This window comes from Podarcis melisellensis (assembly GCF_964234715.1).
Source record: "Podarcis melisellensis genome assembly, chromosome: 14".
Lineage (NCBI taxonomy): Eukaryota > Metazoa > Chordata > Lepidosauria > Squamata > Lacertidae > Podarcis > Podarcis melisellensis.
Window position 1 is genome coordinate 46,018,736 of NC_138546.1, and position 58,337 is coordinate 46,077,072.

General features: G+C 45.1%; 1 protein-coding gene across 3 annotated transcripts; it reads left to right on the forward strand.

Moving 5' to 3' along the window:
- Window positions 1–2,391: 2,391 nt before the first annotated feature.
- Window positions 2,392–56,192, forward strand: LOC309356261 (dual oxidase 2-like). Of its 3 annotated transcripts, XM_081887577.1 has the most exons (33): window positions 2,392–2,486; window positions 4,918–5,001; window positions 6,418–6,582; window positions 10,969–11,156; window positions 12,481–12,679; window positions 14,024–14,190; window positions 16,899–16,962; window positions 18,264–18,360; window positions 19,970–20,060; window positions 21,088–21,190; window positions 23,474–23,631; window positions 24,728–24,894; window positions 27,228–27,346; window positions 28,292–28,429; window positions 29,740–29,856; window positions 30,737–30,939; window positions 31,865–32,050; window positions 34,104–34,329; window positions 35,150–35,243; window positions 35,839–36,014; window positions 36,813–36,882; window positions 38,597–38,692; window positions 42,170–42,348; window positions 42,974–43,204; window positions 45,503–45,602; window positions 47,113–47,162; window positions 47,749–47,876; window positions 48,349–48,502; window positions 49,282–49,514; window positions 50,262–50,420; window positions 51,308–51,463; window positions 52,819–52,947; window positions 55,678–56,192. In XM_081887577.1, exons 1-33 carry the CDS (start codon window positions 2,408–2,410, stop codon window positions 55,798–55,800), a joined length of 4,629 nt encoding a protein of 1,542 aa, XP_081743703.1. In that variant the 5' UTR covers window positions 2,392–2,407; the 3' UTR covers window positions 55,801–56,192. The 3 variants fall into 3 exon arrangements, with proteins under 3 accessions (XP_081743703.1, XP_081743704.1, XP_081743705.1); XM_081887578.1 differs by lacking the exons at window positions 2,392–2,486; window positions 4,918–5,001; window positions 6,418–6,582 and adding an exon at window positions 8,273–8,832; XM_081887579.1 differs by lacking the exons at window positions 2,392–2,486; window positions 4,918–5,001; window positions 6,418–6,582 and adding an exon at window positions 8,735–8,844.
- The last annotated feature ends 2,145 nt before the right edge of the window (window positions 56,193–58,337 follow it).

Sequence of the window (58,337 nt, forward strand, 5' to 3'; positions counted from 1 at the left end):
GCTGTTCAAGGCTGCTATTATGAAAAATTGTCTCCAGGTGGAGCTAAACCTCTGTTTACCACAAGAGCTGGTCAGGAAACTGCAAATTTCAAAGGACAGCTGTGCTTTGGATTCTCACATTGTTTTTGGAAAGTATGAATTAAATAGGTTTGGCCTTTACGAGTGAAATGGATTGACTTTTTTGCCCATCTGCACAGGGGTCTAGGTTTAAAAATGGGTAATTTCCACTCATCTAATGATAAGTCTGATTATCAGTGAGGGGGCATAACACATTCTGTTAAGGATGCTGAGCTTGACAGAGCCCCAAGGTTATGTCTTTCAGTTTTTAAACTGATTTTGCTGTTGTAGCCACCAAAGGTGGGGCTTGATCTGGCCTCTGGACTGGGGCTTAAAGGTAAAGGGACCCCTGACCGTTAGGTCCAGTCATGGACGACTCGGGTTGCAGCGCTCATCTTGCTTTACTGGCCAAGGGAGCCGGCATACAGCTTCCGGGTCATGAGGCCAGCATGACAAAGCCACTTCTGGCAAACCAGAGCAGTGTACAGAAACACAGTTTACCTTCCTGCCAGAGCGGTAACTATTTATCTACTTGCACATGCTTTCAAACCGCTAGGTTGGCAGGAGCTGGGACCGAGCAACGGGAGCTTCACCCCGTTGCGGGGATTCGAACCGCCGACTTTCTGATCTGCAAGCCCTAGGCTCTGTGGTTTAACCCACTTAGTAGCTACTCCAATATAGGCACTCTCATGCCCGTATAATAATAAGTGACGCACTGTCTCATTTCTCTGACACACACCCCGCCTCATTTTGATAATTTCTTAAAGAGGACTTTTGAAAGTTGCAGGGGCTCTCAAGCTGAAACAGCATTCAACCATGATACCACTCCAGCTGAAGTGTTCATGTAGCTCTTTGATTTTTTTTAAAAAAATGGGGGACGAAAAGCAAATCTTGTAAATAACAAAACACAAAACTTGCGGTGTTCTGTTTTTTGTAATAAAAACAAACCATACTGGCTACATCTCCTTTCTACTATGGCAGCTTTATTCTAAAACTCTTGAATTGCTCTGCCTCCCCCAGCCCCACCCAAATGCCCTTTTTTTAACAGTCTGTGAAGAGAAGGATCGGACTACTTCTAGACATATCATCTCCCCCTCCCCCAAGTGGAACTCTAAAGCATTCTCAAAAACTTTGTGGGCACAAATTCATGATTGTAGATAATTGCACCCACAAGAAGTGTTAGGCTCACCACACTGTGTGGTAGCAGTCCCATCTGCTCTCATTCGTATTCATGGTTAATTATAGGAGGAAATCTCCTGTGTATAATTATTTGTAGAGGCATACTTGCATTGGCTGCTTTAGATATTGGCTTAGGATCCTTTCAAAAGAGATCTTAAATTTGCATCGTTTCTGCTGCATAGGAGGTATGGGAAAGATGCAAATTTTCCAGGCACGTTTAAGAGTATCTGCACTTTGCTACTTTCTTCTAAAACTCATAGATGGTGCTCTTTTTAATAACACAATTAAAAATGGTTAGCACTTGAACATGTGTAATATGGACTGAGTGTGAAAAAATATATCAGAGCATGTGCTTTGCATGAGTAAGAACACAGGTTTAAGGTAAGTAGCCCTCATGGTTGCAGGAAGAAAAAGTGGAATTGGATGGTTAGTGTTTGTCAAAGGGAGCAGTGGTCCAAGTGTGAGGCTTATCTTTCCACCCCCATAGCATTTGGCTTCCGTTGCCCATCTTGAATGACCCGTGCTTCCTTTCTTCCCAACAATTATTGCCAAAATATTTCAAATTCAGCAACAAGTAGTGATGGTTTCACCCAAATAAATGTGCAAATTAGAAGTTTTATAGAATTTTTCTGAATTTAAACCAGCAAAAGGAATTGGTTTCCTTCTGAGGGGCAGATTTTAGGTATTTGCAATGTATCTGCCTTGCAGGGGACCAATGCGAAAATCAGTCTGAAAAGAAAAGGGCCTAGTTGAAATGTCTAGATCTAAAATTAATGTCTCGGTCTCTGGCATCGTTTGTTTCCAGAGGGAAGCATCGCTCACTTTGTGGGCAGGCAATACTACCAAGGCATCCTCTGATGTGGTTCCACCTGGGTCGTTTTATATGTTTATATGTTGCATTTATATCCCACTTTTTTCCACAAGGAACTCAGTTTTCCCTCTCTTTGTTTAGTCCCCACAACAACCCTGTGATGTAGGTTAGCCTGAGAGGCAGGGCTCCCAATGAGCTTCAGGGCTAAGTGGGAATTTGAACCCTGGTCTCCAAGGTCCTAGTCCAACACTTTAACTGCTGCGCCACAAAATAGAAATATGCGTTTTCAGGCTTTCCAGGGCTGTAAGATGCAACTACTTTTTTATTTTTTGTCTTTCAGGAAAAAGGTCCCCCAAAGAAATGTGGACTGATCTCATGACTGGAACTAAAGCCTTTATTTTGCTTTGGTTTGTCCTGGCAAGTTTGTGGCACTCGACTGGTAAGTCTCTCCAACTTTTCCCTGCCCAGTTAACTATTGGTTTTCCTAAAATGGATTTCCTCTTAGAGCCGTTACTTGACTGATAAAAACTTTTTTTGTTGAAGGCAAGCCTACCCAGACGTACAATTTTATTATGTCTATTTTGTTTTAGAAATTTGTCTCTATTGTGATGCGTTTCATGTCTACTTGTTTTTAATGTTTGATTTTATCTATATTTTCTTAAGTGTGTTTCACATTGTTTTATGGAAACCGCTTAGGGTTTTTTGTTGATTTCACAGGGTATAACTCTTGTTAGAGTGACGCGGGTGGCGCTGTGGTCTAAACCACTGAGCCTAGGACTTGCCAATCGGAAGGTCGGCGGTTCAAATCCCCGTGACGGGGTGAGCTCCTGTTGCTGGGTCCCAGCTCCTGCCCACCTAGCAGTTCGAAAGCACATTAAAGTGCAAGTAGATAAATAGGTACCACTCTGGAGGAAAGGCAAACGGTGTTTCCTTGCGTTGCTCTGGTTTCGCCAGAAGCTGCTTAGTCATGCTGGCCACATGACCCAGAAAAACTGACTGCGGACAAACGCCGGCTCCCTCGGCCAGTAAAGCAAGATGAGCGCCAGAACTCCAGAGTCATTTGCAACTCAACTGTCAGGGGTCTTTTAGCTTTACCTTTTTACTAACTCTTGTTAGGATGGTATTGTGAGTCTTGCGGTTCACATGTAGACTTTGCTGCAGACTAGATCCAAACAGTGATCTTGTTTTTGGTGCTTTCTCAAACAGACAATGTGGCCAAGTCTTCCATTTTCTTGGTCATTAACAGGTGCCCATAGCTATCAAAAGATTTCTATTCCACTGGAATATAAGATGTGCACTTAAAAGTCATGGCTTCCCTCAAAGAATCCTGGGAAATGGAGCATGTCAGGAATACCGAAAGTTGTAAGGAGATCATTAACAAAGTACAGTTCCCAGAATTTTTGGAAAGTCATGATTCTAACCCCGTGAGAAAAGGTTACAACATTTTGGGCTTTTCAGTTTAGAGAGGAATGGCAAGTTAGAAGTGGCATGATAGAAGTCTATAAAATTATGCATGGTGAAGTGAGAGCCGATAGATAAGTTTTACTCCCTCTTTCATCATATGAGAATCCATGTGATATTCAGTGAAGCAGAATGCTGGAAGGCTCAGGAGAGGCAAAAGAAAGGACTTCTTCACATGGCATAATATAAAGCTGTGGAATTGACTCCCACAATTGGCAGCGATGGTCACCAACTTGGACAGCCTAGGCCAGTTCATGGAGGAGAAGGCTATGTTCTAGAATGCTTCTGAAAACCAGCTCCTGGAAACCACAGGAGGAGATGGTGCCATGTCCCATGGACATCTGGTTAGTCACTGTGACAACCGGATGCTGAACCACATGGACCACCAAACTAATCCAGCAGCCTATAGTAGCATAAAAGTAGTTTAAATGTATGGTGAGCTTAGTTAAGCCATACATATATTTTCTCTTCTTTTTTTTAAAAAAAAATATTTAGTTTTTCAGATTTTAAAAATGTACAGTTTTCACATAACCAACAAAAAGAGAATTCCAAAGAATTTCCTGGACTTCCCCCTTTGTGGGTCCTTATATTAACCTTTTCCTCCTGCATCTTGTCTATTAATCCAAATCTTTTAAATCTCCATCATACCCAAAATTCAACATTCGACTACAAGTGTCATTCCAATCCTACTAATAATTTTAATTGTTTACAATGTTTTGTAAGGTAAATTATGTATTTTCCTCATTCCCCATTCCTGATTTCTTATTTTGTTTTTGCCAATTTGGCATAGTCCATCAACTTAATCTGCCATTCTTCTGCGGTAGGGACAATGTTTTCTTTCCATCTGTGGGTTTAGTAACATCCGAGCAGCAGTGGCCGCATACATAAATAGTATTTTCTGATCCGTTGGAATTTTGGCACCTAGAATTCCTTCGGGGTTTTTTTAGAAAAGGTTATTTTGAACATATTTTTCAGTTCATTATATATCATCTCCCAGAATTCTTGTACTACCTTACATGTCCACCACATATGATAAAAGTTGCCTTCTTTTCCCTTACATTTCCAGCATGTATTTGACCTGGTTTTGTACATTTTAGCTAGTTTACTAGGACTTAAATACCAACGATACATCATTTTCATATAATTTTCTTTCAATGTATAACATGCTGTAAACTTCATATCCCAGTTCCATAGCTTCTCCCATGGTTATCATACATATATTTGAACCAGAAGGGGCTGTTACAGAGCCCTGCCAGGTATGGCCACCATGAAGACACATTGCCAGTTCGCCACATACAAAAATTTGCGCATCTTCCAACATGCCAACACCCTAATCGGCCCTGATTTTTCATGAATAACCAGCTCTGCTTCCAATAACTTCATTTCCTTCATGTGTGGTTTACTCTCAGGTGCCCAAAAGAATATCCACTGGGAAATTCAGCGTTACGACGGCTGGTACAACAACCTCATGTACCACAGGCACAACTCAGCAGGTGAGAGCGTCCCTGAGGCTTTCAGGCCTCCAATGCTGTTGCAAATGCCATTTCTGATGCCAAGCATTGGGTCCATGTGTACAGGGAATATTGGCAAATTTTGCAAAATGGTACTGTGCCAGTTCACACGTCTTTCCGCAAATGGATGGAAAATCAGGCAGGCGATCGGCATTCTCTTTTTCATTCCCTCTCGCAGTCCTAAATTCACACTTGTTCCCCACCACTGGCACCACGCTTATTGATGACGTTTCCAACACACTCCTGCTTAAATAAATGGTGTGGAATAGCTGCACGTCAATAACAGAATTAATCATATCATTAAATTTGGCTACAGCAAACAGCGAGTCAAACAGTGTTGTTTTGGGTAGACTGGAAACAGCTCTGCATGCAATGGGTTGAGGTGGGATATATAAGAGCCCAGGCAATCCCTGAGGTACCCTGGGTTAGGATTCACAATGCTGCCTTAAAGAGCAGGGAAGTTGTGTTCCTCCACTTTGTGCATTTCACAACTTTTGTCCTCCCAGCTGTGCATCAGAGCTTGGGGATCCTGCTTCCACAGCAGGCCCACCACTGCATGCAAGCATGTCTTAAAGGAGCAGAATCCCAGTCTCAGTTGTGGCTTTACTTTTAGAAAGGGTCCAGCTGTCCATGTCCTTCCTTGTTTCTCAGGACATACTTTGCACAGCACCTAAGACACCCTAGGGACACGGGTGGTGTTGTGGGTTAAACCACAGAGCCTAGGGCTTGCCGATCAGAAGGTCGGCGGTTCGAATCCCTGCGAAGGGGTGAGCTCCCGTTGCTTGGTCCCTGCTCCTGCCAACCTAGCAGTTCGAAAGCGCGTCAAAGTGCAAGTAGATAAATAGGTATCACTCCAGTGGGAAGGAAAACGGCTTTTCCATGCACTGCTCTGGTTTACCAGAAGCGGCTTAGTCATGCTGGCCACATGACCTCAATAGGGTGTGTTGAATTTTTCAGCTTTCAGTTTCCAAAAATGACGGGTGCTAAAAGGGTGTAACATCACTTGGGGAATTCAAAAGATATTTTGGTCAAATTAATATAATTTAGTTATGCTTGGTAGATAAAATGTCTGTAAATTCCATAGAAATAATTAGAAATGCTTTGCCCCAAGTACTTGCAGTTATATTATAATTATTTATTATTAATAATATTATTTAGCATTACTGACATTTTCAGAAGGTAAAATTTAAATCCTTCAGTTTTCCGAAAGCAGTGTATGAGCTTCTTCATCTAACGCAGACTTGCCAAGCTAAATGTTCTCCAGTCACAAACATAATTGCAGATTCCTCACCTCCAGGAGACACATTTTTAAGACCCGTTCACTGAAGAAATTTGCAAAAATTAAGTCTTGCCCATGGCTGGCTACCTCAAGCTGACATGCTGATTTCTCACCACTAGGATCGTGGTTGTCGCGGCTCCTTCCTGCCAGCTATGCAGACGGCGTGTACCAGGCCCCCCAGGAACCAAATGTCCCCAGTGCACGGAGACTCAGCCATGTGGTGGCACGAGGGGACTCTGGATCACCCTCTCAGAAGAACAGAACTGTGCTGGGTGTCTTCTTTGGTAAGCTGAGAACTCTTGAGAGATGGCCTCTATCAGCATCCATGCCACTGGGCTGCGTCTGAGGGAGGGGTGAAGCAGCAAGGCTCCCTCCATTTGTCCAATGACCCTTTGGCTCCTCCCTGATATCGTAGAATCCTAGAATTGTATAGTTGGAAGGGACTCTTCCAATCGAGTGCAACTCGTCCTACAATGGCCTCGTTCCTGTATGTATACCTGAAGGAGCGTCTCCACCACCATTGTTCAGAGGTCCAGCTCTGAGGGCCTTCTGGTGGTTCCCTCCCTGCGAGAAGTGAGGTTACAGGGAACCAGGCAGAGGGCCTTCTCGGTAGTGGCACCCGTCCTGTGAAACACCCTCCCAGCAGATGTCAAGGAAATAAGCAACTACAGTGTTACCTCGGGTTGCATACGCTTCAGGTTACATACGCTTCAGGTTACATACGCTTCAGGTTACAGACTCCGCTAACCCAGAAATAGTGCTTCAGGTTAAGAACTTTGCTTCAGGATGAGAACAGAAATCGTGCTCTGGCAGCGTGGCAGCAGCAGGAGGCCCCATTAGCTAAAGTGGTGCTTCAGGTTAAGAACCGTTTAAGATTAAGTGCGGACCTCCGGAACAAATTAAGTACTTAACCTGAGGTACCACTGTATCCTACTTTTAAAAAACATCTGAAGGCAGCCCTGTATAGGGAAGTTTTTAACGTTTAATGCTGTATTGTGTTTTTAATATTCGATTGGGAGGTGCCCAGAGTTGTGGGTAGAATTATTTGGGGCATATGCTGGCACACCACATATCCCAAAGTACTCTCGCCCCATCGACCCTGGTGAAATTATTTTGGGTATTTGATGGCACACCACTAATCCTGAAATATTTTTGCCTTATTTACTCAGTTGCCTTACCTCGCAAACGAAAAAAGAAAGGAGGAGATGAAAGGATGTTCTCTTTCTATACCAATATAGTAAAACATTGGTTCTTTTCTGTGTGGCATTCTGGGAGATTCTGGGAATCACTACTGCACTCCCTTCTTGGCTTTCTTGAAACACTCAAGCTACACCTTTTTAATCCTATAGCTATCTTTCTAATCCCCCTTTGCACATACCTAAGATGTACCATGCACAACATTCCTTTTCTTAGTTCACTTAAAGTTTACCCTGATATATTCTTCTTCAACATATAATTGATTATGTGCTCTTATGCTATGATCAGAACATTAGTAATTGCTTTAGACATATTATAATCAATCTTAGTTATAAGTGGATTAAGAGCTTTCATACCTGTCTAAGCTCTACCTTGTTTAATAGTCTTTGAACTTTTAAAGATTAATGTGCATATGTAATCACGCCTTGTACCCGCCTTATGCAAATGTTAACCAATCAGCGATGAGTTTCTTTGTCTGTATGTTAACCAATCAACCACTAGCACACTGGTGGCAATGCTTTTGAATACTCAATAAAAGAGAGATTCTGGAGGCTTGCCAAGAGGAACGTCTCTCAGATCATCAAACTCCTCGTCTGTCCTGATTCTCCATTCCTACACAGAGTGGCTGGAGAAACGCAATTAGATGGGTGGGGTATAAATAGTAAATTATTATTATATAATGCAGGAATACACAACTGTCCCATACGGGAATTGAACCTGCAACCCTAACCCTAACCCCACCCAGTTTTGCTGCTTGCATGACCATTGATGTAGAGGCTTCCAAGAGCAGGTTCCTGAGTTTGCGCATGTCTTCTTTCTTCCTCCTCCTTTTGTGCCGTGTTTCTAAAGATTCTAAACAGCAATCATAAAGCTCAAACTGCCGGGATGGTATAAGATGCAGTAAATAAACATTTTGGCCCCTTCAGCAAATCTCCAGCAAAAGTCTTACGAAGGAATTGGCATCATTACAGGGAACAGGACTGATTTATCTGGTTTGGCCCCTCTCCAACATAGAGCACCTTTCAATCACGGAAAAACAAAATGGATTCCTGATTGCACAACTGCCCCCAAATTCCTTCGCCTCCACTCTGGCAGTGTCTGCTCCAGACATTTACCAACCCGATGCCCTCCAGATGTTTTGGACTATAACTCCCATCAGCCCCATGCCGCATAGTGGCTGGAGCTGATGGGAGATGTAGTTCAAGGCACCTGGAAGGCATCTAGTTGGGAAAGGCTGGCCTACTGTGCTTTTCACAGCACTGACATTTTGGAGAAACAAGGCGCTTGTATAGTCAAGGCCCACTTTCTACCACAAATCAGGCCTCAAATCAATGCCTGTAACTAATGGAGTAATGTGCCTAATTCTTTCAATTACGGGATTTGGGGGGGGGGGGGGTCTGGTCACAGAATTATAGTATTGGGAGTGAGGGATTTGCCAAGGTTTCCAGACCTTGTGACAGCAACACAGAGACTGTAATTCAAACCACAGTTTCCCCCCTTTTCTCTTCCTCTGGCTCAAACCCTTAGATCATAGGATTACCAAGAAGATTACTAGGCTCTTGCATGACTGGTTTTATGTCTTATTTTAGCAATGGTCATGTTTGCCCCTCCTTGTGGATTTCTGCTCCAAACCTCAGAATTATTTGGTCACTTAAACCTACTTCCCCCTGGGTTAGCTTTTGCCAGTGTGATCCGGGCATGTTTGGGAGCCTGGATGTTGCTAGGCATTTCTGCTGAAGGCTGAGTAATGCTTGGAGCTTAATCCCTTGGAATATGTTCAAACAAGACTGTGGATTTCTCAGAAGCCATGATGAGAGAGAAGGATGAAGAGGAAATGGGTTCTTTGGCACTTCTGAGCCCCTTAGCGGTTCAGGGGGGTGGGAACCCAGGAGAAAGCATTCTTTCCGGCTAACCCCTAAGTAGTAGAATTCCATCTCCTCAGAGGGGTGTTGTTACCTTCCTTTTATGTAGTTCCTGTCATGCGCTGAAGAGAAACACCTATTTATCTGGACTTTTGACATTTCTGACATATATATCATAGGACCCACCCTGCTCCTTTGACTAATTTGTTTTAAACCAATTTTAATATTGTATTTTTAAATTGCTGTCACTTCACTTATTGTGAAAGGTGGATAAGAAACCTAGTTTGTAATAATAACATTAGTGATAATTAATAATAATTTCACATGTTCTTACCACATTTGAACACATTTCTTATAAGCATCTCTCTTGTGTGGATTCCTCTTTGGACAGTTGGATAGGTTATATTGATATTAAACATCCCTAGGTTGTTGTTTTCTTTTACTTTCTTCCATTTTCCTTTGTCAAATTTGTTATATTATTATTATTGTAGTGTTAGTAGTCGTTGTTGCTGCCGCAGCCAGTTATTTCCTTCATAATTGGCACTGGCTGAGAGCTCTTTCCAGGGTTTGTAATAATTTCTGTCTGCTCCCATTTGGGGGAAATTGCCAAGCCTTAAAAACTGGGCTTAAAAGAGACTCAAAAAGTTTATGCACACATTATTCAACCTCACTGAAATTGATCCACACAATAGTATCCCTTGTTACTTATTGGATAGTCTATGGAATCATTGTCTGAGGAAAAGAGATTCCTCAGGAGGCAATGAGATATGATGGCATGTGGCTGGATTACACTCTGTGAGCAGGGCTGGCTCAAGACTTTTTGCTGCCTGAGGCAAGAAGGACAAGATGATGGTGATGATGGTTTTATTATTATTTACACCCCACCCATCTGGCTGGATTTCCCCAGCCACTCTTTACAGCACATAAAAAATTATAAAACATTAGACATTAAAAATTTCCCAATACAGGGTTGACTCCAGGTGTCTTCTAGAAGTCAGATAGTTGTTTATTTCCTAGACATCTGATGGGAGGGCGTTCCACAGGGCGGGCGCCACTACCAAGAAGGCCCTCTACCTGGTTCCCTTTAACCTCACTTCTTGCAGGGAGGGAACCGCCAGAAGGCCCTCGGTGCTGGACCTCAGTGTCCTGGCAGTACGATGGGGGTGGAGATGCTCCTTCAGGTATACTGGGCCAAGGCCATTGTAGGGCTTTAAAGGTCAGTACCAACACTTTGAATTGTGCTCGGAAACTTACTGGGAACCAATGTAGGTCTTTCAGGAACATGCTTTCTATCCAAATATGCATTCTAAAATATATTTTGATACTTTTTTGAGGTTAGTAGGGGAGAACTTCATCGGCACATTTGGGGAACAGGATACTCCGGTGCAACTTAGTCTGAGAGGTGCAGATCAGGTCAGCAAGTGTTGAAACTGGCAAATATTGTAGCTTCTCTAAATGCAACACTCTTAAGAGAAGTCGCAGCAGGTTTTTCGTGGAGTGTGGTTTCAGGCCCTGTGAGTTCACGGAACTGAATTTCGTAGGTGTCATGGTTCACTAGATGTCCTGTTTCATCCACCCTCTGCTAGTTCTGTCCCTTTTGGTGTCTGCCAGGTTTCCATGTGCTCTCGGAGATTCTGGAAGCCGACAAGCCCGGCTGCCCTGCCGAGTTCCTAAACATACAGATCCCTGAAGGAGATCCTGTGTTTGACCCTGCTGGCTCGGGTGATGTTGTCCTGCCATTCCAGCGAATGCAGTGGGCTCCAGGTACAGGACAAAGCCCCAACAGGCCCCGGGAGCAGGTAACATCCAGCTGGCTGCAAATCAGTGTTTATCCCTTTGCACGTGTTTGCACAGTACATTTCGCAGGGGAAAAGGGCAAATACAGGGCGTGTATCAGAGGATTCATGCAGTGGCAGCATTGCTGGGAGAGCAGTCAGATTCAGTCGCTAAGGGTGGTGTCTAGATGCAGAAAGGAATGCTCTGCAATGGTCTGCTCAGTTTTCTGCCCGGGATGTTTTAAAAATAAAACAGTATGCCTTTGAAAAGGGAAATGTACTAAAATGAATAAACAGACTGAGCAAATTAGGGGATGGGTTTAATATGTCCTTTTTTGCAGAGAGCAGTCCTCTGTTTGAAAGGCTATCAGCAGTGCTAGTGAGGAAGGAAGGGGGAGAAATTAAATTTAGTCCACGTTCAAAGGTGAACCTGCCTGCTTTCCTAAACTTAGTGAGAACTGAAATTCCAGTCATCCTTCAAAATTTGCCCTCATCCGAATTTTGCAGCTCCCCAGCTAAATAATGTGTTCAGAAATGTCTGTATGGGGGCGATGGTTGGTTGGCAACCATCTGTCTTGAGAGACAATGAAGTGCACCTCCAGGGAGTAAAGTCAAACCGCTGTGTTAGCAGCACCGAAGTGACCTCCCTGGGGGACAAGCCTGAGCCGTGTGTATGGAGATTCTGCACTGCCCAGACACAACCCCACCCCCTCTTGGCCTCACTGGTATAGTTCAAAGGAAAGCAAAGAGACACATTGGGGGGGGGAGTGTGAATAAAAGTGCATAGACTAGTGATAACACCATGCACAAATGCATTATATCAGGGTAAATTGCTCTCCAAAAATGTGTATGTTAGGTCAAATTGCATGAAAACACTTATATTAGGAGAAATTCACTCTAAATTGCTGGTGTGTGTTCACAAGGACCAACGCAAATTGATATGGAAATGTGGAGTACTGAATGTAAGACAGGAGAAATGCTGGGATGGAAGCAGGGATCTTCTGCATGCAAAGCTGATGTCCACCACTGAGCTGTGACCTTTTCCCCGTTTGCTTGAATTACCTTATTTAAAATTTTATTAAGTGGTCCATCAAAAAAACAATAGGTTGCATTTGAGGATCTTTCATCCCCTTTTGACTCCATTGACTCATTGCCTATGGAATAACATGGCAGTATATCTCTAGGACAGTCATTCTGGCAAGGATATGATAAACTAAATCTTCTGTCCGTTCACCACCCTGCACAAAGCTGCTTTCTTCAATGCCTCTGCGGTAGAGAATGCTTGATGGCCCCCTGGCCAAAGATTTAGAAGGAACTAACGCCCCTGCTTCCCCCCTTCTTTCACCAGCTAAATGGGGTGACAGGATGGCTCGATGGGAGTGCCGTCTATGGCTCATCCCATTCCTGGAGTGATTCTCTGAGAAGTTTCTCACGAGGGAAGCTGCTCTCCGGAGAAGATGGTTTCCCAAGGCAGACAAAGGCAAACAGCTTAATGTGGAAGGCTCTGGATCCGTCCACAGGACAAAGTGGACCACAGGGACTCTATGGTAAGGAAGGTTGGGTGGAAAGCCAGGAGGACAACAGTAGGGGGCGCCAGAGGCGATGGCCTGCAGGGCCAACCGATTCTAGTTTTGTTTCCCTCTTCGCTGCTGAGTTCTACAAGGGGCAACACGGAGTGCTGATCCACACTTAAGTTTTGTCCCGCTCTTTCAAGGCACAGGTTGACACTTTAAAACTCTCTTCTTTTCACAATGGAGCTTTCCCCGCGAAAATCCAACTCTTTGAAGCTGAAACGCAACAGACGGCAACTCGTGGTTTCCACAGATTGTCGTTTGCTTGGATTCAACTCTAAAAGCATGGGGTTTTGCAGGGAAAGCTCCAGGGCAATAAAAGGACACTCGAACATGGAGCTTTTAAGCACAGTCTATACCTGGAGCATGCAGAGGAAAGGTCAGTGTGGATAAGCCCTGAGACTAAGCTGACAGGCAATGAGAGCAGATGGAGGTTGGTGGTCCAGAGCCCCGTTTGCTCTAATGCGTAATTTTGGATACAGTCTGAAGTTGAGAGCCTGTGAGAAAACTGGAATAGGGAGGGGAGAGGGTTCATCTCTTCAGGCCCTCAGCCACAGGATAAAAGACAATTCTGGCACCTCTCAGGTGGGAGCAATTGCCATTGTAAGAGAACAAGGGAGGCGTTCATGGAGAGTTCTGGCACCTCTTTTTCTAGAACAATAGCACTTATTATATTATTATTTGTACCCTGCCCATCTGACTGGTTTGCCCCAGCCACTCTGGGCGGCTTCCAGAATATATAAAAACACAATAAAACATTAAACATTAAAAACCTCCTTATAAGGGTTCCAGAATGTCAATAGCAAAGAGCCCCAGTGCACAGACAGGTAGAAAACGTTGCACAGCTCTTAGGGTCCTGTATCTTTTAAATGGGCATTGGCGAATCACTAGTTTGAAAGCGCCAGCATGGCAAATTCTGAAGGTCAAAACGGCACATCATCTGCAAAGGCAAATGTATATAAGTGATGTCTGATAGCACATTTACTTGTTTTTTAGGAACCAGTTTGAGAACGGGCAATTAATAGCACACTAGTGGCAAGAGAGGGGTTTGTTCTTCCATCCTCCAAGGCCTCCCCTTTCCCCATTTGAAATATATGTCTGTGACAACAAATGATATATGGAAACCTAAACCATTTGAAAGGAGGCTGGGCCATAAAATGTCCGTGTCTGATGTTTGTTTGACATCATTCCTATATATACTATGAGATGGTACACTCCTCTCATGAGGTCATACCAGCAAATCTGTACCTGCTCTTGGAATCTGGAAGTTTAGAACTGGCTCTTTTCTCTCTCTACCCCCCACCCAATCCCTTCTTCTAGACTTTGGAAATGCCAAAGGTAATGCAGACCTGTTCCTGCAAGCAATGGGCATCGTCTGGTTCCGCTACCACAACGTCCTGGCAGCAAAGCTTGCCCAACAGCACCCTGATTGGTCTGATGAAGATGTGTTTCAGCACGTGCGCAAGCGGGTTATTGCCACTTACCAGGTGAGCAAGGCATGGAAGAAAGACTGTGTGTGGGCGGGGAGCGGGGGGAGGCATCCAGCAAACCTCTCTGGGCACATAAACCCCTAGACTGTGTTTTGTTTCCTCGTTGTCTCTAAGCAAGGGACCATAGCTCAGTGGCAGAACATGTGTTTAATAATAATAATAAATTTTTATTTATACTCTGCCCTTCCCGGTTCAAAAACCGGGCTCAGGGTGGCTAACAACAAATTTAAAATTGTAAAAGCAGCATAAAATACAGTATAAAAACATGAATAACAATAAAATTCAAAAATAAAAAATCAATTAGATACTCCCCAGGGCTAGCTGGCTGAATTGGTCCTACTTGGGCCAGCGAGGAGGCCAGGGGAGAATTAGCTGTGGGGTCTCAGAGTGGGTGATCTTCATAAAAGGGGAGGGGGAAGGGAAATAAAGATCAGACTGAATTCAAATTGAAGGCCAGGCGGAATAGCTCTGTCTTACAAGCCTGACGGAAGGAGGTTAAATCCTGAAGGGCCCTAGTTTCATGGGACAGAGCATTCCACCAGGTCAGAGCCATCACTGAAAAGGCCCTGGCCCTGGTGGAGGATAGCCTGACTTCCTTCAGGCCCGGGACCTCTAAACTATGGTTATTCATGGACCTTAAGGTCCTCTGCAGGTCTTACCAGGAGAGGCGGTCCTGTAAATATGAGGGCCCTAAGCCACATGTTTGACATGATGGAGATCCCAGGTTTGATTCCTGGCATCTCCAGATAACACGATCGGGTTCCAGGTGATGGACAATACTTTCTCTTCCTAAGACCCTAGAGAAGAGGTGGATAATCTTTTTTCCAGCCTGGGGGCTGCATTTCTTTCAGGGGCTACATGGCATTTGTGGGTAAAGGCTAGAGCCAAAAGCAGGTAGATCAATGCATGCAGATTTTACCTGTAAGCAAATTTCTACACACCTTGAACCAGACAAGGAAAGGCATTCTCAGAGTTTAAAGACACATTCCAGCCAGGCAAAAACACTCAAGTAGGGTGTGAAGCAAGGGCATTGAGTGGTATGGTCTGTGGGTAAGAGGGTGTGGCTTGTGAGGTGGGTGTGGCCTGGGGAGAGTCCCAAGGGCCAGGTAGAGGCCTGGAGGGTTGCATTTTGTCCTTGGTCCTGTGCTTTTCCAACCCTGCCCTAGAGAGAGAAGCCAATTACGGTAGACAAAACTAGGCGCAGCAAAGAACTAGAAAAAATTGGCGTATGGCAGCTTCCTAAGTAGAGAGATGTTGTGGGAAATGGTATAATATAAGAGCTTAACATGGCAGCCTCCCAATCTCTAAAGAAAATACAAAAATGCAGGCAGTTGTATTGGTCCATTTTATAATATATGGGCCATCAGCTGCTAGTCATAGAATTGGAAGCTCGTCTCAGTCTCTGACATAATTCATGCTCATACGTCACAAGCAATAGCAAAACTTGAAAGCCTTGTTTTCACCTCATTCATTTGGCCAGAGCAAAGAGGGCCTCTCCATTACTTTGATGCTCTGGCAGATGAAGAAATGACTCCAGGTTTGGTGGTGGTGGCGGGGAGAAACAAAACTCTTAGAGCTGAGATCCCATACATTCTTCTCACTCAACACCTCTGCCTATTAAGCTTTATGGAAGAGTCCACACCTCAGTGGTAGCTCTTACGATTTTCATGTGGAAGGTCTTTCTAGTCCATGACATCTCCAAGTTCCTGTTTTTCTAAAGAAAGAATGAATGTACCAGACGATTGGTACAGCTAGCACAGTTTTGTTCACACTGACTGGCAGCGACAGGAAGTCTCCCTGAACCCTATCTGGAGGTGCCTGGAATTGAACTTGAGACCTTCTGCATGCAAAGCCATGACCCTTCCCGAAGATCTAGGACCCATATACCAGGAAAGATCTCTGCCTGCTATTGGAAGCCTATTTTAGCAGCAAGTGATCTAAATAAATAAGGCTTGAACAGACCAGGGCTGGGCAGATACTGTATTTTTTCTGTGCATAAGACGCCCCCAGGTATAAGACGACCCCTATTTTTTTAACCCAAAATTAAGTAAGTGATTCACTTCCACCAATCATTCACCCACCTGCCCTCCACTGCTGATCGCTTGCCACAGCCACTGCCGATTGCACACCACGCCGCAGCCGCCAATTGTCTGCCCACTCGCCACCAACAACAGCCCACCCGCCCACTTGCCACCAATCACCTGCCTGCCTCGCCACAGCTGCCAATCGCCTGCCCCATTGCCACAGCCACAGCCAATCACCAGCAGGCCTTGCCGCAGCCAGCAATCACCCACCCAATTGCCACTGCCCATCTCCTGCTTGCTGCTGCCATTAATAGCACGTTCCCCCTCTGCATTCACTATCCATGTATAAGACGATACCCAATTTTTGCCTTTTTTTTTTAAAGCAAAAAGCATCGTCTTATACACGGAAAAATACGGTAACTAGTCAGTGGATTGTGGTCCATTAGGGCAAATGGGGTACTGTCCCATCGATCTCACCCAATCCCCATCTGAGTGCCCTTCTATTTACAACCAATCAGGGGGTGGCTCTTCCTGCCATTGGCTCTGGCTCCACCTGCTGTTGGTCTTCCTGTCTTCTGCCCTACCTCTCCCAATGGGCACCAGCTACTGCAGCAGGTAGTCTGACTGGGTGTGGAGCAACTTCCTGTGTGTCACAGCTGCCTCTTCCTCCTTTTCCCCTAGAACATTGTGCTCTACGAATGGCTGCCAGCCTTCGTTGGGAATGGCCCCGCTGAACCTTACACAGGTGAGGAGAAAGAATCATGGCGTGTGCAAATGGGTACCGTTCAATGGGGGCCAGTGGACTGAGCTGATTTTGTTCTGCTGTTAGTGTGCGGGGTTTTGGGCATGCATATGCATTTAAATAACTATAAATGCACTAGAGGTTTACCTGAGCCTCTCCCGTTATTTAAAACCACAATTCCTTTCAGTTTTCACCTTTACTCAAACTTTGGCTGTTGTTTTGAACCACCACTTTCCCCTTGGAGACCTTGGTAGCAAAGAGCTGACAAGTCAAACCAAATCCAATCCAATCAATCAATCAATCAATCAATCAATAAGCAAGCATGTTAATAAACACCTTCTCTTTATTTTTCATGTTATACATTTCCATTTTAAAATGAATAATACATCCCCTTTTGTGTGGGGTGCAGTTTAGAATAATAGGGTATGTACATTAATGAATAAATATCGTGGAAAGGAATTGTAATATCAGGAATAATAAAAGGTATAAGAAGGGCTTGCTTGCATGTACTAAATAGGTAAAAAGGTAAAGGACCCCTTAATGGTTAAGTCCAGTCAAAGGCTACTGTAGGGTTGTGGCGCTCATCTTGCTTTCAGGCTGAGGGATACGCCATTTGTCCACAGACAGCTTTCCAGTAATGTGGCCAGCATGACTAAACTGTTTCTGGCGCAATGGAACACTGTGACGGAAACCAGAGCACATGGAAATGCCGCGTATCTTCCCGCTACAGCGGTACCTATTTATCTATTTGCACTGGTGTGCTTTCGAACTGTTAGGTTGGGAGGAGCTGGGACAGAGCAACAGGAGCTCACCCCGTCACGGGGATTTGAACCGCTGATCGGCAAGCCCAAGAGGCTCAGTGGTTTAGGCCACAATAATCCAGTGACAAATAATATCTTTGTAATTAGCGAGATAATCTGAAGCTACAATCCTATGCATGCTAGCCTAGGACTTGGGAGTGCATCTCACTGAACTCAGTGGGGCTTTACTTCTGAGAAGACGGAGAATGGTTAGAAGACCACCTCACAGAGCGACGATTCTTAGAGTGGAAGTCATGAGTATTTAAAGTGGTAGAACAGTGTCTTAGATCTATAGTGCAGGCGGGGCCTGAATTGTATTTGGGGATTCTGCATACCTTTGCACTATAAACTATAGATTTCATTAACCAAACATGCACACTCTGTCCAAAAAGTGTGTCTGCACTTGACTGATCATCCATGCAGCAATGGGGCCTCATCCTGCTGTAGTTGCCATTCCTGCCCTTCATTGAGTATTGTTATTCAGAGCCGTCATCTCTGTTTCAGGTTACAAGCAACATGTGGATGCTAGGATCTCGCCTGAATTCGTAGTGACTACAGCGCTCTTTCTGGGCACTATGGTCCCTCCTGGTGTGTACATGAGGTAGGAATCTGCCTTACTTCTAGCCTTCTTATGGACTGGCTGATACATCAGTTGGACGAGCAGACCTCTGAAGCTTGGACCATGCATGCCAATTGGAGAATGGTAGCCTTGCCGGAAGACACATTGCACTTGTGCAAGGTCCTAAGTTCAGTTCCTGACCACCTCCATCTCAAAGGATCTAGCAGCAGGTGGTGGGAGAGATTCTGTAGAGTCACCACCAATTTGGGTAGACTCTGGAGAACCACTGCCAATCATAAAAGACAGCTCTGATCCAGATAGACCAATGATCTGACTCGGCATAAGGCAGCTTATGTCCCAACCACCTGCCTTATCTCTGACAGCGGAGGGACATTGTAAGCCTTCTGATATTGATGTCAGTGCATGTATAGGTTTGCATGAGAGGTGGAGGTCCTTGAGATATTCTGCTACCAGGTCATGTGGGGCCTTCAAAGGTAAATAAATAAATAAAAATAATAGTACTGTACTTTTTAATACCAAAAATGAGGTACCAGAGCTCATATATTTATAAAATGTTATGGGTGCCAGCAAAAGTATTGGCATGGGCAGAGGGGGAAATAGGAAACAACTGTCACTGAAAAAAGCTCTGAATTCTATAAACAAATGGGTAGTCAATGCAGATGGAATGATGCCAGAGTTATGTGCTCCAAGTAGTATTTAGGTAAAGGTAAAGGGACCCCTGACCATCAGATCCAGTTGTGACCGACTCTGGGGTTGCGGCGTTCATCTCGCTTTATTGGCCAGCATGACTAAGCTGCTTCTGGCGAACCAGAGCAGCGCACGGAAACACCATTTACCTTCCTGCTGGAGCGGTACCTATTTATCTACTTGCACTTTGACGTGATTTCGAACTGCTAGGTTGGCAGGTGCAGGGACCAAGCAATGGGAGTTCACCCCTTTGTGGGGATTCGAACTGCTGACCTTCTGATCGGCAAGTCCTAGGCTCTGTGGTTTAACCCACAGCGCCACCCATGTCCCCAAGTAGTATTTACTGGATGGCAATCTGCCTTGCTATGTTCTGAAGAGACTGTAGTTGCTGAACGCTCTTTGAAAGGAGCATGAGTGACCCTGGACAGCCTTGGTTCAAACTTCTCACTACCGTTGTCTCTTGACCTACTCATAGCATGGTAATAAGGAGAGGATTTGCTGTCCTGCCTCACAGGGTCATTATAAGCAATACTTACGCACGAAACCCTTTTAGCTCTTAAGAAGCAATTTTGTTGGTGCAGTAAGGTAATCCTAGACTCAGCTTAATGGTCTTGCAGAGGGCTCACTTTAGATGTTGGCGTGATAAGGTTGCTGTGTTCACTTCCTCACTCTGTTCAATGGAGCCCTGTTTGGTTTTCCCTCTCCCCCTTCTGACTTCCCTAGGGCCCCTCCAAACATCTTTTGTTGTGCATTCATGTTGTTTTGAGCTCATCGTGCTATTGGGGGAGTTGCATGTGACACTACTTTCAATATGGTTTGCACCGATGCACTATAGCTGTGTCAATAACATGTTGCAGAATACACCTGGAGGGGCTCTTATGGCTTTAGATATCATTCATTTCCTGTTTAGAGCATCATTTCACTTCTTTTGCTTTTCTTTCAGGAACTCAAGTTGTCACTTCCGAGAAGTGGTTAACAGAGATGGCACCCGCTCCCCGGTACTCCGGTTGTGCAACAGTTATTGGAGCAGAGAGGTAGGGGGCTTGCAACTTAGAATAAATTTCTAACCAAAGGCACATGTTACACCACTTAAACAGAAAATGAATAGAGTAAATTGGTTTCTGTTGTTGGTACAGATACGCCATTGGTCACTGGTAGAACACATGCTCTGCATGCAGAAAGTTCCAGGTTTAATTAATGGCAGCTCCAAGTTGAGGTGAGACTCCTGTCTAAAACCTTGGAGTGTCACTGCCAGTCGGTAATGACCAGGGATGGAGAAACTGTGGCCCTCCTGCGCTTAATAGACTACAACTCCCATCATTCCTGACAACTGTTCATGTTGGCTAGGGTTGATGGGAGTCCAACAGCATTTGCAGGACCACAATTCCCTCATCTCTGGTGTAGACAATACTGAACTAGGTGGACCAATAGTCTTCCTTGGTGCTGGCAGCTTCATATATCACGGGTTAAGCAGGTAACCTCAGCAAGGCATGTAGCAACTCTGGACCCAAATAATGTTTTCAGTAAGGTTGTGTTGGTCTCTATTAGCTGTGGGCCAGACTACTGATCTAAAGATCTGAACTGGCGGCTTCCCTGCCATGCTGCTAATCCTAGCTCAGAACTGGCAATGGGTGTAGCTTTGTGGTGTGCTAATGCTGTATTAGGGACGCGGGTGGCGCTGTGGGTAAAACCTCAGCGCCTAGGACTTGCCGATCGCATGGTTGGCGGTTCAAATCCCCGCAGTGGGGTGCGCTCCCGTCGTTCGGTCCCAGCGCCTGCCAACCTAGCAGTTCGAAAGCACCCCCAGGTGCAAGTAGATAAATAGGGACCGCTTACCAGCGGGAAGGTAAACGGTGTTCCGTGTGCTGCGCTGGCTCGCCAGATGCAGCTTGTCACGCTGGCCACGTGACCTGGAAGTGTCTGCGGACAGCGCTGGCTCCCGGCCTATAGAGTGAGATGAGCGCACAACCCTAGAGTCTGGCAAGACTGGCCCGTACGGGCAGGGGTACCTTTACCTTTACCTAATGCTGTATGCTGAGTCTTTTTATCTATCCTGTTCAGAATCCCAATATCAAAACGGATAAGGATGTTTCCGATCTGGTGCTGGGGATGGCTTCTCAAATTGCTGAGAAGGAAGACAACATAGTGGTTGAAGATCTCCAAGGTAGATTTTTCCTTCTTCCTTTATTCCTGCCAGTTTTTAATCCTTCTTCCTCTCCTCTCTCTCTCTCTCTCTCTCTCTCTCTCTCTCTCTCTCTCTCTCTCTCTCTGTGTGTGTGTGTGTTTTAATTGCAAAACAATTTGATCCCGTCTACAAACCGAGAAAGGCAATAAAAAGCAAGGAATCTTTTGCCCAGAATCAGTCTAGGAAGAGTTACTTTGTGGGCTCAGCAAACTTGGGTTGCCATCCTAGTGCTGTCCAGATGCTAGCAGGGCTCATTTATTCCAACTTTTTTTTTTTTTTAGAAAATATAAAGAATGGAAGACCAGGACAATTCAAACTGGTGTAGATCACCATCCTTTGCACTCCTGTCCATTCCTCCCTTACATTCACAGCCCAGGTTTTGCCTCTCTCTGCTTCCTTGTTGCACTGAAATGCAAGCAATGCATGTAATCAATTCCCTCTACATCCTTAGGCTGAAACTGGAGAGCGTGGGGACTTGGTATTGCGCTGAACTGGGAGGGATTTGCAAAACAGTGAAAGATTTCAGTGTGTTGCAAATCTCTCTGAGGCTCAGTGAAAGTGAAGGGATTTTCCACACGCAAACTTCTCTGGAAACATATGGAGCTTTGACTTCTCCCTCCTTACATAGGCGCCAAGTGTGTGGGGCGGTGGGTGCTCCAGCCCCCACAACACTCCCCATGAAGGGGCAGGGCACCCACAATTTTTTTGCACCGGGGGCGTTTTTGCACTGATGTCAGCATGCCCAGTGGCAGAGCGTATGCGCTCGCCGAGTTCACCCCTGAGGAAGCCCAGCCTGGCCAGACATGCTGCCCAGCTGATAAGAGGGGCAGCCAACTCCAGGGGGCCCTGGAGTAGCTCCACGCGCTGCCACTATGTCCCTCCACCACATGCCTCTTTACCTTCTGGAGGCCCATTGCGGCCTCTGGAAAACCCAACCCGCCCCCCCGCAGCTGCGGGAAGGCCCATCATGGCTACGGGAAGGCCTGCTGGGGCCTGTGGAAGGCCCGACGAGGCCCATTGCAAACACGGGAAGGCCCGATGAGGCCTGCCATGGCTGTGGGAAGGCCTGCCGGACCTTCCCGCAGCCGTGATGGGCCTCATCGGGCCTTCCAGAAGCTGCAATGGGCCCCATCGGGCCCTCCAGAGGTCACAACTGGCCCCGTTGAACCCCGTTAGGCCTTCTGGAGGCCGCATCAGGTGTCTAGCTGCATGATGTCACATGTGCGCCATGCATGTGATGTCACACCCACAAAGTGGGGAGGACCGGGTGCCCGTGCCTCCTTAAATTGGGTTGGTTTGGAAAACACAGGACTGACCTCACTGCAAGTCACAGAAGGGAGGTGGGAATCCTTCTTCCTTGCAGTGAGCCTTAGGTTGCTTTGCAAAATATTGAGACATTTCACCCTTTTTGCGAAGTTTTAGTACAACAGGGAAGTGGGGTGGAGGAACAGTTTAACTCTTTCTGCCGCTGTCCTCCTCAAATGTCCCCTCAAATCAGGTGCCCCTTACTATCACATAGGGAAGGGAGAGGAATTGGATTCAATTAAAATGTAAATCTGAATTTACCTAATTGCAAAACAAAAAACCAGCTGGAACTTGGTCAGGTCCATTAATTCACCATGAACTTAGGTCCATTAGTTTCAGTGGGCCTATTATGAATAAGGATGGCAGAGAAACTTGATTCACTTCACATTTAAAGGCAAGCAAACTTGATTTGCCCCTCTTTTTTTTTTAGGGGAAAAAAAGCAAACTGAAATTTAGCCATCCTCTAAAATTTGCTCTTCTATGAGTTTTGCAATGTCATTCTCCAGCCAAGTAATGTTCTTAAAAGTGCATATACTGGGGTAGCAAGCATAAAAAATGGTGATCCTCAGGGTCACTTCCAAATCTTCAATTCTATGTTTTTATGATTCTGTGATCCATCAGGGCCCTACTTAGGTTCAATGATACATACACCAGACTTGTATCTTCCTTCTGTACCATGTGAATCGGTATTTCTGGCTGAGAATGGAGAGGAAGCTCAACATTAACCGTGGAACCACTTTACATTTCTACTTACAGCTTAAAGCTGAACAGGAATGCCTTAGCATTAACACTAAGGAGTCCTAATGTGGAAGCAGGCCAGGTCCTTCTGGGTTCCTTCTAGAACAGATGCCCGTCTGAGCGCTCAGAGGTGCCTTGCCAAGGCCGCCATTCTGCTCTCTGCAGGGATTCTTCTGTGTTGCAGTGCCCTGATGGTCCTGTGTTGCCCTTGTTCTCCAGATTACTGGTATGGGACCCTGAAGTACTCCCGCATGGACTTCGTAGCCAACTGGATTCATCGTGGGCGGGACCTTGGATTAACTTCCTATAATAGAGCCAGGGAGTTCTTCAACCACTCCGTTGCTACCAAATGGCAGGACATCCACCCAAATGAAACGGTACTCTGTCAGAGGTCTTGCAGGGGGTGGGGGCATAGATAAGCCAGGCATGAAACAGGGTGCATTTTGTCTCCTGTAAGCAGGACCATCCGTGGAGATGGACCATTTCCCCAAGTGCCTATAAGAGCAACCCTACATTTCTGTGGTGCATCCCATAGAAAATCAGACATTACCTGAGAAAATCCAGGTAGCTGAAACATTGCAGGAGCCCTTCAACTTGGTAGAAGACGAGCACCTCTTTTGCACACATCAGCCCCAAGGTTCAATCCTTGACATGATATATTTGAAGAAACATGTATCAGCTGAGAGGAAAGTTGCCTCCTTGAGTCCCTGGAGATCTGTTGCTAGTCAGAGCAGACATTGCTAGATATAAATCCTCTGACCTACTACAAGTCAGCTTCCATGGTCCTCTTGTCATATCACTGCTTCACAGCTTTCAGGCCTGCCCATTGCCCTCTTTAAGACAGCCTTCCCTAGTCTCCAGTCCCCAGGTGTTGTTGAACTACAATTCCTATTCCTGACCATTAGCTCTGCTGTAGTCCAGCATCTAAGGCAGTGGCGTAGCGTGGGTTGTCAGCACCCGGGGCAAGGCAAGTAATTTGCACCCCCTAACCTGTGGATTTGCGCACCCTAACCCTCAGATGTTGTGCCCGGTGCGGCCGGCCCTCCCTGCACCCCTCACGCTACGCCACTGATCTGAGTGCCCAAAGTTAAGGAAGGCGGCATTAAGGTCTTTGGGAGATCAGCAAGCTCAAAAAAGCCACAGAGCACTTCCTCTCCTGCTGCCGCTCTGGAGAAAAATGTTTTGAAGGCTTTTGTTCTTTTACTGTATGATCAGAGTGAAGCTGCTTTAGTTGACAGATTCAAAGCAGCCTCTCTCTTTCTGTGTATATGCCATACATATGCACAATTGCTTCCACCAAAGGATCCTGGGGACTGTAATTTAGCCTTCATAAAGTCCCCAGGATTCTTTGAGGGAAGTCATGTGCTTTAAATGTGCGGTGTCAATGCAGCCTGCCCCTCTAACTAACCAAGGAGCCTGGAAAGCCTCCCACTCGTCTTGATGCAGCAACCTAACCTTATGGCTTGTTCCCAGCTTTGCAGAGAACTTGCAGAGATGTACAGCAATGACACAGACCGCCTGGAACTGCTGCTTGGGGGCCTGTTGGAAGCTGATAGAAAGCTCTTCCGCAGCATCATTCAGGACCAGTTTCTTCGCTTACGGGATGGAGACCGGTTCTGGTTTGAAAACACCAAGAATGGGTAACAGCTAACCAACTTTTTGAAAACATTCATAAGCATGGGGTGCATGAACAACGGGAAGGCCAGCTTGCAGAAAGAGGGAGGAAATTTCTTGCCGTTGCCACCAAGTACCAGAAACTCTAGACAGATTCGCACTACAATTTTACATTATATTCGTGACTCCTGGAAAGCTGTAGTTTCCTCCTCACAGAGCTACAGTGTGCAGCACCTTTATAACAAACCACAGTTTCCCAGGGCTCTCGTGGATCCATACTTTGTGACAGAGGTTGGAAAGATGAGGCCACCCCCCCAGGTGTCAATGGACTTGAACTCTCATCAGCCCCTGCCAGCAAGACCAAAAGTCTGGGATGATGGGAGTTGTAGTCCAGCAATCTGGAGGACCACAGTTTCTCTCCCCACCCTGCTCTATAATGTCTCAAATACAGCTCCCCCAGGAGCGCCACAGGTTCCCCATCCCTGGCTTTCAGGTTTTGAGAGAGCCCTTCAGCAAGGGCTTTAGTACAGCCACTTCCTTCTCCTCCTTTTCCTCCTATTCTTGCCTCATTCTCCAAATTCACATCCCTTCTGTCTGGGCCAAACCTGCACCCGCAGGATGAGGGTGCAAACAAAATGTGTTGCGGTTGCTGCTGTTCCTCCTCCTTGCTCCTCCAGCAGTAGAAGGGCCAGGAGGCTCCAGGGATTGGCAGTGGGCCTCTTTGTAGGATATGAGCCCTTGGAAATGCTTGAAAATGCCAAGCCCGATGCTGTACCTGTCTAAGTCAGGGATGGGGAACTTTGTTCAGCCTGAGGGCCACATTGCCTCATGGGCAGCCTTCTGGGGGCCGTGTACCAGTGGTGGGTGGGGGCCAGATGCAAAAGTGGGTGGAGCTTTATACCTGCCATGCAGAGGTCAGAGGTTTCTGAGCCCACAGACACACTTTGACGTATCCAGGCAAGCGAGGCATTATCACAGCTCAAAGACACAGACCAGCCAGGCAAAAGCACTCCTGGAGGGTGTGGCTTTTGGAAGTGGGTGTGGTCTGTGGAGACAGACAGGGCTGTAGGACCAATAGTGGTCCTCCGGTGCTGAGGTTCCCTAACCCTGGTCTAAAGGAATGGGCATTGTTGTTACAACAATGATAAATCTTCTCGGCGCAGAGGGCAGTGGGGCAAGCGACTCTAAAAGGAAAGGGGGAAAAGGCACTGGGGCTGTGGATATGAGAGTGTTGGAAGTTCAGTGCTAATTGCTGTGTGGGAAGAATCACATTTTCACAGCAGCAGCAAATTACAGGCTGAGTGATGGGAAAATGTATTTCTCTTGAAAGTAAGGTACTAGCTTGTGGAAAGATTGAACTCTCCTGACTTCATAACTGCACTGTTCCTGTGCAATACAGTGGTGCCTCGCTAAACGAAATTAATCCGTTCCGCGATTCTCTTCGTCTAGCGGTTTTTTCGTCTTGCGAAGCAAGCCCATTGACAGCTTAGCGGATTAGTGCTAGAGCTGTCAAGCGGCTTCCAACGATCAGCTGTTAAGCGGCTTATCAGTGGAACAGCTGATAAGCGGCTTAGCGGCTTAGGAAAAGGGCGAAAAAAGAAAAAAGAAAAACGCCGGGGGACGCAAGATTTTTTCGTCTTGTGAAGCAACCCCATAGGGAAATTCGTTTTGCGAAGCGCCTCCAAAACGGAAAAACCCTTTCGTCTAGCGGGTTTTTCGTCTTGCGAGGCGTTCGTCTTGCGGGGCACCACTGTATCTTTTTTTAAAAAAGAAGCCAACATCAATAAGCTAATTTACTTAAAAGTTATATATACCTAGGAGGTGCACATTGTATGATAAATTATCCAGCTTCTGTGCTGGTACCAGGAATAGTTCAATGGGGCATGGCAAGATTGTGCGCATGTTGCAAATCTATACAAGCACAATATTAGAATATTAGATGTAAAATGCAGACACCTAAACATTTAACCCTCGAAAACTGCCCAAGGTTCTAGACCTTATGGGTATAAAGGCACACTTGACAATGCAGAGCAGTGCTGACTGAAATCTCCAAAGCCATAAGATGCCTTAATAGGATCTCCACTGGTTCAGACAAGGGCTTCCACGTCCTGCATAATATCGTGATGCCCCCTACATATTGCAGAGCTTCACAAACATGTTTAATTTACACACTGTACATACATTGCATAATTCATATTTGCTGGCACAGAATTTGGATATGAAGCTTGGGGCGATAGGGAAGGGGGAAATGGGTCACCAGTTAAAAGGGATCATGTATCAAGTGGGCTTCTGCCCAAGACCCCACAGACGGCAACAGGCTGGTGCTTCACTTAACCCTTTTGCTGACTCCCTTTCTCAGGTTATTCTCCTCTGATGAGATTAAAGAAATTAAAAATACCACATTCCACGACATCCTGGAAGCTGTCACCGATGCAGAGTCAAAAGACATCCAGACAGAAGTGTTTTTCTTGCATGATGGTGGGTTTTATGTTCTGTTGACCAGTTGGTAGAGCAACCCCACAGGATCTGTTCTATAAGCCTTGTCCACTTCTCCAAATAGACCAGGACCAGAAACCGTGGTTTGGTGTTGCTTGTTCAGATAATTTGGAATTAAAACTAACTTCAGTTTGTCATGATTTGGAAACCAAACAGCAAACTGTGTTGAAACGGAAAGTGAATATTTCTATTCTGTTCCCTGCAGCTGTGTTAGAGAAGGGGAGATGGGAGCATATAAGCTCGAGGGGTTTTTATTTATTTTAAAAATTACATTAAGCTATGGTTGTTAGGGTTATGTCTGAATACAGCCAGAGTTTTTAACCAGACTGAATATGATCCAGATTGAAAACTATCTGCTCCTATTCAAAAGGCTTGAAGCAACTGAAATATATCAAAATGTCATTTGAAAAAAGGAATAATGTTCCAGGAGGAGATTTTGGATGGAAGCCGTGGTACGGTGGGTTTTTTTTGTTTTTTTTTGCACTTTGTGATATTTTCAGTGGGAGTATTTTTATGACATTCCATCCATCTTGCTGCAAGAGCGACTTTATTTATTTTGATGTTAGGTGCCACAATCTTTTTAGTCCATTGTTGCAGTATGGAGTAATTTCCAGAATTTCAACACACGATCCCCTCAGTTTACCCACACCTATAAACCTAGATCACCTGAGATGCTTTCTGTCTGCTGGAGAGATAGAGAAGCAGTGAAAATGCCATTGCCAAAGCGAGCTCCATCCCTATAGGCCAGAGAACGTGGAGCAATTTGGCACTTGACATAACATCAAAGTGTCGCTGGAGTGGGGTGGGAATTGCAACTATGGGGGAGAGAAATACTTGCTGCATTTATGCAATCTTCAGGAACTCTTGGGTGGCTGTGGGCACTAGTGGTCACTTTGGTCTAATGCCCCGGCCACTTTGTCTTCCCAGGTGCGCCATGTTCTCAGCCCCAGCAAGTGACTTCACAACAGCTGCCTGTCTGTGTCAAGCTAACCGTACTGGATTACTTCGCAGGGAGTGTACCTGGATTTGTGATCACCATCATTGCTCTCTGTTGCTTCCCTCTGGGTTTGTTTCAGACCAGGTTTTGCTTACTTTACATCCCAAGGAGGGGTTGGATTGGGGCCATGTCCTTAGGGGTGCCCGCATTGATATCAAACATTTCTGCAAAGCATGACCATGTTTATATGATGAGTCTTCCATGAGTCATTGGTACTGAGTCTAAGCTGATCTAATCAGTGGGCAACCCCAAACACTGCCGCCGGTTCTGCAGCTTCCAGACGATGCAGCTGTTAACCTGTACTATTTTGAGGAGAGACATGTGTTCTTGCTGAAACCGATGCCACACCTTTTGCGTTGCTCCTTCTAAGCACAAGTCCCCATTTTAAAGCTCTCTCTCTCTTTGCTCTGGAGCTTTCCCCATGAAAACCCACTCTTTGAAGCTGAATTGGAGCAAACAGCCATTGGGATTTTCATTCAGTTCATTAGGCATTAAAAGGCAAATTTACCAAATTCACAATTTCCAAAACAATATTTGAACTGACGCGGTCGTCCTCTGAAATTCATACTTCTCCAAATGTTGCTTTGTGGTTTTTCCAACCAAGTAACATGTGCAAACATGAACATGCTAGGATAAAAAGTGCATATAATAAAAAATGCATATATTGCTGAACGTAACCTATAGAAGTTCCTTATATTGGGGAAAATTGCTATGCAAAAATGTAGGATATTAGGAAAAGCTGCCTCTCAAAATGTGTATATTTGGGGAATTTCACACTAAAATGCTGATGAATTTTCATGAGAGCTTTTTATTTTTATTAAAAAATATAATTAAATTGCAAATGTGGAGAACCAGTTGTAAGATTGGAAAACCGAGAGAAACTGAAATTGACATATTCCCCTATCTCTAGGACTCAGCCCTCCAGATGTTTTTGGCCTACAACTCCCATGATCCCTAGCTAGCAGGACCAGTGGTCAGGGATGATGGGATTTGTAGTCTCAAAACATCTGGAGGGCTGAGTTTGAGGAAGCCTATCTAGGACCACCCACCACTTAAAAAAAACCCCATGGTTTGTTTATTTATTATTTATTTCATAAAATGTATGGTTTGATCAGGGAATGTGTGTCTCCAGATGTTACTGGACTGCAACTCTCATCCTCCCTGCTGTCTGTGGCTGATGAGAGTTGCAGCCCAAAATACCTGGCTGGCACCAAGTTGGAGAAGGTTGCTTCAGGAGTTGTCAGTGGGTCCCCTGCAGGGTGCGGGCTGTGGCAGGTGCCCAGCAATGCCATCTCCCAGCACAGTCATTAGCGGCAAGCAACCCTGGCAGCGAGGGCTTAGCTTCGCATCAAGGCCTGTCCCATTGGTGTCTCTGCAGTGAGTCTGTTTGTCGCCTGGATTGTTGCTGCCTTTCGGAGGAGAGCGTTCAAGAAGCTGCAGAAGAAGAAGCAAAGCCCTTCGGTACAAGCAGAAATATCTGCAGATTCTATCCACGGTGAGGCATTTCCCAGAGGATCTGGAACCAAATGCTCCTGCAGGTGCAGGAGTAGCGGGGAAAGTCTCCTTGAATATCTTTTGTTCTTTGCTCAGCAAACAATATTATTACTTCCTCTCTACATTTGTGCTAGGGGTACATAGGGTGGAACTTCTGGTGAAGGACATGCCGTGCTCCTTCTGGGGTAGTTTGTCCACCTGCGGTCCCCCACCTTTGGTCCCCTGCACTTAGTTCTCACCTGTGGCTCCTGTCAGCATGTGACAGAGGCTGGGAATGACTTTGATTGGCTAGCTAAACCAGGTGAGGGTAGCTGATGGCTCTCCACCAATGTGAGTTAGGAACTTTCTCTGCATACGAAGACAGGCTCTGGCAGATTGAGTGGATGAGACCAATAATTCAGGGGTCAGCAAACTTTTTCAGCAGGGGGCCAGTCCACTGTCCCTCAGACCTTGGAGGGGGGCTATATTTTTTTGGGGGGGGATGAACGAATTCCTATGCCCCACAAATAACCAGGAGATGCATTTTAAATAAAAGGACACATTCTACTCATGTAAAAACACACTGATTGTCTGTCCGTGGGCCAGATTTAGAAGGCGATTGGGCCAGATCCGGCCCCCGGGCCTTAGTTTGTCTACCCATGCAATAATTGGTCCAACGGTCAAGAAGGTGGTTTCTGCACCTACCTCAGAGGGAGGTGAGGGGCAGATGGAGCTTGCCAACCTGGGAAGGTGGCCCATCTAGAAGAAGGAAAGCTCTGGTGCTAAAATTATTATTAAAATTATTGTCCGTTTTTGGTTGTATCTGTTTTAATTTATCCCACTTGCCTCCTTGGGTCCTGCACCCAAGGCGAGATATCAATAAATCTTTTCATTTCTCCCAGCGTTTGAATGGCAAGACCCCAAGACAGACAGCTCTCTAGTCTACCTTCAGCTGCAGGAAGACAAGGGGATCAGAGTTCTGGACAGCAAGTTGGCCGTGCTTCGGAGCATCTTTCTGAAAAGCCAGCAAAAAGTGGAGACCGTCCTTTCCAACAACAAGGGCAACAAAACCTTACTGTTGAAGATCCCCAAAGAATATGACCTGGTATGCAACTTGTACGGTGTCTGCCTGCCTGTTTACTCATTCATGAACTATATTGAAAACATTAGACTTGTTCACATGCTGCTATCTGTACCCATGGACAAGTGTCGTACAGCTCAAATGTTGTGTAAACAGACTTTACGCTCCTTGGACATTGTATGTGAATAACTTTAAGAGTGTGCACAGGCCCAGATTAAGAATTGCTGAAGCTCTGAGCCAGGTGTGGGGAACCTTTTGGCTCTCCTGATAGTGCTGAATTGCCACTTCCATCAAGCCCAACAAGCATGCCAAGGGCCCCAGGGATTATGGGAGTTGTAGTTTCACAGCATCTGGAGGTTCAAAGATTCCCAGTACCTGCTCTAAGCTGTGTCAAGTTTAAGAGGCCCTGTTCAATTGCATTACCAAAAATATGCATCATTCTAACAGAAATGGAATAGAAATAATAAAAATTTATATTTGCCTTTATATACTGATGCATAGATGAGGATACAACTAAAAAACTAAAACATTTGTCTTCCAGGAAGCATATCTGCATCTGAAATGCTTTCAAACAGAAATGCCTTCTGATTTCTTACTTAGCATATATGAAAACGCTGACATACAGAAAGACAATTATGCTAAACTTTAAATATAGTTTAAAGATGTATTTAATGGTCCTTTGAAATATTTAAGCTTCAGCTTAAATCCAGCACTGAGTGTGCAGCTCAGATATTTGTGTACAGACACTGAACACTCATTAAAGTAATGTCTGTTGAAATCCTGACTTCCTATCAGCCAAAATCCCTTATTAAGCCTCAGTTTAAAAGAAATCAATTAACAGCAGCTGAAGCAACATTGTCTTTAGTTGCTATGTAGAAAGATCAAAAAGGGAGATATTCCTGAGAAGGAATTTCCACAATCAGAACTTCTCCATCTCATTTATTCATAGGTGTTGCAATTTGATGGAGAGGCAGAGCGAAAGGAGTTTCTTAATCGTCTGAAGGTCTACCTTGAAAGAAATGGACTCTCTCTCCACATATCCGACATGAAGGAACAGCAGCTGCTGAAGAAGGCCGTTACCAAGGAGCAGAGAAAGGACATCCTAGATATTTTCTTCAGGCATATATTTGCCCAGGTACTCTCATAACACTAGCACTTGAGGACAGACAAAAGAGCACTGACTTCTGCTGGCGTACCAGGTTAATTGAATCTGGTGCCCTGGGTTGTGTTCAACTAAATCCTATTCAGAGTAAACCCACTAAAAGGAATGAACCTAAGTTAGCCACAGCCATTAACTGCAATAGGTCTACTCAGAGCAGGACTAGCATTGAACACCACCCGCAGTGTTCTCAAACCTGGGCGCAAATCCTTCTGAACACAATGGGACTTGTGTCAAATAAAGCCATGCATCGAATAACCACATCCAAACTTTGTTTTTTAGCTTTTCGTCCCTACTATGATATAAATAGCTGCAAATGTAAACATCTGTCTCTGATAACATGTAGAGGGCAAACAAGATAAGCGGACAGCACATACATAGTGATGATGTTATTGTGTACAATCAAGGTAATTTGCCATGTGTACGTGAAAAAGAGCCTCAATGTTGCACTGTGTTACTCATTCAAATGTTTTCAACTCTTTCCTTAAATAGCCCTTCTCGGGGATAGATCTGTGCATGTGCCTACTTATTTGACAAAAACATTTCAGTATAGGACAGGCGATGTGTTCCAATCATGACTTCCTCCTCGAAAAATGCTCATCCCACCAAGAGGAGTGCATGTCAGTGACGCTGTTGGTGGTATCCAGTGCTAGTCCTACTCAGAGTAGATTCACTGAAATTAATGAAGAACTCGTGTTCACTCACTTCAATGGGTGCATTCTGTGTAGGGCTAACACTGGGTACAATCCTATGCAAATTTGGCATAATTCTTTTTTTTTAAGCCCCCCTCAAAAATGCAGAGCCTGGTGAGCATGGCAAGAAGGAGCATGGTGGTTTCTTTCATTTCATTACATTCATTTTTTTAAATCCCAAAATTCCTCCAAGGAGTTCAGAATTAAGTACGGTACACCCTCCATTTTTATCCTTACAGATATACCCTGGGTGCTCAGTGAGAGTTGGAGACAGTGGCAGGCCTAAGATCTCCCCAGTGAGATTCGAACCTGCTGTCCTTTGTCTATTCCCAGCATTCTAACCCCACCTCCAAATACTGCCCCTCAAATATTGCAGTCAGCAAAGGGGGGGGGGAGACGGCTAAGACCAGCACTTCTTTTTTATATAGATAACTTTTATTAAATTTTCTGTTTTACAATTTAAAATATTCATTTTACATCCTTAATGACTTCCCGTCTTCTCTTTCCATGGTTCATTTCACACATCTTATATCCCTGCATATTTTACAAAAACTATACCATTCAGTATTCCATTATTGTATCCATCAAAACTTATTTACACTGTTGAATTTATCTTAATGCTGCCAGTGTTTTCAGCTGTACCCAGTTATTTCCCATCTATTCAATAAACATTTCCCACTCTTCTTTAAAAGTAGGTTCTTCTTGTTCTAAGTTGTGTATATTCTGTCAACTTAAGTTGCCATTCTTCTTTGGTTGGGACCTCGCTTGTTTTCCATTTCGGGGCTAACAAAACACGGGCCGCAGTAGTAGCATAGATAAACAACCTTTTTTGACACCTGGGTATTTGAGTTTGAATTACCCCCAACAAGAAGGACTCTGGGTTTTTTGGAAAGTACTTTTAAACATTTTTTTTCAATTCATTATGGATCATTTCCCACTACTCTTCTATCCTTTTACAAGACACCCACCTATGAAAGAACGTTCCCTTGCACTTCTTGCCAGAAACCTTTGCCCAAACGTGGCATGAATAAGTCATTGCTCATTCTTCCTTATAGCAGCTTGTCCCCCAACATGGAACTGTGTCCTTTTAATTGTTGGGGATTTCCTGCATTCTTTTTTGTTAAACATCAAATAGAGGCACTTACATAATGCTTAGATGATCCGATCGATGTTCTGAACTATGGAGATAGAAATCAAACCTTGGTTGATAAGTTATTTTAAACTAATATTTGCAGAGCAGAGAGAAAGGCGTCCTGGGTTTGTTGCAATTCTGTTACTCCTGGGAAGACTGAGAAGTGTTATTTCAGGAACCTAACCATGTGTTTTGTCCTTTCCAGGTTCTAGACATTGACAGATTAGATGCTGGGGAGCTCAGCTTGGAAACTTCTCAGAAAGCCAAGGAAGCGTTGAAGTGTGAGCTGAGCAGGGAGGAGTTTGCAGATGCGCTGGGGCTCAAGCCCCAGTCTGTGTTTGTGGACTCCATGTTCTCACTCGCTGACAAAGATGGCAATGGATATCTCTCCTTCCGGGAGTTCCTAGACATCTTCGTGGTCTTTATGAAAGGTGAAATTGGATATCAGCGAAAAAGTATGGGAGGGAATGGAGCCTAATCAGGGCATTCAGAATTCTACACGGGAAAACATTCCAGGTGTTCATCATGTGTACATCAAGGAACATCTCTAGCAGGAGAGACCAGCAGCCAGATGGTCAATGGGGAATCATGTTGGTTCAGCAGAAAGTGAGTCCAGCTCAGCCAACATGAGATGCTACTAATCAGGATAATTATGGGAAGGCTGTTCCCAATAAAGGTGGGAGAGAAATTTGATTCAGTTCACATTTAACAACCAATTCCAAACAGTATGCCAACCAAAACATAGCCGTTTCTTCAAAATTCACACCTACCCAAAATTTGCAATTTGGTCCTCCAACCAAATAATGTGAGGAAAAATCAACAGGGTAAAAGTGTTCCTAGAAATGCATATTTTAGCGAAAATAACATACAAAAATGCATTGTATCAGAGGAAATTGCATTTCAAAATTGTATTCTGCACTAAAGTGCAGATAGAATTTTATGAGGATTTTAAATAAAAATGCCAGCTGATGTTGGGATGCGAAGAACTGAATCTAAAGAGTGAAAACAAGGAAAACTGAGAGATCTGCATCATCCTCATGTGTCAGGCTGCAACAATAGTTTCTCCCACATCCTCTCACCTACCAGTTTCCTGGAACACAAATCCCCTCCCTTCAGTTATCAGTTCCTTTGAAGTTATAGTGGGGCTGAAGAACTGAGCTCTCATAAAAATTCCATATCAAATGGGCTTTATGATAAGCATTTTTATGGTAAGTATTTTTGATGTTACTCATCTTACTCTTCCTCCACCAGGATCTCCCCAAGAGAAGTCAAAACTGATGTTCACCATGTATGATATAGATGGAAATGGCTTTCTTTCAAAGGAAGAATTCTTCAGAATGTTGAGGTATTGTCTAGTGCTGGGGAAGGGAGTCTTTTTCAGCTGGAGGGCCACATTTTATTCTCCCAAGGGCCACATATCAGTGGTGGGCAGGGCAAACAGGTCAAGAAATGTAAAAAGTAACTTTGTACAACAGGCTAGTTTCTCTCTACCCTCCATCCAGCCAAGCAAAGTGTGTTATCCAAAAGCAAGGACACATTCTTTCTAGGCAAAAGCTCTACAGGGTGAGGAACAAGGCCAGTGACAGAGAGTGGATTCTCCAGCCCGTTTTGAAATTGAAATTCACACGAGGCGACAGATATGACATCTGATATTATAAACTCTTGCAATTGAGAAGAAAATGCATAATGTACGGAAAAATGAAGCTGGTAGAGGTTAAGTTGTTAGTGACCAGAAATGCTTAGGGTGCAGACATCTGACTGCAAGGGTCTTAGTGAAGACTCAGATGTTCTGGACCCCTTTTCTGAACCTAATTTGACTCAGTCCATTTCCCATGTGCCCATGCCCCTTTGCCCCTTTGCCCACAGCCCTTTGATTCATGGCAGCTTTTGCAACAGGCTCCATGTTTGCTGACCGCGTTGTGTCTTCTGTTGCCTCTTAGGTCTTTCATTGAGATCTACAACAACTGCCTCTCGCGAGATCAGACTGAGAAGGTCATAGAGTCCTTGTTCAAGGAGTCAGGGTTTGAAGACAAAGAGGAGCTCACCTGGGAAGATTTTAACTACATGCTGCGGGACCACGACCAGGAGTTCCGCTTCACTCAACTCTGTGTTAAAGGTAACGGAAAAGGGAGAGCCCAGGCCTGAGCTGGGGGGGGGGCATGGAAAGGCAAAATTAAGCAGCTGAATTGTTAGGTAAATTGGAATTTCCAACCCTCACAATACTGGGGGAGCGTGGTTGGACTTGCAATGGAGAATTGGCCTTCCTTCTACTCCACCGATGGGGAATCTCTTTGGCTCCACATCTCTTCCTGAAGCCAACTTTGACAGGTGGGCAGGACAAACCACCTTCCAATCCCATGGCATCAGTCATAAAGCCCTTGTGTGGGATTGCCAAGCGCCCAACAGCCAGTTAGGTGGCTGTCTGCAGGGCCGTAGCTGGGGAGTGGTGAGGTGGGCTCCCTCCAGGGGCGTAGGCGAGGGGGGCACCAAATTGGCTTTAAAATATGTCCATAAATATAAATATTGATTATTGCCTTATAAGAAAAGGTTTTAAATAGAGGGTGAATTAAATGGGGGGAGGGGTTTGGAGGAGAGGCGGAAAGAAGAGCTTATTTGTCAGTGGCTGAGGGGGCACAATCTGGACAGTTCTGCTGGGGCATAAGATCACCCAGCTATGGCTCTGGCTGTCTGGCACTTGGGTTAAGCATCTCTTTCCACCACCAATTTCCTGCTAGAAATGCCTCTGTGTATGTGTTCATCCATCTATATTTACAATGCCACTGTCAGAAACAGACTATATGGACCTCTGGTCTGAGACACAACCCTAAGAAGTTAGTGAGCTCTTTCTCTTCCCCTTATTCTGCAAAATCCTTCGTATGAACAGACATTACTTTCCTTATTCTGTCTCTCAAAGGAATTCCTGACAGATTCAGACAAAATGTGAGCAATCGAGCCTCCGTCATCGGCAAGGAAAGAAGCAACAAGTAAGCTTTCTGCTGAGCCACTGATCCTCTGTGAGCCGGGCTCCCTCTCAAGCGCCGTCCGGCACTCGCTCCACAGATACACAGCATACATTTAAAGCACATTTCCTCCTCTAAAGTATCCCAGGGACAATTACCACCACCCTTAACAAACTAAAGTTACAAGCATTCTATTTTGGGGGGGGTGTGTGTGTCAGGGATGTGCCTTAAATATGTTATCTGTTTCTCTGCTAAGCTTTCTGCTGTGGTTATAGTTCTGTTAATCAATCCATTCCTTACAGTTAAGTGAAAGAGTAAATTCACCTACTGCTTTTGAAAGAAATTCCCACACATTGATGCTGGACAGTGAAACTTAGCGTTGTTTATAGGGTATTCTCGTTCATGAAACATAGCTCCGGAGGGTCTTTTAACCATTTCCTCACTCTCCATTTTCCAGCTGAAATCCTTGCCCTGCTGAAACAAAAAACAAAAATACCCTGCCACTTTCCCTGGTTTTTAAATGGTTGCTATGTAAGGTGTTTAAATTGGTTTGGAGGAGGAACGAAAGGTTGCGAGATGGACTTGTTTCTGCATATTTAAGGTAGTGCAGAGAGACAGGAGGAAGAGCCACGTTAAGGTTCTTTAAACGGCACTGAGTGAATTTCCACTGCGTGTTTCCTGGAGAGAGTGCTGAGGCCATTATGCCCTCTGGGCTACCACTGTGCCAAAGATATGTCTAACTGCAACCGGCTCATTCCTTTGAACAGTGTGCCCCACCCCCAGTATTATTGCATGGGCTATGCAGCAGTTAACCGGAGATCTTTGTTTCCAAAGAGTAAACGACGCTAGGCCTAAGGGCACTTCCAGACACAATGCCAATGAAAGTGCCGGGTGCTGTAAAAGGGTGTCGCCCAGCATGTGATGTTATTGTCACTCCTTTAAAAAGGGTGTCACCCAGAATGCGATGTTATTGTGGTGCTAGCAGCAGCCAGCCCAGACTACCAGTCACGTAGAAAAACAACCTGATCCATAGGTCACTTATGCAAAATGACTCGGCTCCACTTGCTAGCATCTCCTTGCTGAAACCCTGGAGAGCTGCTGCCGGTCAGTGTCGAACCAATGTAGTCTGGCTTGGTATAAGGCAGCCGTCCTATGTCTCTATTTGTTTTATTATATTTACACATAAAATTGCATGCTGAGGAATCAAGGAAAAAAATATGCTCAAGAGTGGGAAAAATGGCATAAAACTCGCTCACATGACAGGGTAAATGAAATCAATTTAAGGCAGCATATAGAACAAAACACAGATGATCCCTGTCTAATAATTGATTCCCCAGAGTAGGTGCTGCTATGTTAAACACAACCTTCTGGCTGCAAAACAGATGTCATAAGAAACATCCCTAGAAACACCCTAAGAGGAATGCATGTTCTGTTTTCCATGCAACTAGATTTTCAGCATTTTCCGATTATCAAACCCACTTTCTGTAGAAGAGCTACAGCTGTTATTCAGAAAACAAAATGCTAAAGAAGATGAGTTGTTTCTTCTGCCAGAAATGTGGCAGAACAAATAAGCTGGGCATGGGAAATATTTAGGGAGTCTGGTGTCATTCACTTGCAGAGGGCAAACTTTTTCCTTCTAAGCAACCATAAAATCAAAGGGCCTGGGTCAGCTTTCTTGGTTCTAAGTCGTGTAATAGATAAGACTGTTCTCTGAAAGGCTATTATCTGCTTCCTTAAGCATCATCCTAAATCGGGAACAGCCCCTGATTCTGGAAGGAGATGCAACCTCTGGGGGAATGCCAGGGCAAAACCTGAGGAGGAGGCCAGGAAAAAAGTAAGTGTCTGATTGTATTTCTTAATAGCCTTCCAACGTGACATCTATTTAGATTAGAATTTATCATGGTGATCCCAAAACAGGCATTTTCTTCTGCTGTATGCATTATGGAACTCCCTTCCCTCTGCCATACGTGAAGCAGAAACCATCAGTTACATCAGATCTCATGTAGAGTCATATTTTTGACCAGGGCCCTATTTTTGTTTCTCTCCACTTTCTGAATTCCTGCTCTCCATATGCCTTTGAAGTGCTATTTTATTCTGGATTTTTGTTTTAATAATATTGAGTTGTAGCCAAGTTGTACTCTGAGTAGGCCCAAGGGCACAAATTGACCTAAATTGGTCATATCCATCAATTTCAATGGGTCTAATCTGACTAGGAGTAGTATTTCATATAGCCCATTCATTTCAATAGATCTATTCCTTAGAAATTAAAAAGTAAAGGTAAAGGTAAAGGACCCCTGACAGTTAACTCCAGTTGCGAATGACTCTGGGGTTGCGGCGCTCATCTCGATCTATAGGCCGAGGGAGCCGACGTTTGTCCGCAGTTTTTCTGGGTCATGTGGCCAGCATGACTAAGCCGCTTCTGGAGAAGCCAGAGCAGTGCATGGAAACGCCGTTTACCTTCCCACTGGAGTGGTACCTATTTATCTACTTGCACTTTGACGTGCTTTCGAACTGCTAGGTTGGCAGGAGAAGGGACCGAGCAACGGGAGCTCACCCCGTCGCAGGTATTCGAACCGCCGACCTTCTGATTGGCAAGCCCTAGGCTCAGTGGTTTAGACCACAGTGCCACCCGCATCCTTAGAACTTAGTTGGGTGTATTTACTTATTTTATCAACATTTCTATACCACCTGCGTGTAAAAAAAATAAAAATCAAAGCAGTTTACAAAATTATCAGTGAAAACAGTTGAAAACAACAATTTAAAACATTTTTTTTAAAACAGTCCATGGTTAAGCTAAAAACCAGATTAAAGCGCATGTCATCATTCTCCGTATCTGGATAGGCTTCCCTGAATAAAAAAGTTTTTTACAGGCACTGAAAAGAGTACGCTGAAGGTGCATGCCTGATCAAATGGGAATCTCTTGGGTCAAATGGGCACCTATTGGGTCAGGTGATCTTACAGCTTCAGCCCATTGTTTATTTTTGTTGTTGCTGTACACCACTTACATATATTTTTAATCATTAAGCAGTTTATAAAGGCTTGTAGTTGATTAATTTAAAACAGTGCTACCCTGAGAGCCAGTATAAAGTAATGGTTAGTGTTGGGCAGGAAGAGCCAGATTTAAATCTCCACCAAGCATGTTTTATAACCTTGAGTGATGGCACTTCCAGACTGTTGCTGCTTTTGAATGGAATCGATTGCATACCGGCAAATTCAAGTCAAGCAGTGAGAAAAGCAGGTGGAAAATGCACCGGAAGAGGTGGAATAACACTTGTTTGGTGCAGCATCCCATCACCCCCCCCCCCTTGCAATCAAATTGGAACGAAGGCTCAACAAATAGCCAGCATTGCCTAACCTTTCCCTCAACCATTTTGCAGACAGTATGGGGTGAATGCTTCACAAACAGCTGGTTGCTGTCCTTTCCTCATAACAAGTCGGGGTGTGATGGAATTGTTAAAGAGAGAGAGAACCATGTTTACTGCTCTCAGCTCCTTGGGGGGAATTGTTAAATTAGAAGGCGATGCAGAAGCGCCATTCTTAAAGGGGGGTGGGCATCCTTCCATGCCAAGTCTCTGCTTTGTCTGAGGTTTGGCAAGGGATGCTCCTAGAAGTGCCAAACATCAAATAATGGCTGTTGCCATTGGCACAAATCCATTTTGCATGCTATCCCAGATACCCCAAAGTTAAGATTAGGACTGCAGCCCTGTACACATTTACCTGGAAGTGAACCCCATTGTACTCCATTGGGCTTACTTCTGAGTAGACGTGGGCTTCTTCTATGGGACCTTATGACACACTTTTATGTTTTTATACGTGGGAGAGGAAACTTATAAAACATACATGCAGATGGCATCATTTCTTCTGAGTTGCTACTTCATTCTGCTATAGTACATAAGGGAAATAAAACAGTCCCTGGGGCAGGGGTGGGGGGTGGCAGATGTAAACATTCAGATAGCATCACAGCTGATTTGCATTTTATGATTGTTCTCTGAAATGCCCAGCCTTTGTGTGCCTATAGCGTCATAATATTTCCATATTCCTGTAAATGTCTTCCACCTTATCACCTCTGCCTGTGATGCAGCGCTTTGATGAGAATTGTTGTCCATTTCTGACGGACTCTCCCTTAGGCAAACACACAATGCTCATTTTATACACTGTTGAGTTTTGTTGATATCATTGACTTGTTTGCCTTGTGGTCAGCTTCCAGGCCACAGAGCAAAATCAATCCCTGGAAGGTATCCAAATATATCATTGTCTCGTCTGTGACAAAGTCTTGGCACTAACCTCAGAGGAAAGTAGTTAATGGACTTTATATTGTTGTGGTCTGAGGGCCAATGTACGTGTTGCATCAATGCTCAGGTTGGCTTTGTGTACTTAATTAAAGGACTGCAACTCCCCACATGAGCCAACCTGTACCTGGCGTTTGCCATCTGAGGGGGCAGCATGAGAATGGACCTTTTTGGTGCTGCTTTGACATTTTGCTGTGTTCCTAACACAGCAACAAAGTCCTGTGACTCACCCTACCATGACCAAAATTAGTTTATATATTTCAGCTGTGCTCAAGAACTATTTCTGCAATGTAATTGAGTTGGCAAATAAATGTTTAATAATGGGGGCATAATCAGTTTCTGGATTTTCTCCTTCTTGCAAACATCTTACACTGGGATTTCTGTACAGTACATTATTCTGGCACTACAGTCAAATGCACTGGCAAATAATTAGCGTAGATTTTATTGCTGAGGAATGCTGTGTGCATGACTAGCTGTTCTGGGATTCCTAGTTAGGTTAGGTTGTCCTGATATCTTAAATCAGTGCCTTCTAAACAACACATTAGTAAATATTTTTTCAGTTCCTCAGAAGGAGGTTTACATTTTCTTATGATACATTCTGAAGGTGTATTAAAGTTAGGCAATTCATTTTTACTGAGGTCAGTGGTCCATGTATGTAAATAATGTCTGCTATACATAAAACCATCATCTGCTCTGTAGATCTTCTTTCAGCTTTTGGTTATATACATAAACTTCATAATCTTTGACAAGCTCCAAGATACTTTAAGAACAATCTTATTGACCATGAATATATCAGCTTGCCTGGTTCTTTCTTTGAGGACTGACTTTGTGTCCTCCTGCCATCTCAGGTGTGATGGTGAGCCAAATGAGATGGGTTTTCTGATGTTGGTGGTCAAAGGTGATGGGTGTTGTGCCCCAACATCTGGAGGGCATTGGCCACGGGATGGGTGGGGCTCTCCTAGTCAATTCATATCTTGGCAGCCTTGCAAACCCTCATATGGACCTTCACTCCCTTGCTGCAGGCTGTCCTTTCCACAGCCATATCTCTACACGGAGGCACGGAGGGAGAAGTACCAGAGGAGCAAAATTCACCAGAAAGTCCAGCAGTTCAAGCGCTTCATTGAGAATTATCGTCGCCACATCATCTGCGTGGTGATATTCTCAGCCATCACGGTTGGGGTCTTTGTGGAGAGGGCATACTGTGAGTTACCAGCCTATTTAGCTCCACCAAGCCAACTGCTGCGCCCAGGACCTAGCGTGGCCAGCCAGGGCCGGAACTCCACATCCTCATTCATTGAGGAAGGAGAAATGTCTGTCTCCAGAGGAGGCAGTGAGTGGCAGCCCCAGCTAAGGATGCCACCACGTACGTATCTGCTTGCAGCACAAACTAACGCCAGACTCAAAAAAAGCGAGACCCAAGACTGCTGCAAGTAGAGCTCATTAATTGCTAACGAGAGAAGTTTGTTGCTAAACTTCCCGGTCCTGCTTTTTAGTGGCTGCTTTAGAGAACCCAGACCTATAGGGTCACAACTTGAGTTGCAGTGCTGTTGCTGTAAAATGAAGCTGAATAGCTCCACTATAACCCAGACCCCACCCCACTGAGCATGCAGTAAGAAGCAGGGGGGAAGTTCTTTCAGGGTGTGAGCATATATAGTAACAAAACATGTTATTTAGAATGGCTTTGCATTGCCTTGCTTTTCCCCAGGAAGTAGTAAAGGGCTTGTACGGCATGCCAGCATGTTTATAACCCAAGCCTGCTGAGAGGGGAGAATGGGAGCGTGTAAGGTCCTCGTTCCTGCAGCAAACCCTTTCTCCTCTGTCTCTAGATTATGGATTTGCATCGCCACCCACAGGAATTGCAGATACCACCTTTGTGGGCATCCTCATCTCTCGGGGAGCAGGAGCCAGCATCTCCTTCATGTACTCATTTATCCTGCTCACCATGTGTCGAAACCTCATCACTTTTCTGCGGGAGACCTTTTTCAATCGCTACATCCCTTTTGATTCTGCTGTGGACTTCCACCGTTGGATTGCAACCGGAGCCCTGATCTTTTCAGGTAGATTCTGAGAGGTCCTGCACACGTGCTCAAATGCCTATGCACATCTTGCTTGGGTCGGCGAGGCACCTTGTAAAATAAAATTTCCAGGGAAAATAAATTATAACGATTAAATAATGATACGAGGAAAGTGCGTATCTACAGGACCGTCTCTCCCAGTATGTCCCGCAGAGGACCCTAAGGTCCATAAATAGCAACACCCTAGAGGTCCCGGGCCCTAAGGAAGTTAGATTAGCCTCAACCAGGGCCAGGGCCTTTTCAACACTGGCTCCGACCTGGTCGAATGCTCTGTCTCATGAGACCAGGGCCCTGTGGGATCTGATTTCTTTCCGCAGGGCCTTTAAGACAGAGTTGTTCCGCCTGGCCTTTGGCTTGGAATCAACTTGATCCCCTTCCCCTCTTTCCTTTTTCCTTTCTCCTTCTGTGATGGGGACTTACCTGGCTTTTTTCTGGCCCATGTACGACCAGTCTGGAGAGTTGGCCTTGGTGTAGATTTGACGTTTTCATCCCCAAAAAGTTTCTGATTTGAGTTTCTACTGAAATGAGGCTGCATTTTAAAGTTGTATTTTAATCTTGTTTTTAAGTTGTATTTTAATCAATTGTTTTATACCTGGTGTTAGCTGCCCTGAGCCCAGTTGTGGCTGGAGAGGGTGGGGTATAAATAAGAATACGTAATAATTAGTAGTAGTAGTAGTAGTAGTAGTAGTAGTATTATCCACCTAAGAGCAAAATGTTGCCACGATAAAATACAATAAAAAGTACAAGAGCTAAGATCACCATCAAATACAGGAGCTGAAGACCACCAGCCGAAACACATACACTGACAAACGACACCTTAAAAAACCTAAGAGAAGTCCGCTTACCTCCTTAGGTGGGTGTCTTTGCGGCCAGGCCTCAGCCCCCCCCCCAGTGATCCGGCCAGGGGGCAGAGACTGGCATCCTGCTTGCTGGTGCTTGGCCACACCCATGGGGCTGCGCTCAGGGAGCGGGTTCAGCTGGGCGGTTCCACGGGAAATTCAAAGCATAGCCTCAGGGAATTGGCCTCTCTTGCCCCTTGCTGGATCACTGTGGCTCATGGGGCCTTGGCACACAACGGAAAAGTATTTGCTGAGTACCAATAGGAGAGTGATGTAGGTGCCAAGTGAGGAACCTAACCTGGGAAGCTGCTTTATAGTAAGTCAGTGTTGTCTACTCTGACTGGGAGCAGCTATCTCATGATCAACGCTGTTTTGTAACAACAAAACAAATGCTTGTGTCAGGGAACTGCCATCAGAGCCAGAGGGAGAGGGAGGGCTCCAGAGGGGTTCAGGAGAGCGTCCCAGGAGGGAGAGAAGCAGCCCATCTGCTGGGGAAGGAATTCAGCATAGCACCAGTGGAGAAGGGGGGCAGATGGGGGAATCGGCGAGGTGCCTCCATGACTCCTCGCCGGAGACGAGCGGGGAGAGCACGGGTCCTCCGCTGCCCACACCCTCCCTGCGCAGAAGGCTTCCGCGCAGGGAGAGTAGGTGGAGACTAGGCGTCAAAGAGCTTCTTTGCTGGAAGAAGTTCAAGAAATGCCCACTGACGGATTCTGCCAGCGATTGAGACAGCCACGGGTGAGAGGCTGTCCAGACAGAAAGGGTTCACCCAGGTAATCTAGCCAGGTGTGGTATCGATTTACGCATGAGCTACCCCTAGAACCATTACAGCTTGCTTGCAAAGTGGGACTTTCCCCACATTTCATTTCTACTACAGCCCCTGCCACCTGCCAGAAAAGCCACTCCTGAGGGTTGCGGGTTCCAAACGGCATGCAGTTTATGTAGGGATGGGTGAATTTGTTAATTTCCGTTTTTTAAGTTTCTCATTTTCCCCCATCTAAAATTCAGTTTTTCACATTTCCACAGCCATCTGCAACCTCACATAAATAAATAAATAAGTCCTGAAAATTCTTTCTCTCTCCTAATTTTATTTATTCCTCCTAATGAACACATCTTGCCTGCAGTTTTGATTAATGCACACATTTTTGCAAGGAACTTGTATTAATAGAATGCATTTTATGTTATTTCCACGGTTATCTTTTATGCATGTTTCCCCCTAATATATTCATTTAATTCATATACGTTGTTTGGAGGGAAAACTGCACAATGAAAGTCAGAGAAGTGCAACTTTCAAAGAGTTAGCTGTGTTTCAGTTCAAGGACTGTGAATTTGCTTTTAAAAAAAGAAAGAAAAAAGAATGCAAACAGCCTGGAACAGATTTGAAATTGCTTTAATAGTTGTTGCTGTGAATGCATTCTCTCACTATTTTTGCCCCCTGCAGTTCTGCATACTCTGGGCCATATTGTGAATGTCTACATCTTCTCAGTCACCCCTCTCAGTGTCCTGTCCTGCCTCTTCTCCAACACCTTTACAAACGATGGGTAAGTTGGGAGTGCCTTCTCCCCCTTCGTACATACCGTATTTTTTGCTCAATAAGATGCACCCAACCACAAGACACACCTAGGTTTTAGAGGAGGAAAGCAACGCAAAGCCTCTTGAGCGAAGAGGCAGGAGCGCTCCCGCTGCACACAAGAGGCTTTGCGTGGCTATCCCTGAAGCCAGGAGAGCAAGAGGGATCACTGCACACCGATCCCTCTTGCTCTTCTGGCTTCAGCGATAGCTGCGCAGCCTGCATTTGCTCCATAAGACACACACACATTTCCCCTTACTTTTTAGGAGGAGGAAAGTGAGTCTTATAGAGCGAAAAATATGGTAATAGCTGAAGAATGCAAAGGAGCGCTGGTCAACCCAATTGGCTGGAGAAAGAACGGAAGCCATGATCTTTGAGCATTTTGTGCAGTTAGAGTATTTTCTTACCGTTGTTTTAGCATGGGAAGCCCAATACTTCTTTGGTAGATTTTGAAATATTGAACCAGTCTTGTGAATACCCCAAAAGTCCTGTCTAGGCAACATTCTAAACCATGGGTAGGCAAACTAAGGCCTGGGGGCCGGATCCAGCCCAATCACCTTCTAAATCCGGCTCTTGGGTGGTCTGGGAATCAGCGTGTTTTTACATTAGTTGAATGCGTGCTTTTATTTAAAATGCACCTCTGGGTTATTTGTGGGGCATAGGAATTCATTCATTCCCCTCCCCCCCAAAAAAATATAGTCCGGCCCCCCACAAGGTCTGAGGGACAGTGGACTGGCCCCCTGCTGAAAAAAGTTTGCTGACCCCTGTAACAGAGGCATTGAAACCAGCTGCATTGAATGCACATGCCCTATTTTCACAAGATTTCTTCAACTTAGGCCCAAAGGAGAGGTCAAGATTCCTTGCCTTAAAATAATAGTAGAGTGGTACCTCGGGTTACATACACTTCAGGTTACAGACGTTTCAGGTTACAGACTCCGCTAACCCAGAAATAGTACCTTGGGTTAAGAACTTTGCTTCAGGATGAGAACAGAAATCGTGCTCCGGCAGCGCGGCAGCAGCGGGAGGCCCCATTAGCTAAAGTGGTGCTTCAGGTTAAGAACAGTTTCAGGTTAAGAACAGACCTCCGGAACGAATTAAGTACATAACCAGAGGTACCACTGTAATGATGACTCATACATGATTTCTTTCAAGATCAGGGAGTGATGATGGTATTCATCCTTTCCTCTGTATCCCCAGTCTGTATCACTGCACCTTCAAAACTTTTATGTTTTTCCTCTGTATAGTAAGCAATGACTTTGGGGGGAAACCGCACAGGGCAAAGGCAAGGGTTCGCTTTCTCTCCTGCAGTTCCCCTCTTTTCAGTGCCATCACGTGGAGCTGCTTATTTCCAAAAACAGCAGTTAAGACAAATAAATAACACTTGGGCTGCAATTCTAATTGTCAATAGCACTTTCGTTCCAGTCTGCATTGCTTGTGCTTATCAAGGCTTTACATTGTGCCATCATTTCTTATCTTTCCAGGTCACAGTTTCCTCGCAAATATTATTGGTGGTTTTTTGAGACTGTCCCAGGTAAGGGCAGGTGGAGGTGTGGGCTCTTGGAGGGTGGGTGGGTTGCAGCAGCAGGACCATAGCTGTCAACTGTCCCTTATTTGGCGGGAAACTCCCTTATCCCAGCTCTGTGTCCTGCTGCTGTCCCTTATTGATGATGTTCCTTAAATTTCCTGGGTTTCAAAGGAAGCAGCTCCTCTCCCTCCCTCCCTGCTGGCCAGGGAGGAGGGAGGCTCCAACTGTGTTGCTTGGCTGCGTTGCTCACCCAATAAGGAGTCTAAGAACGACTGGGGGTGGAGCTTGCATGCCTTGTGCCAAACAAATCAGCTGCAGTGGTTTTCCTTGCTGCATCCCCTTTGCCCTGTTGCTGCGCTGTGGGAACCACCGCTTGAGGCTTCGTTTGGCTGCTAGCTGGGCTTTCTGCCTTTGGCTCAGAGGGGCTCAGAAGATGAACATACCTGTGCCTGGAAAATCCCTTATTTTGGCTGCTGATCCCTTATTTTTGAGGCTGCTAGCCCCTTATTTTCAAATCTGTAAGTTGAGCAGGACCACACATGGCGGCTGTCTGTTTTAACACGTGTTCCTCTTTTTTCCCTTTCTCTCTCAGGCATGACTGGGGTGCTCCTTCTGGTTGTCCTCGCAATTATGTATGTCTTTGCAACTCACTATTTCCGGCGAATCAGCTTCCAGGGGTTCTGGATCACTCACCATCTCTACGTGCTTCTCTATATCCTGGTAACTCACTCTGGAGCCCTGCCTCTACCCTAGTGCCATTGTAACAAATGGCACACCCACACACCATCCATTTAAAGCTTGCACAAAGCTGCAGTTCCCAGCACCCTTAATAAACCACAGTTTCCAGGATTCTTGGGAGGAAACCGTGTGCTTTAAATGCATCGTGTGGATGTGACCAAATGTAAACAATACACACTGTGTCAGGATTTGGGGGAGATTGGCATTTGCAGTTTCTGCAGTGAGGAAGCCCATGTTCTCCATCCTGCTGTGCTGGATAGATCAGTGTTCTGGCTCGGCATGAGGCAGGTTTGGATGTTCATGGAAGCTTCTGGGTAGGAATATATAGCTCTTTGCTTGTGCAAGATCCTTTGGTGCTCTGCCTGCCCACTTGAGCACCGTCGTGGAAGAAGAGGTTTTTCTTTTCTGCTCAATGCAATATAACTGAAGTGTTGGGTTGTGATGTCTCCTCCAGGTTATCATCCACGGCAGCTACGCTCTGATCCAGCAGCCCCGCTTCCACATTTATTTCATTGTCCCAGCCCTTATCTATGGGGCAGACAAGCTCATCAGCCTGAGCAGGAAGAAGGTGGAAATGGCTGTTGTGAAGGCTGAACTTCTCCCATCAGGTACAACTTCTGGTGCTGGTCCTCTCTCTGTTTAAAATACGGTGGGAGGAACTTCCTGTCCTTGATCTATCACTAGTAACATCTAAGACAAGTGAGGAACAATTTCCAGCCCAGGGACCACATTCTGGGCAACCTTGCAAGAGTCACAGGCCTGTGGTGGGTGGGGACAAATGCAGAAGTGGGTGGAGCAAGGTATGTAAAGTAGGGTGTGTTCTTCCACAGACCACTCACAGTCCTTCATCTGGACAAGCAAGAAGCCCTGTCAGAGATCATGGACACATTCCAGCCAGGCAGAAACACTCCTGATTTGAAGCAGGGCCAATGAGGGGGTGTGGCCTGGAGAGGGGCATGGCCTGGCGGAACTTCTGAGGGCTAAAGAGCTGCATTTGGCCATGGCACCTGAGGTTCCACACCCCTGATCTAAGATGACCCTACCCTCCATCTCTGGTGCTAGGCTGCCATATTTGTCAGTGGCAGGAGCTGTTCTTCAAGGCAGCAGGGCTGTCTTGAAGAGATCTTTCTCAGGGGAGGGACTGGGAGGAAGGAAATGCTCCTTCTGGGCAGGAACAACTTTGACAACAGGAGCAGCTTAGGGCTCTTACTGGGCCCAGACAGGGGCAGCTCAGCCTGCTTAGCTGGGATTTGAGTGGACGGTATTGGGACTAGATACCTTTAGCTGAGATTTCAGATGACTAGATGACCCTTGGAGTCGCTTACAATTCTGTGACTTGTGCCTTAATGGCAAACATGCTCAGGCCCCTCTTTTTTTCTTGGCTCAGGAGTCACTCGCCTCCAGTTCCAGAGGCCCCAGGACTTTGACTACAGGTCTGGGCAATGGGTGCGGATTGCCTGCTTATCTCTGGGGACCACTGAGTACCACCCCTTCACGTTGACCTCTGCCCCCCATGAGGACACATTGAGCCTGCACATTCGAGCAGCTGGGCCTTGGACAACTCGGCTGCGGGAGCTTTACTCCCCAGAAAGCGTAGCAGAAATTGGCAAATATCCCAAGGTAAGGCTATAACGTCTCGTTCTCTCCACCTCACCCACCCTAGCATAGATTTAAAGAACCACGGTACAGAAATGTCTTCAATAGATACTTAAAAGCACTTGTGCTTTCTGGTTCCAACCACAGAATTGCTTCCTCTGCTACCAATTCAGAAAACTAAACAGGGAAGAGGAATCTGTGGCCCGCCAGACGTTGCTAGACTACAACTCCCATCATCCCTGACCATTGACCCTCATGGTTGGCGCTGATGGGAGTTGGAGTTCAGCGACACCTAGAGAGCCACAGGTTCCCCATTCCTGGCAAAATGCCATCCCTCCAATACCTACCCCAAACTATTAGTTGTAGGCAGAAGTCAGCTCTTGCTAACTAGACTTAGTGGGAGTCATCCTACTCTGTCATCTGAGCAAAGGAGCAAGCCGTGCTGGCTCTCAGGCTCCCTGAGTGGGTCCCTCTTCCTCATGTCTCATGAAATGTTTATTCTGTTCCCCTCTCCTTCTGCAACCGCTGCCTTAAGAGACCAGTCTGCAGCTATGCTGTTTTTTCTCTCTTGACCATGCCACTCTTTGAATGCTAAGGCAGGGCAGGGCAGCAGGCAGTGACACCAGGGAGGAAAAGGAAATGATCCAGCAGGCACCCTTCTGGGATGTGGGCTCAGCAGGGGCTCAATAGTGCCAAGCTCTGGCGCCAGCCCTGGAAGCAAGTGAAGTTTTGTTTTCATATCTCTCTCTCTCTCTCTCTCTCTCTCTCCAGCTCTACCTGGATGGACCTTTTGGAGAGGGGCACCAGGAATGGAACAAGTTTGAAGTGTCTGTGCTGGTGGGAGGAGGCATCGGGGTGACGCCCTTTGCTTCCATCCTCAAAGATCTCGTCTTCAAGTCATCAGTTGGGTCCAGGATCTTGTGCAAGAAGGTGAGGTTGAAGGAATGGAGAACTGGCTGGATTCTTGTCCTTGCTAGCCACTGAGTCAGTGTTAAGGGGCTTGGTGTGGTTCTCAAAGCGTAAGATGTGTCTCCCATAGCAGTTAGCAGAAGAGATGTGAACTTCACTGTGAGTCCTCTTGCACCCTTTTAAAAATATCTCTAGAGAACCTAATACACAGTACATATGCCACCATCCTGTTCCCATGGAGGTTTTGTGGACTATATAAGTAACAGAAAATGAGCAATCATATTTCTTTCATAGTTTTCCCTGACTTTAAACCAACCTCCCCCAAGCTGGTGCCGACCAGATATTGTAGGACCCCATTTCCCAGTAGCTCCAACCAGCATGACCAATGGTCAGAGATGATGGGAGTTGTAGTCCAGCAACATCTGGAGGACACCACATTTGCTACCCCAGCCATAGAAGCTTCAGCATGCTTTCCCCTAACACGGGGATGCTTAATATTCCCACGATGAAGAACTTGTGGTGTATAATCACTTGGAATTAGACCTTGAAAACTGGAGGAGTTGCAACTCTACTGAGCTTAGCTTGTTATGCACAAACAATCACTGGGCTTGGATGAGAAGATCCAAAAGGATCACAGCAGGTGATAGTGAAATGATAATGGACGCAGAGGTCAAAGCATGAAGTTCTGACATGGCCCAGTGAGGTTTCCTGGTGCAATTTAGAAAGACCAAAGGAGGTCAATGACGGGCCTCTAGATTCAGCCCATGGAGTTGAAAGAATGAGAGGAGTCCAGGTGAGCGGAGAGGTTTTGATGCAAGAGCTTGGAAGGAGGAGCCCATTTAGGAGGCGTAGGTGTCGTTTCAGGGGATTTCTGATAACAGCCTTGCTCACTTTCCCCTTGTTCACAGATCTATTTCATTTGGGTGACGCGGACTCAGCGGCAGTTTGAGTGGATGGCCGACATCATCCGAGAGGTGGAGGAGAACGATCAGTGCGATCTGGTCTCCGTGCACATCTACATCACACAGCTAGCGGAGAAGTTTGACCTGCGCACCACCATGCTGGTGAGTCCCTACATGCTAAAACTGCAGAGCAGCCAGACACAAGGCCATATGTGCGGAAAACCTGAATTGACATTGGTTCTGATTCCGCTTTAAAGAGCAGGTTTTCGCAGGGAAAGCTCGGGGCAAAATAGAAAAAAATGCTTGGGCACAGAGTGTTAAAGTGGGGACATCTGCCTGGAAGCAGCAAGGCAAAAGGTTAAATCTGGCTAAGCCCTAAGTTTTTTACATATGAAGATAAAAGCAAAAGCACAACACCAGTGACCTTCCCAGTTGCTCCTGCTCTTTTTTCTGCCAGACGAGAAAAAAGGTGCTGCGCACAATTGACAAATACTGGAGCTGGTGAAGCATAGTGTATATGAGACTGGCTACAATTCAGGAAATCCCTGGTTTGAATTTATCCTTTGGCATGAATGCTATCTCAGCCTCAGTCCCCGCATTTGCAAGATAGGGATAATAATAATAATAATAATAATAATAATAATAATAATAATAATAATAATAATAATAATAATAATAATAATAATACCTACCTTAAAAGGTGGTTGTAAGGCTTGTAGTTGTGTGCAGAGTGCTTTGAACTTGTGAAAGTGTTAAGTATTATTAATTAGTAGGTCCTTCTTTTATGTATAAAATTCAATATTACTTTATTTATATTTAATAACTTTAGACATATTACCTGAGCTGTTCTGGCTGTTACCTTATTAGTTTTCTCACCAACCACATGCATTTTTTAATAAAAAAATTCAATAGTTTATGCATGAATTTATATACCACTTTTCACTTCCACATAGTTTCCCTCCCTGAAGCAGTTCACAAGGATAATAAAATAGTGAGAAGAAAATAAATTTTAAACCCATAATTAACACTAAAAATAGCAGTGTCTTCAGCCTCCGAGCATGAAGAAGTATGGAAAGTGGGTCCAAACAAAACAGTTTTAATGATCTTTCTGAAAATGGGAAAGGAGGGGATTAAAGAAGCCTTCCGGAAGAGGGAGTTTCCAAACCTAGGTGCAGCCACCAAGAAGGCCCTGTCCTGCATTTCCACCAAGCCCACGTGAGACATTGGTGGGATTGTGCAACAGAGCCTCCCCAAAGCTCTTAACAGACAGGCAGAGTTGTGCCAAAGCTGGTGGTCCTTCAGATATTCTAGATACAAATTGTATATTAAATTAAACTAGTATACCCGTAGATCTCCACATCATGTTCCTGGTTACATGCCTGGATGCTTGTTCTAACAAGACCTGCTTCTGCATTGGGGGATCTAGAATGACAAGGTGGTGATAATGGTGTCTGTGAACAGTGGGTTCCTTCCCCCGACACAAGACATACTCTGACCGTCACCGTCTCTCTTTCTAGTACATCTGCGAGCGGCACTTCCAGAAGGTCCTCAACCAGAGCTTGTTCACCGGCCTGCGCTCTGTCACCCACTTTGGTCGACCGCCATTTGTCCCTTTCTTCTGCTCACTGCAAGAGGTCCACCCTGAGGTCAGTGCTGGCAATGGGCAGAGGGCTCCTGTGGGCAGTTGTGGGATTCACTTTTGTGAATTGCATATTAACAGGCTTCATGCGACAGAGGGGATCTTATGCTAGCCAAGGGTGCTTGCTAAATGGAACACAGGAAGCTGCCGCCTCCGAGCTCAGACGTTTGCTCACTGAGATGTTTTCCCCATCATGTGCTCCCTGAGATTATTTTAAATTGGGATCCTAGGGAATGAACCGGGGGCTTTTCTGCAAGCAAAGCAGGCCAGCAGCCACAGAGCTATGGCCCCTTCCTGAAAGGATGAGGAGAGCTACCACAACCAGCTTCCTAAAGAGTAATTAGCAGTGCTGCCGGTGATGTTTCATCACTTAGCATCCCTCTGGTGCCGAGGAGAGAATTTGATCCAGCCACTGGGTCAGATTCCTATCTCTCCTGCTGTTGGGACAAAAAGCAACAATGCATTTTAGACAGTTACCTGTACCAGGGACGGCTGACGATAGACAGAAAGGGGACCTATTTTTACTCCTGTTAGTTCCTTCTTGTTGGTGTATAGATCGCTTCCTTCCATGCTTTGACTTCTTCCTTCTCCTCCAGCCAGTCTTCCTTCCTTTCTCCTAGTGTTAGGACCCCTTTCCTTTAACCTCATGACTCCAAAGTGGGTGCCTGTGAGCTTGTGCTCTGAAGTTTGCCTGAAGTTAACTTTGTTTTATTCTTTCAAGCCCCCCATAGGGAATTCAGTTGTGCTGTTGATCCAGCCACAACTTTCAGCATTTCCCCCCTTCCACTACACTCCGGCTTCTGCTAAAACCTGCTATTCTTCTCGCTATCCGCTATGCCTGAAACTAACTCGGGGAATTACGTAATAAATAAATAAATAAATGAAAAGATAACTAGATGGGTGAGAGACCATTGAACTTGTGCCAGGATTTTTTATTTTTATTTTTTAACAGCACTCTCAGGTCGGATTGACCTTTATCACATAAAAAGTATGCCATGAGTTAGTTCCTTTCCTCATTGCAGTGCTCCATTTGTATGTCGTGTAAAGAAAGAAAGATCAGCTGGTGCAATGGAGGTTTTACAGCACGATGTATGTCACACAGTAGCAATCGTCGGTTGAAAAGTCGGTCATGTGAAATCTATAAATCAGCTGCCTGCCTAGATGGCAAACATTGTGGGTTCTCCCTTATGTGTGTCTATCCCTGATTGAGGAAGGAATTTGCTCTTAAGGCACAGAAGCAGGGCCAGGAAAACCAGGCAGTGTGTGTGTGTGTGTGTGTGTTTGTGTGTGTGTGTGGAGTTGCAGCCCTTACTCTGCAATTGTAGCGGACGCACATCAAGCGAGTGAGTGGGTATTTATAGAAATCTGCATTTAGGAAAGTCTTCCTCTACACATGCTTCAGAATGAGATGGTAGAAACTTGAGGTGGTAGAATAACTAAAAAAAAGTCATGGAAGTAGAAAAGGAGGGATCCCTCTGGACTTTCATTTCATTCCACATTTGTGATTATTTGTGCTCATGATGCTATTGGGACCACCACACACAATCCCATTTCCATTTTTTGCATCTGCAGAAGTTTTGGGGACGTCACACTGCTTCACTTCCAATCAGTGCATATCCTGTAACTTCCTGCAAAGATTCTGTAACTTTTTATACCACAAATGTTCTGGAGCATGTCCTTTGTTATGGCCTTTCTGGACAGTGATCATGGGATATGACTGGGGAAGGATCGCAGGAGAAACTAAAGCAGAATAAATCACCCACTGATGCAATGTTGTTGTATCAAGAACGTGCTGCGGGATACATCCGCAATAAAACACTCGTCTGAAGAGGGGCCCCTGGGTTTAAAAATGTCCTCTCTGCTGTTCAAATGCTAGGAGAGCTGTAGCTCAGTGGTAGAGCCCATGTTTTATATGCAAAAGGAGCAAGGTTCAATCCTCCGGTATCTGCAGTTAAAACTTGAAAGGATCAGGCAACTGATGACAAGGAAAGACATTCACACTGGCGGCTGGCCTGCAGTATGTGCAGAGAATGCCAGGCTATGTAGAGAAATAGTCCGACTTCTTATAAGGCGGCTTCCTATGATTTCTTTTGTTTTAGAACATGGGGGAGCATTTCAAACTGGCGTGCCCCAAGTGTGACCTCAAATGATCCAGCTCATGTCTGCAATTTCTTCTGCTTCTCCTTCTCTTTCTCCTTCTAGAGCAGGCCTCTGCCATGGATGCATTTAGGTATCACCTGGAGCTTAGAGCCTGACCCAAGAAAGCAGGACGTGGCGCTCTCCTTTTTGCTGTTCACTTATTTTGAGACATTCATTTATTTAAAGAATGCCTATTGAGATCAAGCAGGTGCCTTCCCTGTATTCTCTTTGGCACCCGCTGAAAACATTCTTGTCTAGACAAACCTACCAAGACGCTTAGAAAGTTGATGTGAATTTTAACCTATTTTACTATTTCAACTTTTTGTATGTTTTTAACTATTGCTGTCAGATTTTCTTGTTTTAGCTTTAAGTCTTTTGAATATTGTTGTTGTTATTATTATGACAATCAAGTGGTGTATAAATTTCATGAAATAAATACATAAGATGCTCTTATAATGACCCGCTAGAGTGGAAAATTTTAAGAAGGGGCCCAAAGCTGCTGGTCCCTTGGCTGTTCCCTTTCTCCCCTCTCTTCTGCTACTGCCCAATGTGTTGGGTATTGCCTGGTGACCAAGTTCTTTTGGTTTGTTGTTTCCAGGTGAGGAAGATTGGTGTGTTCAGCTGTGGCCCTCCAGGCATGACCAAGAATGTGGAGAAAGCATGTCAGAAGATCAACAAGCGCGATCAAACCTATTTTGTCCATCACTATGAGAACTTTTAGCCCTTTAGCAGACTCTGCTGGGCTTCTGGGGGGTGAATGCCCATCTCCCCAACCAGCTGTCTTCTTTCCAGTGTGCATTATTGGACATTATTGGTTTACACTGGATTCTTACTTTTAGGACAGCTGTACTTTTTATCCCTGCGTAGAATTTTAATGCCTCTGATGCCTGAGAAGTTATTGCTGCATGGACTGGAAACATAGCTCTAGCACTCACCTGTTTGTGTGTAGATGGAAAGTGATGTGACATCGTATTCATGGAGCATTAGTGCAATGGTAAACCAGTGTGAAACTGGTTTAAGGGTCGAATTTATCTTAATGCTGCCAACGTTTTTAAGTGTACATAATTTGCCCCCGTATATTCAATAAACATTTTCTAATCTTCTCTAAACGTATGTTCTTCTTGTTCTGTTATTCTATATGTTAAGTCTGCAAGCTGCACATAATTCCATCAGCTTAAGTTGCCATTCTTCATTAGTTGGGACCTCGTTCGTTTTCCATTTTGGAGGCTAACAAAACATGGGGCACAGCAGTGGCATCCATAAATAACCTTTTATGGTGGATGTAATAATGCAATACTGAACGGTTTCGTTTATGTAAAATATGCAGGGATTTATGATATGCAAAATGAACCATGGAAAGAGAAGAAGGGAAGTCATTGATATTTTAAGAATGTTTAAATGTCAAAATTGTAAAACAGAAAATTTAATAAAGATTACACACACACACACACACATGTGAACCAACAGTGGTACCTCGGGTTAAGAACTTAATTCGTTCCGGAGGTCCATTCTTAACCTGAAACTGTTCTTAACCTGAAGCACCACTTTAGCTAATGGGGCCTCCCGCTGCTGCCGCGCCACCAGAGCACGATTTCTGTTCTCATCCTGAAGCAAAGTTCCTAACCCAAGGTACTATTTCTGGGTTAGCGGAGTCTGTAACCTGAAGCATATATAACCTGAAGCGTATGTAACCCGAGGTACCACTGTATATATGGTGTTAGATGACTCATTTAGGAAAACTCTTCACAGGGAGGGGGAATCTGTGTTGTTGTTGGACTCCAACTCCTATCAGCCCCAACCACCAGGATTTCCCATTCCCTTCATACAACTACAGTTCCTAAGGTGAGAACTGAAATGGTTATGTAGCTTTGACCATCTTAGGTGTCTGAACATCACCTAACTGCTTTGTTATGGCTTGTGTTTGTTTGCCTTTGTCATGGTTAACTGATGGCTTTCACCTTTAGAAGGAGACTTATGGTAATAACTCAGTCAGTAACTACTACAGAAACAGTTTAGCTCTGAGGACCAGATGCTGGAGTCAAACAGCCAGTGATGTAGTGGAGTAGGAACTTGAGGGAACACAACTTTGTTACAGTTCTTTCTTTTTTCTTTCTGCAGAAAGTTCAAAGTTATGATCAGGAATACAGTGGTACCTTGGTTTACAACCATATCGCGTTCCAGAGGTCTGGTTGTAAACCGAAACAGGTTGTAACTCAAGGCACGCTTTTGCCAATGGGGCCTCCCAAAAATATAAAAAATAAATGGGTTGTAATAATAAAAAATGGATAACCCCAAAAAAGGGACACACACTTCCGGGTTTGACATGGTTGTAATCCAAAACGGTTGAAATCCAAAACGGTTGCAAACCAAGCTACCACTGTAGTGTCTGCCAGTGTTGTAAAGTGGAGGGGTTATAATTAGAAGTGCATGAATCTGCCAGTTTTGGTTTTTCTCAATTTCCTATCCCGCCCCGCCCCCCATCTTAAATTCAGTTCACATTTCTGCACCCGTTTGCAAATTCTTTTTAAAGTCCTCATGAAAATTTATCCCAACACACATACTTTTGTCTGCAATTTTGCCTGATTATATGTATTTCTGCAAGCAGTTTCCCCTAATGTACTGCAGTTTCATTACTTATTTTCACTAATATGTGCAATTTCTATGCACACTTCCCCCTGATACAGCTTTTCATACCCATGTTTTGTTTGGGAAAACTGCATCACAAAATTCAAGGAAGTGCAAATTTCGAGGATAGCTATATTTAGGTTCACATATTGTTTAGGTAAGTGCTAATTACTTAGGTCCACATTAAAAGTCAAATGGAACTGAGTTTCTACCCCATCCCTAGTTAGAATATAGGGCATGCCGTATTCATTAATCAACCTGACAATAGCCTTTCCTATTAAAATACACAAACGTTCTTCACATTAAACAAATATTGGGGGGAAACACAGTTGTCCTACTTTCTGTTATATTAACAGTTCATAAAGAGCCTCAACAGCATGTGAAATGCCAGGTTGTGTACTCTACATAGTACCTTATGTTTGTAGTTCTATTTCCATCCTTCCTCCATTGAACTCAGGGTGGCACACATGGGAATGACTGGGTGCAGCTCCAATAAGCTTCCAGTGACTTTACAAAATAAACCCAACCTAGGTAAAATAAACCCAACCTGCACGCCTAGAACTTCTTGCCATTCAGACAAGTGTGATGGGCAGAATATGGTCCTGAGAACACACCATTCCCCAAAGAGGACAA

Excerpts from the sequence above, each read along its gene's own strand:
- LOC309356261 (XM_081887577.1), top strand. The coding sequence starts at position 2,408 with ATGTGGACTGATCTCATGACTGGAACTAAAGCCTTTATTTTGCTTTGG. Across the intron at positions 12,680-14,023 it reads TGGACCACAGGGACTCTATG|ACTTTGGAAATGCCAAAGGT; the intron begins GTAAGGAAGGTT and ends CCCTTCTTCTAG. Across the intron at positions 45,603-47,112 it reads AACACCTTTACAAACGATGG|GTCACAGTTTCCTCGCAAAT; the intron begins GTAAGTTGGGAG and ends TTATCTTTCCAG.